The sequence below is a fragment of the Schistocerca cancellata genome, chromosome 1 (genome assembly GCF_023864275.1).
Source record: "Schistocerca cancellata isolate TAMUIC-IGC-003103 chromosome 1, iqSchCanc2.1, whole genome shotgun sequence".
NCBI classification, from domain to species: Eukaryota; Metazoa; Arthropoda; class Insecta; order Orthoptera; family Acrididae; genus Schistocerca; species Schistocerca cancellata.
In genome coordinates, this window is record NC_064626.1 from 127,515,382 (window position 1) to 127,587,470 (window position 72,089).

A 72,089-nucleotide genomic window follows, 5' to 3' on the forward strand; every position below is an offset into this window, starting at 1 on the left:
TTACGAACTTTCAAGTATGATGGAGGGTAGATGTAGGGTAAATGTATCTTATTAATTAGAGATAAGAGATCCTGGTCCGAAAAGTTCGAAATGCCCGAAGTTTTGAGCGAAAATCGTTCTTATGGCTCTGATACTGGAACAGTGTTCCGGTACTGTTGTTGCTAAGTTTGTAGGTCAGGCAACTTTCAGAGGTAATAGTAAGTGCCAAAATAAGAAAATAATTTGTTGTAAACATGGGCTCTGAAATGCTTACCTGAAGAGCTTTTAGCACTTTTTCATCTTCAATACTTTGGAACACTTCTATTCTACTGCAAGCGTCATCTTGAATCTCCTTCATTGTTTTCATGTGTTCTTCCTGTCATTCTTGTTCTGTCCCCGTGAGTGTTTGTTTGTGTGGTGTTTTGTTGTGCTGTTGCCAGTGACTGTATATGTATTGTGTTTATTTATTGTCTTCATTTATTCTTTAATATTTTTGTTTAATTTTGTGACTAGATTACTACTGTATTCATTGTCTGTTGCTATTTGTGTGATGGCGTTCCATTTCTTTCTACATTGTGTTTTAATCTGTACGCAGTTGCTCAGTTTTTGCTGGAGGTTAACCAGTTAAAAAAAGTCATCCATATATCTAACCAAATAAATTATGTTGGAATTCTGTGTGACAATAAAAAAACAGAGTTTCGACATGGTTTATGAGAATATTATCTAGGGCACCTGACACTGGAGATCCCATTGGTTGCCCATCTTCTGAGGCTGCTTTAAATGTACAACGTAGACGTGCAAACAATAACCTATATGTGCAAACGAAAAAACCGTATGTAAAGATGCATTGTAGACAAGGTGAAGCCTGTCTGGGAGCACAATTTAAATAAAATCTTACTGCACAGCATGCAATAAGCGTTTTTATTTTGAAGTAGTGCGATTTATGTACAGCTGTTGTGAAAATGTTCGAAATTTCATTAACACCATAGAATTTTTATAGTTCTAGTTATTTCAGTGATGAATGTTCTGTCACCTATCCATGTCTACCTGTTTTACTGCGTTGATTCCGAACAACTTAAATACCACTTTACTGCCACCACTTCCATCAGTGGTGGAGATGCATGACTCTCTGTTACCAGTTTTACACTACCCATAGCCCTCTTTTAATGGGGTGACTGTTATATTATTTGGTGAGCTTAAGTGTAAATCCATTAATCAATCTATACAGCGTTATTCATAAAAAATCGCAATAAGCGTGGACTTATTCAAGGAGTTTATTGTGTTTATTAATAAATAGGGGAAAGTGGAGTAAGACCGGGAAGTGGTGTGTAGTCAGGTACTTTGTTTCTCATGTCACTATGTATGCGCTCTGGTGGAGAGATACCGAACTGCTCTGCACTAGTCAAGAAGAAAGAGCGACAATATTGACTTATTGTTGCTGTTCAGTTCACCGCGTCCATGAAAGTAAATATATTTTACAATATCAACTCACCAATGTTTTTTTTATTTTTGAACTACGATGACTTCATATTCATTAGACGTATAATAACTCTATGTAGTCAGGAGTATTATATGATTAGTAATATTTGTACAGTAACAAACAGTTGAGAGTTTGGTCTTGTCCCGCCCTATAATACTGCACTACAGACTTCTTGCAGTGTCAAATACACCGAGAAATAACCAGAGGAACAGACAACCGTGGAGCCAAGAGTACATGAAAGAGGCAATGAACGACATATTATCGGGTAGGATTGGTTCCCTGAAAGCTGCAAGAACCCTTAATATTCCACGAATTATGTTAGAAGATTAAAAAAGTCTAGGACAAATCAGCTAAGTTCTAAGGAAGCAGCAATGAAAAGAACGATTAGGGCCATGTCCACTTGTTTGTTCAAAAAACTAGAAAAAGAATTAGTCCATCATATGTTAATGCTTTTTGGTTTAAGTCTGATAGATTTCCAAAGATGGGCATACTGTCCTGCAACCAAAAAAAAAATTTTAAGCATAAATTCAACGATGGCTGGAAAAGACTGTTTGCATTCCGTGACGGAAAATATCTTTGCTGGGCTGACGAAAGCTGCGATGGGGCAGCTGAAGAGGATTGTTACTTTACATGTGAATTTTGGAAATAAAATTGTTAGTTAAATTGTATTTCAATGAACATTTACGCTGTGTTTCGACTTAAGTTCTTATGTAGGGTGTATCATAATTAATGGCATAAACGCATACAGTTGAAAGTACACGATACTAGAAGCAAAAAGTCTCAGTAAACATAGGGTCGATAATGCATACCTTAAGAGCAATTCTTCATCTTCGATAGTCTGATGTAAATCTCTTCCACTGCAATCTCTTTGCTTTCCATATTTTGAGAAATGGTAACGTGGACCAAAGCAAGAAAAAAATATCCAGTAAACATGTGCTCTAAAATGTATCTTAAGAGCTACGGGCACGTTCTCATCTACGCTTCTTGGAACACAACTCTTATAATGATCAATTGTTCATAACTTTTAAGGTATGCATTTTAGAGCAAATGTTTACTGGACATTTTTTCTTGTTTTGTTCCATACTACTACTTCCCAAAATGTGGAAAGCAAAGTGCTAGCAGTAGAAGAGATTTGCTTCACACTATCGAAGATGAAAAGTTGCTCGTAGCTCTTAAGATATGCATTTTCGACTCTACGTTTACTGAGACTTTTTTGCTGCTAGTAGTGTGTACTTTCAACTATACGCGTTTACGCCTTTAATTATGATACGCCCTGTATATATATATATATATATATATATATATATATATATATATATATATATAGAAATTTGACTTTTTCTATAAAAGAACCTCTGGTTAAAAAAGTACTGAAACTTTATTTCAGAATTATGTTGTAAACAACTAAACAATGATTATTTTTACTCAATCTGAGCATCTGTAGATTAAATACTTTCGCTCTACAGGGGTTTGGAGTATTAGCTACCCTATCTTACACCACTTCCCCCTACTATACACAGTAAACATGCACAATAAACACATTTTTCCAACCTAAGAACAGGTGATTCACGTCAAAAACTGGAATGTAGAAACATGTTTAAAAATATTAAATAGGTACCTGTTATACACATATAGGGAGAACAATAATATTTATTTTAGGGTACAGATGTCACTTCAAAAATTAAAGAACTGAAATGCGTGTGTTACTGAAACAAACAACATTTTATTTTCAAAGGGACAGAACTTGTGTTGTCAGTAAAGCACACTCTAAATGAATGTTTTCACTGTGTAAAACTGTGAAGTATTCATGGTCTGTGGTGTAACACTAGACGAGAACAACTATGAATCTACTCGTCAGTACATACCGTGGCGGCGAGACGGGAAACAAAAGCCAGTTCCGTAACTGGTCGTAAATCAGAGAGAGTTTTTACGAGCGTCAGTTTTCGATTTGCTATTGTATCTTGTCCAATGCAATTCGCAACACGAAAACAACGAACTCCCGGTGCAGGCGACGTCGCGATGTTTCTGTAAAGAGAATGAAAACTTCGAACGTTTGTTGTCTACGGCAGATCCTTTTGTTTGCGCTGCAGGTGGCTACCGAATGCAGCCGTGTGTCAGATGGTCAGGGAGAAGCAGAGGGGCGGAAGGGTCGGCCGCGTTCATAAATCGCTGCGTGGAATAGTTGTGAACTCTTGTTATCATCAAACAGAAAATAATAAAAAAATGTACCTAAGAGAAATCAGACACAGTGCTCAAGCGTATTTCATACAACCACTTCATTCCGAGAGAATTATGCGACGGCAAAGTGCATTTCATGGGGGCTGCGATAAATCAGGGAGCAACTTTCCGAGCTAACAAAAGCGCGGTTTGATTAAGTGCCGAGGGACGCAAGACCACCGCCGGTCATTCTGTGCCGGTCGTGTCGTTGGCCTTTCGAGTAGCGACGTTCGCCACCTTGTCTTCAATTAAGGCGCTGCGCAAACGGGACATTACTGTGGATTTTTTTTTTTTTTACGAACAAATTTCCTTCTCGTCATTCACACAAAATCATTTAAATGGCAGCTTGATAATTCTGTAATATCGTTATTCTGTCATTTTTATTAGATATTGTGTCCATTAGTCTGGCGACACGTCCAACGAGACATTCAGGCGAGCCGTTTCCCACAGCAAGCAGACTGATCGTCCACACCAATACAAGTCACGTGGTAAATTAAACAAATTAAATTATACACGACAAAGGATTTTTTTCCCCGTATCACTTCTAAGTATCTTCTAGTATGACGTTACGTGAATATTGTGGGTTGACAATACTGTGTAACAATGAAAATGTAAATCGAATTAAAATAGCCAATTCCCATCATTTCTAATGTGCTCATCGCGAATATCACAAAGACAATTCAGAATTAGCTCTAGTTTCATTTTACACTGTTTTATTACGGTGAGATAATTATAGACGAATTTTTATGTCAAGTTTAAAATCAAATATTATAATGGTTTTCAGAGTCATAATAACTAGTAACAACGGATTATATTATTTTCCCTGGTCTTACTTGGGTGTAATATTTGGGATATAAACCTCTTCATACCAATTTTAGTGATCTTATCGTCTCCCTCCTCTTTAACTTCAGTGACTTTATTAATCCATGTAATAATTTTTGCCACATTTGTTTCCAGATTAACTACCAATTGTTCAAGTTGACTGCTACTGAAGCGAACAAAAATGCCACGAGTTTGTGTTAACAGTGCTGACACATTTTGCTATGTGTGTGGAGAAGTGACATTTGCTTCACAAAAACAGCAAATATCTCCATTGATTAAAAAAGCTTACAGTTGTTATTTTGGGTGCAAAATAGGTGATCAGGATAAACCCTGGGCTCCACATGTGTTCTGCAACACTTGTGCCAGCAACCTCAGGAAATGGATGAGTGGGAAAAGGACGTTCATGCCCTTTGCAGTGCCCATGATCTGGCATGAGCCAACTAACCATGTCAGTGACTGCTACTTTTGTATGGTTCCTCCTATGAAGAAGGGAATATCTAAGAACAGTGTGGACAGTGAGCTATCCTAACATTCCGTCTTCCATACTTCCAGTTTTACGTAGGGAAGGATTTCCAATGTCTGAACCACCGACAGAGTACGAGATTACTTCTGATGGGGATTCTGAATGCCCTGAAACTTTTACATGACAAGATTCAGAGTTTCTTCCGAATATATCATCAACTGATGATCCACAAAAATTGTCTCAAAATGAGTTAAGTGATCTCATTAGATATTTGGAGCTCTCTAAAGCTAAATCTGAGATTTTAGCATCTACATTGCAGTGCAATTTTCTGGAAAGCAATGTAAATGTTTCATTTTACTGCAGAAGAGAGCAACAATTCACTCATTTTTTTAACTTGCAAGATAGTCTTGTGGCATGTGTGGACATAAATGGTCTAATGAAGGCTCTCAGAATTAATTACAACCCTGATGAGTGGAAATTCTTTATTAATTCGTCAATGTGGAACTTAAAAGCAGTGCTTTTACATATTGGTAATGAGCTTCCTTCTATTCCAGTTGGGCATAATGTGCATATGAAAAAGTCATACCAAAACATGAAAATTTTACTAGAAGGTCAAGTATATTGACTCTCAATGGCAGATCTGTGGTGACTTGAAAGTGGGTGTACTGCTATTAGGTATGCATTTAAGGTACACTAAATGTTGCTGCTTTCTCTGCGAATGGGATAGCCGAGCTCGTGAATCTCATTACAGTAAACATGACTGGCCCAACAGAAAATCTCTCGTATCAAGCATAAAGAACACTAAGAGTGAACCTCTAGTAGACCCTAAAAAGATTCTGTCATGCCCTTGCACATCAGGTTGGGTCTCATGAAAAACTTTGTTAAGTGAATGAACAAAGATGGTGAGCGTTTAAGTACTTAAGCCCAAAATTCCCTTACTTAAGTGATGCCAAAGTAAAGGATGGCATCTTTGTAGGCCCACAGATTCTAGAGCTTTTTGGAGACCATACTTTTGATGGAATCATACAAGGTGATGAGAAGCATGCATGGTAATGTTTTAAGACAGTCTGTGTACAGTTCTTAGAGAACAAACGAGCAATAAAAGGCAAGGAGAGTGTAGATAACATGTTGCCATCTTATGAAAAACTTGGTTACAACATGTCATTGAAAATGTATTTCTTAAATACTCATTTTGACTTCTTCCCCAAAGATTGTGGTGCAGTAAGTAATGTACACGGGAGCGATTTCATCAAGATATTGCCACATTTCAGAAGAGGTATGCTGGAAAGTGGAGCCTTACTATTTTAGTAGATTATTGCTGGACTGACATAGGGGATGATCCCGAGTGTGCGTATAAACGTCAAGCCAAGCGAAAATGGTCATCTTATGAATTTATCTCTGAACAAAATATGTAATTGTGTATATTGTACACATGAACATTTAACATTTGTAATCCTTTATATACGTTTGTGGCCAGTTAATTTATGTAATTCATGTAATATTATCTTCATTTTTTCTTAATATTTTACTTTTGTACTTCCAGAATGGCACTGAAATTTATCAATGCATAACACATAACATAATTCAAGTAATTATTCACTCAAAAGTTTGTTACGCTGAATCTTGGAACATGAATGCATATTTAGTTAGTGAGTTATTTATACAAAAATATAGATTACTTTTTTAATAAACTAGAGCTAAATGTTTACGAAGATGACGATTTTGTATCATTTTATACTGAAATAAACATAACTAACTCCGTGCAATTTATACACTTTCACTTCAGATTTGTTGTTCAGTATAATGAATTCACTTTGCCAGTATAAGCTACTTTATTTTCTCACCACCTCCAATTTCTTTCCTCGCTGTCACACAGCATGTTATGGTACAATTTATCTAAAACCCTGCTTCAAGTCAACTAGTGACACTAGATTATGATAAAAGTAAGTTAAATACTGGATAACAGGGTCGCCACTGCCTACAAAAGAAAGAAGTAAATTCTGCTGCTCTAGATGTCTATGTGAGAGCGGCAACTCAACTTTCCTAACCACCTGTCGTCAACTGGCAGAACTCATGATTATAAAAACACTTTCATACAAGAGGCACAACAGTCATTTATTGGCTTTGTACTAACAGAAAAATAACATTAAAATGGGTAAATAAATGGTAGCAGGCTATCTACATGGCTAACAAGGATAGATCCCCAGCGGTAGGATCGACTTTTTGAAAACCAAAATACAGGGATGGAATTTAAGATCGCAGGTATCACACCCAGCAGCCGGCCGGGGTGGCCGAGCGGTTCTAGGCACTACAGTCTGGAACCGAGCGACCGCTACGGTCGCAGGTTCGAATCCTGCCTCGAGCATGGATGTGTGTGATGTCCACAGGTTAGTTAGTCCCATAGTGCGCAGAGCCTTTTTTTTTTTTTTTTTTGGTTAATTCGAAATCTCCCTTCTCTCGAGGATTGGGAAGGGGGGAGGGGAATCTGCAACCTTCGGGAAAAAAGTGATCGTCATGGGTGGTGCCGACAAGGGTGCAGCCTTCTATGGCCAGACACACGCGAACACCTCCTTATCCCCTTTTCCTCCGATCGAACCAGGCAAGCTTTATCAGTTCTAAGGCCAGCCCTAATATTGCATTTTTATTGAAAAGACATGTTACCACAGCCGTAAGCAATAACTCCGCCAAAAATGTTTCAAAACCATCGATTGGTAATAGTTATTGTAAGTGTGGATGACTTGTGTGCTGAAGCTCAAATATCATTGCGGCAACAGACAAAATTATTTTTAATTCTCAAATCCTGAGCTTTAGACATGCACAATTTTTAGTTAAAATAGCCTAGATCAGTATCCTTCACAGGGCAGTAAGAACAGGTGACGCATTAAACGTGATTTTTTTCTTTATTTCGCTGGTTTTCCGGAACAGTATTGTCTCAAAGCGAAATTTATCTAAGTGACCGTAACAGACCACTCAGTTTTGCAGATAAGATGTATTTGCTCTGACAATGTAATACAGTATTTTTTGACGTGAGATACAACATCCTCTAGATACAAGCGACAGATCCCTACCTTTTGATGGTGCTCTCGATCCTCACCATATATAAACAACAGATCTTTACCACTTGTTGGTAGCCTCGATCCCTAGCTACATAAGATCCTGTACAAGACATCAGTTCCTTATCTCCTGATGGCGCAGTCCATCCTCACCTTTAGAACTTCGTTTATATAAGCAAGAGATATTGGCGTGTTGATAGTGGAGTCGATCCCCACCTATACAACACTGAGTGGACAAGCAACAGAAACTTCTCGGTCGGTCGAATCTTACCTGTGTCTCTCGGGGTACATAAAATATTTGCTCCATGTTTTTTGGGAATTTAGTCTTTGGAATGTCGTGAACTGTTTACTTTACACATTCTAAGGTTTCTCTAGCCTGCAATTAATGAGCTCTACAGCTCGCTCCAGTACCGAGGTAGTTATTCGCTCCAGTACCGTGGTCGTTATTCTCAGATGTCTTAAGACATGTCCTACTTCCACAGTCATACTTCTAGATAGTGTTTCACATAAAATTAATTCCTCGTCATTTCTTGAATTCACGTACTTTTTCAGCATCCTTCAGTAACATGCTTCGATTCTCTCCTTCCATGGTTTCCCCACAGTTCATGATCCACTCCATATAATACTTTACTCCAAAAGTCTATTCTCAGAAGCTTCTTCCTGGAACTAAGACCGGTGTTCGCTTTTAGTAGTCACTCAGCTATGTCAACTTTCTTTGCCTGTACACTCCTAACTAAGGTACGAGCATATGGGATTGGTTCCCAAGTATGTGAGTGGCTCGAAGACTTCTTAAGTAATAGAACCCAGTACGTTGTCCTCGATGGTGAGTGTTCATCGGAGGTGAGGGTATTATCTGGAGTGCCCCAGGGAAGTGTGGTAGGTCCGCTGTTGTTTTCTATCTACATAAATGATCTTTTGGATAGGGTGGATAGCAATGTGCGGATGTTTGCTGATGATGCTGCGGTGTACGGGAAGGTGTCGACGTTGAGTGACTGCAGGAAGATACAAGATGACTTGGACAGGATTTGTGATTGGTGAAAAGAATGGCAGCTAACTCTAAATGTAGATAAATGTAAATTAATGCAGATGAATAGGAAAAAGAATCCTGTAATGTTTGAATACTCTATTGGTAGTGTAGCGCTTGACACAGTCACATCGATTAAATATTTGGGCGCAACATTGCAGAGCGATATGAAGTGGGACAAGCATGTAATGGCAGTTGTGGGGAGGCGGATGGTCATCTTCGGTTCATTGGTAGAATTTTGGGAAGATGTGGTTCATCTGTAAATGAGACCGCTTATAAAACACTAATACGACCTATTCTTGAGTACTGCTCGAGCGTTTGGGAGCCCTATCAGGTCGGATTGAGGGAGGACATAGAAGCAATTCAGAGGCGGGCTGTTACATTTATTACTGGTAGGTTTGATCATCACGTGAGTGTTACGGAAATGCTTCAGGAACTGGGGTGGGAGTCTCTAGAGGAAAGGAGGCGTTCTTTTCGTGAATCGCTACTGAGGAAATATAGAGAACCAGCATTTGAGGCTGACTGCAGTACAATTTTACTGCCGCCAACTTACATTTCGCTGAAAGACCAGAAAGATAAGATAAGAGAGATTAGGGCTCGTACAGAGGCATATAGGCAGTGATTTTTCCCTCGTTCTGTTTGGGAGTGGGACAGGGAGAGAAGATGCTAGTTGTGGTACGAGGTATCCTCCGCCACGCACCGTATGATGGATTGCGGAGACCGTTTATTTTACCCTCCTTGCTTCTTTCGCCATACACTGTTTCGCTTCAGAGGTAGCAGAATTCCTTCACCTCGTCTAACCTTTTGTTCCTGATTTTTATTTGATATTTCTTAGCCAAATAAAACCGTGTGCGGCACTGGGGTTCGAACACGGGACCTTTATCTTTCATGGGCAAGACCTGAAGACTCATGACCCGTCCTGACTGCTTCATTTCTGGCTGTACCTCTGCCTTACTTTCCAAACTTCAGACATGTATTTTGCGTGCCTAGCGTGATAATCTGGAAGAACGATTTTGGTGTTAACTTGATCCTTAATGTCATTTTTACAGCTTCTCAGAACTTCTGTCTTTTTGTCGTTCACTTTCAGTTCCTGCTCTATGCTCACCGTACTCTGCAACAGGTTCAAAATGGCTCTCAGCACTATGGGACATAAAATCTGAGGTCATCAGTCCCCTAGAACTTAGAACTACTTAAACATAACTGACGTAAGGACATCACACACATCCATGCCCGAGGCAGGATTCGAACCTGCAATCAAACAGTCGCGCGGTTCCGGACTGAAGCGCCTAGAGCCGCTCGGTCACAACGGCCGGCACTCTGCAACAGGTCGTGTAATTCTTCCTGTTACAGAAGATAACATCATCATCATCGAATTTTATAACTGAAAAGTTGACACGTACTGCAGAAGTATTCTGCTTTCAGCAAATACAGTTTTCTTCTTTTGCACCGATATATATTTCGGCGAATCGTCTGAACAGCATGTAGTGATTTGCGAGCAGCTGTCTCTCTGCAGGTCAGCTGATATTCTGATACAGTTCGTCATCTGTATTCCTTGTGGTTTCCACGTTGTCATGGCTGCGAAACTTTACTCTCACTGCATCAATGTTTTGGTAAGTTGCTTACTGACTTACTAACGAGCGCTACAGTCCAGAATCGATATGCCTATCAGGAAAAATCGCTGTGAGTATTGAGGCCATCTTCCCACTGATGCATACGTTGAAGATAGCCGTTTGGTATTACGTCGTGTCTTGCTGCGCGAAGAAGTCCGTAAGTGCCTGCTGCACACCCTCGTCCTACATGAATCGTGGACCCTTCATGGCCTTTCTTAAGGGACCAAAAGCGTGATAATCTCGTAGGCAGAGGACTATAGGGCGGGTGTTCGAGCTGTCCCACTTGAGTTGGCGTAACTTCTGCGTTACATTTGCGACATGGAAACTTGTTTATCGTGAAGCAGTAGCACCGCTTTCCGTACAGAACTTGGCGCATCATCCCACAACGGTTGTTTTCGACTCAGCCGCGCGGGTTTAGCCGAGCGGTCTTGGGCGCTGCAGTCATGGATTGTGCGGCTGGTCCCGGGGGGGGGGGGGTTCGAGTCCTCCCTCGGGCATGGGTGTGTGTGTTTGTCCTTAGGATAATTTAGGTTAAGTAGTGTGTAAGCTTAGGGACTGATGACCTTAGCGGTTAAGTCCCATAAGATTTCCCACACATTTGAACTTTTTTTTTGTTTTCGATTGACGGTCATTCTTCATTCTCCGATGTATGTCTACCGGCATTTGTTCTTCGGCAGCGAAGAAATTAATATCCGCACACCGGTCCTCTTTTGGACGCATTTGATAATAACACACACAGCCAGAGTTCACAGTATCTACCGCACGCTCTCTGAAAAGACAGGAATGCCGCACTATTTCCTTGCCTACATGTCTGTGCTCATACAGGGTTCTTATTAACTTTTAAATACCCCCGAAGAGGTGACGCTGAGACATTTAATTTAACATATTATACGTGGGGCTGAAAATTACGGAATTACCCCAAAAGTGGATGACAGATGTTGAAAATTTGACGCCACCAGATGACGTACCTCGCCGCACGTGCAGCGGTTGAGCCTGTCCGTCTGTCGCACCTGCTCATCCCAATCCAAGTCAAGCGCTCGCGCCGGTGAGACTCTGGGCCTACGTTTGTGACTTTGAAGCGCGAGGCTTAGGGATCGAGTCCTGCGTTTGGCAGGCAGAATATTTCTGCCTTGCGTTAGACAGTTACGTGTTTACATTGAGGTAAGGTTTGCTATTTTACTTACGATCTCGAGGCCTCCACTGTATTATTGCAAAGTACAGAATAAAAGCCGGCCGCAGTGGCCATGCGGTTCTAGGCGCTACAGTCTGGAACCGCGCGACCGCTACGGTCGCAGATTCGAATCCTGCCTCGGGCATGGATGTGTGTGATGTCCTTAGGTTAGTTAGGTTTGAGTAGTTCTAAGTTCTAGGGGACTGATGACCAAAGAAGTTAAGTCCCATAGTGCTGAGAGCCATTTGAACCATCTGAATAAAAAACACCTAGTGTACTGTGTCACAAGCAAGCGAATACAAGATTCCGAATTGCGTCGCTACCAGTACGTGACTTATGTTTTCTTTATTAAAGTCCGTAAACAAAAGAAGAAGGGACAAAAAGAATGAAACACGAAATAAGAACAGCGTTAGCTTGGTTACAGCGGGGACAGTAATTTTGTGATTTCTACGTTTACAGCAGATCACATTTCCAAAAGGCGTTCGAAAGAAAGGGAAGTCTAGCGGAGAGATGTTCAGCACTGCCCCCCACCGTCGAGGGTGGGATCGACAAGGCCAACGGCCGCACGTGTGGCGAGGTACGTCATCTGGTGACGTCACATGTTCAGCGTTTGTCATCCACTTTTGGCGTATTTTGTGACATTTGCGACCCCATGTATCTAATATTAAGGGGGAACGACAGGCTGACAAATATTGCTGAAATTCAGGATTTTTTTCTCCGTACTGCAATGTAGTAGACAAATGGGGTTTGCTGCAATGAATAAAACGTGCACTGAAGTTTTTGTTGGTATCTTTTTATTGAAAAATATTTGTATCTTCACTGTGTAATTGGGATTTTCCCGAGGCAGCTCTGAACGGAGGTAGATCGACGGTTGTCGCTCTAATTCCAGTTGTGCTTGTCCGAAACATGAATTTACATACCACCCTGACCTTTACAGACGTGATTTTAGTTCATCGCAGGGATTTGAAAAAAAATTTTTTTTTGATCAAATTATAGATATCTGAAAAAAATGGCCATTTTTTGGACCCCTCTTTTCTTGCCGACAAAGTACTAAATATCATCACAAAAAGTAAGAGAATTTAGTTTGCTTGAAGGGAGACCAAAAATCATAAAAATCGTATGAAAATTGTAGCGTGGGCGACGATAACCATGCCGAAAAACATGTTTTGAGAAAAACACGTATAAAGTTTGACAAGTATTTATCATATAAAGAAAGGGACAAAACTTGAAACCGAGCGAGGTGGCGCAGTGGCTAGCACACTGGACTCGCATTCGGGAGGACGACGGTTCAATCCCGCGCCCGGCCATCCTGGTTTAGGTTTTCCGTGACTTCCCTAATTCGCTCCAGGCGGATGCCGGGATGGTTCCTTTGAAAGGGCACGGCAGACTTCCTTCTCCGTCCTTGCCTAATCCGATGAGACCGATGACCTCGCTGTCTGGTCTCCTCCCCCAAAATAACCCAACCCAACTCAATACTTGAAACTTATGGCATATCATCGATGCCTGGTCCATAGTAACTATTGTCCCGGCTAGTGGATGGCGGTTTTCTGCTAGTTTGACCTGCTAAGCCCTCTTTTTCGTCCTCACAGCACTTTTCGTCGCTTAGCGCTTCGTCGCTGGCGTCTCTATCTTCAGATAATCGCGGCATTTCATCGCCGATTTTGATTTGAAGGGCATTTGCTACGTGCCTTAGTGTAGTATGGCCTACAATGAATAGACATACGGCCAAATTTGAAGCAATGTTGACAATTTCGCTCGGTTTCAAACGCTCTCAGAATCGTTACTTTTTGGAATTCGCACATAATATTTTGGGTAATAATTCTTCAATGTTTGTACATTCGAAATCCGTAATATCAAAATTTCGAGTCCAGAATGAGATTTTCACTCTGCAGCGGAGTGTGCGCTGATATGAAACTTCCCGAGTTCGAGTCTCGGTCCGGCACACAGTTTTAATCTGCCAGGAAGTTTCAAAATTTCGAGTCTTTTCCACCGTTACCCTCTTGTTCCCCCATAAACTACCTGTTTCGGGGCTATTCAAATGTTAATAAGAATCACCCTGTGTACCCGCATCGGAATCACGCTTCGTTGTATATACGCTGCAACAACACTCTCAAACAGCAACATTTTCATGGCCACATATACGATGGCTTTAGTTCGGAACGCATCGTAATATTAAATTATCAGAGAAGATATTTAATATAAGGTACCACACAGAAAACGAACTTTTCAAAGCAGCTGATATGCAATTGAATTTCTCCTTCACTGGACGGACGAATCCAATCCTGACCCAGATTTGAATACTACGAACCTATAGCTCGTTAAAAAACATTTTACCCATAGCTATTCCTGTTGTAACGTCCTACGCCGGCGTGATCGGGGGCGCGCACACTGTACGCTAATCTCTGTCCCGTCTGGTGCCGCCGACTTTTAAAGCTGGCGTGTGTTGCAGTTAACGACAATTTGCTTTCAGAAGGGGAGGGGCGGGCCCTTTAAAACGATAAAAAGAACTGGAGGTAAATAGCAACCCGGGAACGGTTTCTTCGCGTGACCGGGCCGCGATAAGGGGAAATGGCGCCGGTGCATTATGTCTCCGCCCCGCGGCCCGGCCTGTCCTACCCCAGCGGCCCGCACAGTGGGAAGGCTGCCGGCAGAGCTGCAGTTGGCGGGAGGCCAGCCGAGTCCGCCGCAGCCGACGGAGCCACCCGTCACGGCCCGGGGTCGGCCGGGCTGTTCCCGCGCCGCGGCGCCCTTCCAACTCGGTCGGCAAACTGCACGACTGACTTACGGTATATCGCCAGCGCCAGGGGGGAGGACACGGTGATACACCGCCCCGTTTGTTTTCTCTGCTGTGGAAATGCGATACGCTCTGATCTTTCGGTCCGTTAGAATTATTAAAAAGCAGTAGATTTCCCGGCTGCTCAAAAGCACTACTTCCAGAATACTGCGTAGCCATATATTGTGAGTGTAAAACTCCGAGGTCACTTGTGGCCGATTTTCTACCCTTGTATTCCAATGTTATTCTACATCTACATCTACATCCATACTCCGCAAGCCACCCGACGGCGTGTGGCGGAGGGTACCTTCATTACCTCTATCGGTTCTCCCTTCTATTCCAGTCTCGTATTGTTCGTGGAAAGAAGGATTGTCGGTATGCCTCTGTGTGGGCTCTAATCTCTCTGATTTTATCCTCATGGTCTCTTCGCGAGATATACGTAGGAGGGAGCAATATACTGCTTGACTCTTCGGTGAAGGTATGTTCTCGAAACTTTGACAAAAGTCCGTACCGAGCTACTGAGCGTCTCTCCTGCAGAGTCTTCCACTGGAGTTTATCTATCGTCTCCGTAACGCTTTCGCGATTACTAAATGATCCTGTAACGAAGCGCGCTGCTCTCCGTTGGATCTTCTCTATGTCTTGTATCAACCCTATCTGGTACGGATCCCACACTGCTGAGCAGTATTCAAGCAGTGGGCGAACAAGCGTACTGTAACCTACTTCCTTTGTTTTCGGATTGCATTTCCTTAGGATTCTTCCAATGAATCTCAGTCTGGCATCTGCTTTACCAACGATCAACATTATATGATCATTCCATTTTAAATCACTCCCAATGCGTACTCCCAGATAATTTATGGTATTAACTGCTTCCAGTTGCTGACCTGCTATTTTGTAGCTAAATGATAAAGGATCTATCTTTCTGTGTATTCGCAGCACATTACACTTGTCTACATTGAGATTCAGTTGCCATTCCCTGCACCATGCGTCAATTCGCTGCAGATCCTCCTGCATTTCAGTACAATTTTCCATTGTTACAACCTCTCGATACACCACAGCATCATCTGCAAAAAGCCTCAGTGAACTTCCGATGTCATCCACCAGGTCATTTATGTATATTGTGAATAGCAACGGTCCTATGACACTCCCCTGCGGCACACCTGAAATTACTCTTACTTCGGAAGACTTCTCTCCATTGAGAATAACATGCTGCGTCCTGTTATCTAGGAACTCTACATTGCTCTCTGCTCTACTGCCTGCCCCTCTCCCCCCCCCCCCCCCTCTCTCTCTCTTTTTTTCGAACAGCTTCGTTTCCACAAACACACACACACACACAAATTTTGTATTATTAGCTTCTCTCTCTCTCTCTCTCTCTTTTCAACAGCTTCGTTTTCAGAGACTATTTCGTGATAGACAGTTACCAAAATCCCTAACACAGCCACAATGTGTGGGCCGGGGAGACCACTAAGAAAGCAACGCAGTTAACTCAACGTCTGGATGGAAGAGTTGAAGAGGAAATGAGTGCAGCTGAATGTCGGAAAAAAAACATGGTTACTAATCATTATACAAGGTGAAAAGTATTTAAACCGACAAACTCTGGGAGGTTGTAGGGGACATCAAAACAAGTGTTTTCCCCTAATGTCATTTTTTCCTGTGAGGAGTATTTAAACCGGTGGAGGCCGCATTACAATCTTCAGTTGTTAGAGGGCGTATTACACACTTCAGTTGTAGGCAACTGCTGTCCACCAATGTAGCAGTGTATTGTCTCTCTTTACTAATGGAGCGATACACCTGGAGTGAGTACACTGATATGGTTGGTGCGTTCTACGTAGCGCACCACAGTGGACAAGCTGCACAGCGGGTTTATCAACAACAATATCCTAATCACCTTATCTCCTATCATACGACCTTTGCTGCTGTGTACCAACGTCTGCGTGAGACCGGGTCATTCAGCAGATTACCTGGACAGGGACGCCGTCGCACGGTAAGAACGCTGCAATTTGAGAAAGCTGTCTTGCAGCATGTGGAGCGGGATCCTTCAATCAGCACTCGTGCAATTTCACGTAACATGGGGACGAATCAGACGAATGTAAGAACAGTCCTTCGAGAGCAGTTGTTACGTCTATTTCACTTACTGCGTGTCCACAATCTGGAACCAATTGATTGTCCACCCAGAGCACAGTTTCCGCAGTGGTACCTGGAACAGTGTGAAATGCATCCTACATTTCCATCCTCTGAGTTGTTTACCGATGAAGCAACGTTCGGGGGTGATGGAGTCTTCAACATGCACAATTCGCTTGTTTGGCGTGTGGATAACCCACATGCCACAGTTACTAGCGCTCATCAAGTGCGGTTCTTCGTTAGTGTGTGGCTCTGTGTTGTTGGGGACTGTTTAATTGGGCCGTATTTGCTACCTAGGCCATTAAATGGCAGGCACTATTACAATTTTCTCGCCAGAGCATTGCCAGAATTGCTGGAAGACGTCCCGCTCCCTACAAGACAACGCATGTGGTTCCAACATGACGGGGCGCCGGCACATTTCAGTCGTCGTATGCGTCGATTCCTGGACCGACGGTTCCCAGAAACGTGGATTGGCAGAGGTGGTACTGTACTAAGGCCTGCTCGATCCCCAGATATGGCCCCTCTGGCCTTTTTTGTGTGCGCAACCTTGTTTACGCAACTCCTGTTGCATCAGAAGAGGATCTGGTTGCCCGGATAGTAGCAGCAGCAGGACCAATTCAGGATACTCCTAGGGTTTTTGCCCGTGTCAGACTGAACATGATCCGACGGTGTAGCCTTTATTTACGTGTCAATGGAGGCATTTTTGAAAATCTAATGTAATTGAAATTGAGTTACGTTAATGTGTTGTCTTTTGGTCATAAAAAAATGGAAAAGTGTTTGTTGGTTTAATTAATTTGCCGCCAGAGAAATCTTTTTCTACCGGTTTAAATACTCCTCATAGGAAAAAATGACATTAGAGAAAAATATTTGTTTTGATGTTCCCTACAACCTCGCAGAATTTGTCGGTTTAAATACTTTTCACCCTGTAAACAGGTGGTAAGAAAGGCAGAGGGTCATAGTTTGAATAAAACCATTGAAACAAGTAAATAAATTTAAATTTTTTGCTCTGGTATCAGTGCAGATGGAAAAGGAATTAGAGAAAACGTTGGTGCAATGCAGACATAACTTCCTCAGGAACAGAGAACCTATTGAAAAGGACGTAGCTGCACATGCAGCACTGCAGTTTAGGAGTCGAAGAACACGAAAGGGAGTCTTCAGATGACCCATCATTGAAGTGGACGAAGGACAGCGGCTGTACATAAATTTGTAGCAATAATGAATACCAACATCCTTACGTTTGACGAAGTATATTAATTACATGTCCAGTTTCGACAGAACGTTAGTGTCATCTTCGGGGCCCTACGCTAAGTGATTGGTGATATCGAACACTCGATGCATTACGACGGGTACCATGCGTATTCACCGGTATCACGTATCTCTATTTACACAATGCGTTCCCTCTAGCCATCTAATAACAACTGCTGTTGTTGGGTGGCTGAAGTGAACACTTCCTGTATCAAATCTAGCAGCCCCCCCTCTCGACTGCTACAATGACTTCCTTTAATCCGTCCTGATGTAGATCCCAAGCACTCGAGCAGTACTCAAGTGTAGATGGCACTAGCGTCCTATATGTGGTCTTCTTTACAGATGAACCACACTTTCCCGAAATTCTCACAATAAAGCGAAGTCGACAATTCCCCTTCCCTACTACAATCCTTGTTCTATTTCGTATCGCTTTACAACGTTCTGTCCAGATACTTAAACGATGTGATTGTGTCAAACAGGACACTACCAGTGCTATACCCAAATATTTTGGGTTTATTGTTCCTACTCATCGGAATTGACTTAGATTATTCTACGTTTACAGCTACTTGCTATTAATCGCACCAAGTACAAAATTTGTCTAAGTCGTCTCATATCTTCCTACAGTCACTCAACTTCGACACCCTACAGCACACCACAGCATCGTCAGCAAACAACCGCAGGTTCCTGTCCACCCTGTCCGCCAAATTGGTTCAAATGGCTCTGATCACTATGGGACTTAACTTCTGAAGTCATCAGTCCCCTAGAACTTAGAACTACTTAAACCTAACTAACCTAAGGACATCACACACATCCATGCCCAAGGCAGGATTCGAACCTGCGACCGCAGCGGTCGCGCGGTTCCAGACTGTAGCGCCTAGAACCACTCGGCCACTCCGGGCGGCCCTGTCCGCCAGATCACTTACGTATATAGGATGTACTAGCGGTCCTATCACACACCTCACTAAAGCGACCTTGACGATACCCTTGTCTACAATGAACACTCGCTACCGAGACCGATATACTGTGTTCTATTACAGAAAGAATCTTCAAGTTACTAACACGTTTGGGAACATAAACCATGTGCACGTATCGTTATTCTGCAGTGGGACACTGCGTCAAACCTTTCCGGAACCCTAGGAATATGGAATGTGCCTGTCGCCCTTTATCCAGTGTTCACAGTATATCATGTCAGAAAAGGACAAACTGTGTTTCACGCGAGCAGTGCTTTCTGAAATCGTGCTGATTCGTGGACATAAGCGCCTCAGACTAAAAAAAAAAAAAAACAAGCCCAATGTTACCGACCGGCCTCCGTGTCATCTTCAGCCCGTGGACGTCACCGCACCCGGAGGCGCACGTTTTCATCACTACGCTCTCCCAGCTGCTGCCAGTTTTCGTTACAGGTGTCACTACTTCTCTACCAAGTAGCTCCTCAATTGGCCTCATAAGGGCTTAGTGCACCTCGCTCCCGAACAGTATTCAGCAGAGCCTGATGGTGACCTAGCCAAGTGCTACCCATGCCCGGCAGCGCGTAACTTCGGTGATCTGAGGGAAACCTGTGTTACCACTACAGCAAGGCCGTTGGCTTTCTCAGTCTCAAGGAAATTTATTATATTCTAACTCCGAATGTGCTCTAGAATTCTGCAGCAAACCGATGTTAAGAATATTGGTCTGTAATTCTAAGGGTGCGTTCTTTTACGCTTCTTACATGCAGGAATCAGCTGTGCTTCTTTCCAGTCGTTTGGGACTTAGCGTTGGGTGAGAGATTCACGACAAATGCAAGCTAAGTAAGGGACCACTATTGTTTGGAAAGCCGAATTGGATTCCCTTCAGGATCTGTCGACTTATTTGTTTTCAACTCTTTCAACTGTTTCAGATGTTTCTGTATGTCGTCCATACCGGAGTCTGTTCGATGGTCAAACGACAGTATGATTGTACGATTCTCCTGCGTGAATGATTTCTCAAACGCGAAATTTGCAACTCAGGCTTCCGTTTTGCAATCTTCAGCTGCCGAACCAAACTGGTAAACGAGTGACTGGATGTAAGTCTTAGACCCGCTGGGCGATTTTACACACGACCTGATTTTTTTTCTGGTTTGGCCAGGTCTTTTGCTAAGGTATGACGGTGGTAGTTTGTTGGATGCTTGGTGCACAGATCTTTTAAAAGACGCACAAATCTCTACTAACCTTTACCTGTCATCATTTGCGCGTTCTCTTTTGAATCGAGAGTCAAACAGCGTTTGTTTCCTCAACATTTTACAGGCTTCGTTCTTAAACCGTGCTGGGTCTTTTCCTTCCTTAATACAATTACGAGGCACATAGCTTTGCAGAACACGATTTACAATCTGTTTAAACTTTGCCCGTAATTCCTGTACGTCCATCCTACTAAGTGACGTCAACTTATTGTCTAAGTATGATGGTAACAAGTGCTTATATGTTGCCTGAAAGAGAAGAAACATATTCGGACTCTGGGCGCGAAGCCTGATCCAGACGAACCGACCCAGAGTCGCACTGGTCACCACTTTCTAGACATATAAATGTATACGGTGCATTTAAGGTGAATTTCACCAACTGCGGCGTACTATTCCAGCAGCAACAATCGCTGTCCGATTTAAGCACAGTGTGATAGCTTTCCGATTAGCAGTCCACAATCACTGTCAAACGAATTAGTTACAGTCAGATCGCGTTATCCATCAGTAGAATTAGAGCCAATATTCCACCCTCTTTCCAACTTTGCCAACCATACGTCAGTAAACACTTCATTTTATTAAACAGGAGCGTGAATGAAACCGACTTGTTACGTTGATCTGTGTCCCATGTCATTCTTGTCTTTTGGAAATAAGTATGTCGTTATCTTGAATGTCATCTGTTATTCAGTTAGACAACATTCCTTTGTTCACTTTTATTAATTTCATTAATCTAATTGGGGAACAGTAGGAGTAATTTGGAAGTTGAATAAATAATGTCACATGCTCAGGACGAAATACTTTTCTCATCCACGTTTAGTATCCGTGGCGTTTGATTTTACAATAGTTTGACTGGAGGGTGGTTCTGTGTCGTGGAAACGTTCAAAGCAGAATGTCATTAGATTTACACCCGTACCCGCTGTAACACCAATAATCGATAGACTTATGTATATTGCGTATACGTTCTCTGCTGAAACTGTACGCTAGTGTACATAGTCAAAATCTTTGGTTGTGTAAATATGTAATAATAATTACAATTATTTTAGCGTTTTAAGAAATTGTACTGTAACTGTACCTCTGGTTTTATATGTAATACTCTGTTAGTGCAATAATTTTTAAAAACTCTGTATATGCCACAGGTCCATAAGTATGGAAGTTAAATGTAAAACCTGTAGCAAAACCCCGCCGCTACGGAAGTAGTTTGGCGGGACTGGAAAAGGTGGAACTGACGCGCAAGGCGCTTGATTCCTGTGTGGCAAGTGGCATAGTCGAGTTCTGACTGTGTTACTGAGTGATCATCGGTAGCCTTAGTCAACTATTGTGGTTAATTTGGATGTAAAAGTCGAGGCAAAAAGAGCTTGCGAGAATGTAAAATATCCCCGGATGGAACGTAAGGCGCCCTATCGACCATGGTATTATTATTGACGTTATTTGGTTAAATTTACGAATGCAAGAAGAGTTACATCAGAGCGTGGCTAACCTCAAGACTCCTGGTTGCTTTACTGCCAAATTTATAGCCACTGTTATTTGCCACAAGTACGGTACAACTGTTATCTAAATACGTACATCCAATATACCAGTTACCATGCCGGCCGGAGTGGCCCAGCGGTTCTAGGCACTACAGTCTGGAACCGCGCGACCGCTACGGTCTCAGGCTCGAACCCTGCCTCGGGCATGGATGTTTGTGATGTCCTTAGGTTAGTTAGGTTTAAGTAGTTCTACGTTCTAGTGGACTGATGACCTCAGGAGTCCCATAGTGCTCAGAGCCATTTGAACCATTTGAACCAGCTACCATGTATTGAATAATAACTTTTTGTGGAACTTCTAAATTACGTGTGCACATAGGGTTTATCACCAGTCACATTCCTAGATAGGGTCCTTCGAAATGAATTAATTCCGAGTACCCTGATTCTATTAAATTGACAGTGTTGGCAGTTTGATTGACTTTGTGGAGTATGAAGTTCTGTTAGTTTTCCTTACAGTAGTAAAAGATTTACTCATTATAATTTTTCGTCTTACAGTTCCCTAAAGTGTGTTCATGTAAAAAAGCTTTTCATTAAATGAGAAGCAGTTATTGAAATAATCAATGAGAAAAATATAAAGTGCTTATAGTTGTCTGCAAGTACTAATTTTAAATAGACATCAGTATTATTTCACCCTGAACAGGTCTGTAAACTTGTAATTGTTTGTTTCTTTGCATGTGTTGTTTTAAAGTAGCTTTTCCAAGTCATGCAGTCATTTACAAAGTCAGTTTGACTCTGAGTCCAATGAGAGACTAATTGGTAGGTCCCCTTATGAACTGTTGAACTAATTTTGCATTATTCATTATACTTAAAGTTCTTACCTTACCATTTTATCAATTTGATGATGGTTCTTCAAACTTAACCAGTTTAAAGGACCCCATTAGCTACTTAACTTATGTTATAATCGGAAGTAAAGGATCCTTCTGATCAAGTGCAGCAATCACTACAGTCACTTATTTATTCTGTAACAAAACTTCTCTTATAAATAATAATTGTACTGCCCATTTGTATAGAGTAACTTCGTGTGCAAATTTCTGAAGCCCATAGTTATCAGTACTGTTGCAAATCATGATCTCTCTGTGACGAGTAAATAATAGTAATTCATGCCATTGCTAGTCAGACTTTGTTATTAGGTTCATATGCCCTTCTGCATTTGTGCATTATACTGTATAGTAGTTACTGTCAATAGAAAGTGTTATTGTGAGTCAGTGTGTACCGCAACATTTATTGGCCATTCTACGTTCTGGAGAAGAGTTAGCCTAATTAGGCTGGCGACCGCATGTATACATAATTATAGTTTACTTTCGTATTAGTATAACATTAATTCAAAATCCGTTTACTTTGCTGTTGTTACTGTTTCTCGTACTTCGTGATTATGGCATTATAGTACGATTTCTTGTCATTAGATACAGTCACGGTGAGGCTCAACTATCACAGAATGTTAACATTATCGGCAACTGTAAGGGCCGGGGCAGTGTTACACCGGCCACTAAACAGGAAATGTTGTAAAGTTCGGTTGCCTTTGTAATGAGTAGGTGACAGGGAAAAAGCTTTCACCAATTGCTAGTGAGAAAGAGAATGTGTGCCGGTCATTTCCCGTTGGTGTAGGTAGGGCGAGTTACCTGTCAAATTATTAATTCTATACGGTGCCAGTATTGACGTGCTTGTCATTACTGCTATTTTTGTCGAAAAAGAGACACAAAGTCTGTAAAACAGTCCGTGAACGTAATTGCTCTCGACAATGTAACAATCCGCCTCTACCCGCCCGGATAACCTCACGCGCTAGCATGTCGTTCCCGGGATTCGGGGAGGCACGCCAGCCTCGGACCGAATTCGCCTGGCGTACAAACGGCGGGAGCCTGGATGTGGTTTTTAGGCGAGATACCGGGTATCGGTTTCCTCCTCATATGGTAGATCTCAATTTTATTTTTTTTATGTAACATTTTGTCCGGCCATTTTGTCTGACAGTTTATGCAATAAAAAGTGGTCAAAGCGGAATATTATTTCGTCTATTTACTTTTATAAGGTGTTAATGTCCGTGCCTGAACAAAAAAAAAAAAAAAATAAATAAAATAAAATAAAATAAAATAAAATAAACGAAGACTCACTTGCATGAAGTAAAGTTTTTCGGCATAATCGCTAGCGTCAAAGACACTGACGTATGGATTTTCTCTGTGATACCGAAGGCCTTTGGCCAACAATATCGTTGTAGGACAGACGGACTGGAAGCAACCACGTGCGAGGTAAATCCATCGACCGATTAACGATTTTGTATTATTCTCCCAGGGGTGTGCTCCATACTTTAAAGGCAGGCCGTTGTGGCCGAGCGGTTCTAGGCGCTCCAGGCCGGAACAGCGCTGCTGCTACGGTCGCAGGTTCGAATCCTGCCTCGGGCATGGATGTGTATCATGTCCTTAGGTTAGGTTTCAGTCGTTCTCAGTCTAGGAGAGTGTTTTTACATATGGACTACAGCTATAGAAAGATTGGGTGTGTTTATTTTGGGCAATGGCTGTTACTTTTCTTAAAAAATACCTTAGGTGAATACTGGTGTATCACCCAGTGTGGTTTTCCGTATCGTGTACTGTGCAGAGGATTGAATAAATTTGTCTTATACATAAACGTCTGAGTCAAATGGTTCAAATGGCTCTGAGCACTATGGGACTTTACATCTGAGGTCATGAGTCCCTTGACTTAGAACTACTTAAACCTAACTAACCTAAGGACAGCACACAACACCCAGCCATCACGAGGCAGAGAAAATCCCTGACCCCACCGGGAATCGAACCCGGGAACCCGGGCGTGGGAAGCGAGAACGCTACCGCACGATCTAGGCAGAGGATGACACGGCGGTCGGGCAGTACCGTTCGGCCTTCCGAGGCCTGTTTGGAAGGAGTTTAGTTTTAGTTACAACGTGTAAGTTACTCTTCTAAGAACATTTTCATTAATGAAAAACCTGAAACGTCCCCTTAGAAAAATTATATACAACTGTGCTTAAACTGACACACAATATTTTTAGCGCAACGCAATCTGACTTTCAAAAATCCCTACAAAAGAATGGCCCTGACTAACATTAACCTATACCTTTCACAAATCACTTACCTCACAAAAATCTTCATTACTCGAACTACTGCAATACAGCGAGTGCCACTACTGCCAGCTAAATAAAAGATTCAAACTATGGAAGGCACTAACTACTGATAGGGATAGTTAGCAAATGAAAGATTTTAATAGAGAACCAACAATGTATTTACCTTAATAGTCGTAATATATATAGCAGTTCATGACATCCAGTCTTACAAATTTCAAAACTCCTCCATCTCTCTCCCCACATCCACCACTGCTGGCGGCTCTCCTCCAACTGCACAACGCCACGCGCTGTTCACATCCAGCTGCCCAACACTACAATGGCAGACAACAATGCAAACTAGCCACAGACTGCACACAGCACAGCCAGTGATTTTCATACAGAGCGCTACGTAACGTTGCCAATAAGAAAACATAAACAGCCTACTTACAAACCATAAACAAGTTTATTTCTTAGTAAGTACATCACATAGTTAGCTCCATCATTGCCAATGCCTTGATGAAGACTTTCGCGGAAATTCGTTATTAGCTTCTCAATCATTTCTTCAGGAATGGCCTCTATCCCGCCCTGGATATTCGGATTGCAGCTTTCAACTTATCAGCAGCGTCTGACGTGAAGAGAGCTCGTTCTGGAAGAAGAAAAAAGAGGCTGAAAGATCGGGTGATTTCGCGAGCCATGAAATATCACCGAATCGCGAGAGTAAATGGTGTGTAAAGTGGCTTCTCAGTGCAATCACTGAATCACGGGCCGTAGAGGCTGTAGCCACATCTTGCTCAAATTAATTCGGGTTTACAGTGCAATGTCCCTGCAGCTGTGGACTGAAGAAGTTGTTAATCATGGATGCATACGTCTCGGACGTGGTACTCACTGGCCATCTGTTGTTGCCTTGAAAGTTATGGCCCACCGATTCCCATGGAACGTCGAAAACTACATTTGACGGTGATATTTGGACTCTCTGAGCCTTTTGGTGAATGAGCTGTTGGTTTATGTCCAAAGAATATTGTTAGCTCTGTTTATTGAGAAACTTACTCAGATGGAGGTATGCCTCATCACATGTTGTTGTTGTGGTCTTCAGTCCTGAGACTGGTTTGATGCAGCTCTCCATGCTACTCTATCCTGTGCAAGCTCCTTCATCTCCCAGTATCTACTGCAACCTACATCCTTCTGAATCTGCTTAGTGTATTCATCTCTTGGTCTCCCTCTACGATTTTTACCCTCCACGCTGCCCTCCAATACTAAATTGGTGATCCCTTGATGTCTCAGAACATGTCCTACCAACCGATCCCTTCTTCTAGTCAAGTTGTGCCACAAACTTCTCTTCTCCCCAATCCTATTCAATACTTCCTCATTAGTTACGTGATCTACCCATCTAATCTTCAGCATTCTCCTGTAGCACCACATTTCGAAAGCTTCTATTCTCTTCTTGTCCTTCCATACAAGGCTACACTCCATACAAATACTTTCAGAAATGATTTCCTGACACTTAAATCTATACTCGATGTTAACAAATTTCTCTTCTTCAGAAACGCTTTCCTTGCCATTGCCAGTCTACATTTTATATCCTCTCTACTTCGACTATCATCAGTTATTTTGCTCCCCAAATAGCAAAACTCCTTTACTACTTTAAGTGTCTCATTTCCTAATCTAATACCCTCAACATCACCCGACTTAATTTGACTACATTCCATTATCCTCGTTTTGCTTTTGTTGATGTTCATCTTATATCCTCCTTTCAAGACACTGTCCATTCCGTTCAACTGCTCTTCCAAGTCCTTTGCTGTCTCTGACAGAATTACAATGTCATCGGCGAACCTCAAAGTTTTTACTTCTTCTCCATGAATTTTAATACCTACTCCGAATTTTTCTTTTGTTTCCTTTACTGCTTGCTCAATATACAGATTGAATAACATCGGGGAGAGGCTACAACCCTGTCTTACTCCTTTCCCAACCACTGCTTCCCTTTCATGCCCCTCGACTCTTATAACTGCCATCTGGTTTCTGTACAAATTGTAAATAGCCTTTCGCTCCCTGTATTTTACCCCTGCCACCTTTAGAATTTGAAAGAGAGTATTCCAGTCAACATTGTCAAAAGCTTTCTCTAAGTCTACAAATGCTAGTAACGTAGGTTTGCCTTTTCTTAATCTTTCTTCTAAGATAAGTCGTAAGGTCAGTATTGCCTCACGTGTTCCAACATTTCTACGGAATCCAAACTGATCTTCCCCGAGGTCGGCTTCTACCAGTTTTTCCATTCGTCTGTAAAGAATTCGCGTTAGTATTTTGCAGCTGTGACTTATTAAACTGATAGTTCGGTAATTTTCACATCTGTCAACACCTGCTTTCTTTGGGATTGGAATTATTATATTCTTCTTGAAGTCTGAGGGTATTCCGCCTGTCTCATACATCGTGCTCACCAGATGGTAGAGTTTTGTCATGACTGGCTCTCCCGAGGCCATCAGTAGTTCAAATGGAATGTTGTCTACTCCCGGGGCCTTGTTTCGACTCAGGTCTTTCAGTGCTCTGTCAAACTCTTCACGCAGTATCTTATCTCCCATTTCGTCTTCATCTACATCCTCTTCCATTTCCATAATATTGTCCTCAAGTACATCGCCCTTGTATAAACCCTCTATATACTCCTTCCACCTTTCTGCTTTCCCTTCTTTGCTTAGAACTGGGTTGCCATCTGAGCTCTTGATATTCATACAAGTGGTTCTCTTCTCTACAAAGGTCTCTTTAATTTTCCTGTAGGCAGTATCTATCTTACCCCTAGTGAGACAAGCCTCTACATCCTTACATTTGTCCTCTAGCCATCCCTGCTTAGCCATTTTGCACTTCCTGTCGATATCATTTTTGAGACGTCTGTATTTCTTTTTGCCTGCTTCATTTACTGCATATTTGTATTTTCTCATTTCATCAATTAAATTCAATATTTCTTCTGTTACCCAAGGATTTCTATAAGCCCTCGTCTTTTTACCTACTTGATCCTCTGCTGCCTTCACTACTTCATCCCTCAGAGCTACCCATTCTTCTTCTACTGTATTTCTTTCCCCCATTCCTGTCAATTGTTCCCTTATGCTCTCCCTGCTCTTTCAGGGAGAGCCTCATCACATGACACGTATGAATGCGTCGTACTGGTCAGTTCTATCCAGTAATGTTGTGTAAAAATTGTGCCAACTCACTTTATCTCCCTGGCGTAACTGTTAAGCCGCTTGCGGCTTATAAGGATACAACTCTAAATGCAGTTTAGCAATCCTCTGCCAAGACGTGAGAGGGCCCTGGAATGTTCTGTAACGGCGATGGACAGATCGGTCTGGGCTGTGCTGCAGAGGTGCACAACAAGCGAGGTGGCGCTGTGGTCAGCACACTGGACTCACATTCGGGAGGACGACGGTTCAGATCCAATCTTATCAGTTTGTTAGGGACTCCTGCCTCTTGCATTGTCTTCCAAAGGTGATCCTTTTTGATACTATCATAAGCTTGTTTGAAGTCAATGAATAGCTGGTGGACATCGATGTTGTCTTCATAACATTTTTCAAGGATCTGTCTGATAGTGAAAATCTGGAATGTAGTTGATCTATTAGTTCTGAAACCACACTGGTAGTCTTCTAGATACTCTTCTACGCATGTTCTTAAACTCCCATCCATGATTTTTCCTAATACTTTATATATTATACAGAACAGTGCAATTCCTATATAATTCCTGCCGTCAGCTTTGTCATGTTTCTTACGTATAGGGCAGAATATTGCTGTACTCCACTGTTTCGGCATATTTTCTTTCCGTTTTGGCATATTTTCACTGTAATCTAATGCAAAACCCCTTAGTAGCTTTTCTTCTCAATATTTTATCGTTTCCGCTGTAATATTGTCTCCTCCCAAAGTTTTATTGTTTTTAAGAGTCTTGGCATTAACTGCTCTGTGATGACCTACCTACCAATATTCATCAACTTCGACTAACTCTGCTGTGGGTTTGCTCTGTTGTGGCCCATTACCTGTCAGCATGTCAAGAGTCAGCACTGTCTTTCTGTTGGAAGGACAACACTACTTCTTCAAGACTGCATGGACATCCAGTGTGGTTCTGCTACTGACCCCTGATGCTCTTCATCTCTGTTTACTTCCTGCTCCCCATCTTCTGCCATACAGGCATCAACCCCACCTTCGTTTTCCGATTCTGCATTCAGTAGGTCACTAAAATAGTTCACCCATCTGTCTAAAATCTGATCTTTTCTTCCAATCAGATTTCCCTCCTTATCTTTACAGAAAACTGCTCTGCGTTGGAATCCTTCATATAGTATTTCCTTGTTTCTTGAGCAGTATTTCTCTCTTCTAACTCATCAATCCACCGTTTTTCAAATTCTCTCTTTTTCCTTCTACATTCCTTACCTCCTCTTTTCCTGGTATTCTTCTACAGCACCTCTAGTTCTCCTCTGCAGCATTGCCTCATTTCTTTCTTATATCTTCCTCCTACAGTCTTCATCAAACCAGCTCTGGGTTTTCGATTAATTCTTTCTGCCCAGTACACTTTCAGCTGTCTCATGTACTATTCCTTTAACCGTTTCCCATCTTTCTTCAATATCCTCTCTTGCCCGCTCTTGGGCTTCATTAAGTTTCTTTGTCAAGATAGTTTTACACTGTTGTACTGTATTTTCATCATATTTTAAGTTGGTATCATCAAACCTTGCAGTGATAGATTTCTTGTTTGTCTATAATTGGCTATCCTCTGTCTGTATCGGATTCTTACCAAACAATGATCACTCCCTCAATCTGCACCACAACAACTATCCACCTCTAATATATCTGAAGCATGTCGTTTATATATGAGTATGTGACCAATCTGATTTTTTGTGACCCGATGTCTGGGGAGCTCCATGTAACTTTCCTTATATTCTTCCTTTGCATCCACGTGCTTTTAATAACCATTTTATTCCTCATGGCTACATCAAACTGATAAGACTGGTTCAAATGACTTTGAGAAGAACAGTATGCAAAATAAAGATCGAGGGCACTTTATCAAAGACATTTCAAGTTAATCAAGGACTGCAGCAGAGTGATGTGCTCTCCACTAATCTGTTTAATGTCGCTTTGGAGATTGTAATGCGAAAGACACAAAGCAACAACCCTGGGGGAACACTGTTTAATAAAGTGACACAGGAGCTAGCATATGCGGATGATATTGATTTGTTGTCCAGGAGGGAACAAGACCTGGAAGAAAAGCTTGAAAAAGTAGAAAGATATGGTGCGGAGATGGGGCTGACCATTAATCAATCAAAGACCAAGTATATGTTAACATCTAGGAAAAGATACAGGAAGTAGACAGAAACATGTGTTTGAACGGAAAAAAATATGAACGCTGTGAGAGCTTTAAATATCTTGGGTCACTGGTAACTGAGAATAATGATATGAGAGAAGAAATACATGCAAGGATTGCAGGTGATAACAGGAGCTACTCTGCAGTGGTTAAAGTGTTTAAAGCAACGAGCCTTAGTAGGAATCTGAAGCTGACTGTGTATCGTACAGTAGTTAGACCTGTGGTGATGTATGGTAAGCAGACCTGGACTATGACACAAAACGATGAGGAGTTGTTGCTGAGATGGGAAAGGAAGATACTTAGGAAAATCTACGGTTGGAATGAAAGGACTTTTTCGAAAATAATGAGCAGAACAGAGAGTTGTACAACAAACCAGATGTTGTGACTGACATAAAGAGTAATAGACTAGGTTGGTTGGGACACGCAGAAACAATGGTGGAGAACAGCACAGTTCAGAAAGTTTTCAAAGGAAAACGCGGACCAAGGACCAGATGGCTAGAAAACGTGGAAGAGGACTTGAGAAGGATGGGAGTGAGAAGATGGAGAGCAAAGGCAGCCCGTAGAGAAGAGTGGGTGGAGGTTGTCCGGGAGGCCAAGGTCCTACAAGGGCTGTATCGCCAAGTAGTAGTAGTAGTAGACGGTTCAAATCCGCGTCCGACCATCCTGATTTAGGTTTCCCGCGATTTCCTTAAATCGTTGAAGGCAAATACCGGGCTGGTTTCTTTGAAAGGACGCTGGCCGTTTCCTTCCCCATTTGAAAGACTTTGAGCCTGTGTCTGTTCTCTAATGACCCCATTGTGGACGGGACTAAAACCCTTCCTCCTTTCAGAGGCGCGCGATCCGTCGGATATTTTCCAGCGTCCGAGCCGTCACAACAGGTGCCTTGTACTTCACGTTGGTTACAGAAACAGTCTCACGCCATAGTTTTACCTATCGGGATATTGTCATTTTGTCTGGGAACACGGAAACAGTCAACTCTTGCAAAGCATAGTAAGCGTCGGACAGCCCCAACGCTCTGCAAACTACAAGAATTCCTCCACTACCTCAGCATACACACACTGGTTAGCGACCTATACTGGACTAAATGGAATACTGTATAGGTCCGATTAGATGCGGTAAATGGCGTGAGCACTTCTACATCTCAATGGGATCAAACCGTAGATTCCCCCCATCCACTGTATGTGACAACTGCAGCGTTTCGTGTGTGAAATCAGGGATATACACTCCTGGAAATGGAAAAAAGAACACATTGACACCGGTGTGTCAGACCCACCATACTTGCTCCGGACACTGCGAGATCACACGCACGGCACAGCGGACACACCAGGAGCCGCGGTGTTGGCCGTCGAATGGCGCTAGCTGCGCAGCATTTGTGCACCGCCGCCGTCAGTGTCAGCCAGTTTGCCGTGGCATACGGAGCTCCATCGCAGTCTTTAACACTGGTAGCATGCCGCGACAGCGTGGACGTGAACCGTATGTGCAGTTGACGGACTTTGAGCGAGGGCGTATAGTGGGCATGCGGGAGGCCGGGTGGACGTACCGCCGAATTGCTCAACACATGGGGCGTGAGGTCTCCATAGTACATCGATGTTGTCGCCAGTGGTCGGCGGAAGGTGCACGTGCACGTCGACCTGGGACCGGACCGCAGCGACGCACGGATGCACGCCAAGACCGTAGGATCCTACGCAGTGCCGTAGGGGACCGCACCGCCACTTCCCAGCAAATTAGGGACACTGTTGCTCCTGGGGTATCGGCGAGGACCATTCGCAACCGTCTCCATGAAGCTGGGCTACGGTCCCGCACACCGTTAGGCCGTCTTCCGCTCACGCCCCAACATCGTGCAGCCCGCCTCCAGTGGTGTCGCGACAGGCGTGAATGGAGGGACGAATGGAGACGTGTCGTCTTCAGCGATGAGAGTCGCTTCTGCCTTGGTGCCAATGATGGTCGTATGCGTGTTTGGCGCCGTGCAGGTGAGCGCCACAATCAGGACTGCATACGACCGAGGCACACAGGGCCAACACCCGGCATCATGGTGTGGGGAGCGATCTCCTACACTGGCCGTACACCACTGGTGATCGTCGAGGGGACACTGAATAGTGCACGGTACATCCAAACCGTCATCGAACCCATCGTTCTACCATTCCTAGACCGGCAAGGGAACTTGCTGTTCCAACAGGACAATGCACGTCCGCATGTATCCCGTGCCAACCAACGTGCTCTAGAAGGTGTAAGTCAACTACCCTGGCCAGCAAGATCTCCGGATCTGTCCCCCATTGAGCATGTTTGGGACTGGATGAAGCGTCGTCTCACGCGGTCTGCACGTCCAGCACGAACGCTGGTCCAACTGAGGCGCCAGGTGGAAATGGCATGGCAAGCCGTTCCACAGGACTACATCCAGCATCTCTACGATCGTCTCCATGGGAGAATAGCAGCCTGCATTGCTGCGAAAGGTGGATATACACTGTACTAGTGCCGACATTGTGCATGCTCTGTTGCCTGTGTCTATGTGCCTGTGGTTCTGTCAGTGTGATCATGTGTTGTATCTGACCCCAGGAATGTGTCCCCTTCCTGGGACAATGAATTCACGGTGTTCTTATTTCAATTTCCAGGAGTGTATATGAGCGTAGTTCAGGAATCGCCCTATGTCGGAGTTGTTCAAGGAATCGACACGCTATATGAGTCGATTTAAGTATAATACACTCTAAGACGAAAAGAACGACGCACCACGAAGAAATTGCCCGAATGGGTCGAAAATCGGCAGATCTGATGTACTCGTACAAACAAACATGTGACAACAATATCAGGAAAACTGGATGATTTATTCAAGAGGAAGATATTCACAAATTGAGCAAGTCAATAACGCTTTGGTCCACTTCTGTCCCTTATTCAAGCAATTATTCGGCTTGGCATTGACTGACAAAGTCGTTGGATATCCACCTGAGGCATACTGCGCCACGCACTGTCCCATTGGGGTGATAGATCGTCAAAATCCCAAGCTTGCTAGAGGGCTCTGCTCTTAATGCTTCAAACGTTCTCAATTTGGGGAGAAATCCGGGGACTATGCAGTCCAAGATAGGGTTTGGCAAGCATGAAGACAGGCAGTAGGACTCTCGCCATGTGCGGATGGGCATTATGTTGCTGAGAATGGAGAGAATGGCAACAAAACGGGACGTAGAATATCGTCGACGTACTACCGTGCTGTAACTGCGCCGCGGATGACAAAGTGGTCCTGCTATGAAAGGAATTGGCATCCCAGACAATCATTCCCGATTGTCGGGAACGTCCTGCAGATGAGATTGAGGACGTCCTCAAGTTCCTCAGTGCAGTGCTAAGCTATAATTGTTTCAGGTTTGGGGATCGAACCTACATTCAGATGCGTGGTCTAGCCTTGGGCTTACCGATGCCATATTATGTTGCTAATATATTTATGACTAAGTTTGAAAGTGATCTGGGTGCTCTGCTTCCCACCCATGCTAACTAAATTGTACTATGGTGCAGGTACATTGACGACATATTTTTGCTTTTCAGTGGTTCTAAGCTGGAATGCGGTGATTTTGTTTACAAAATGAATGCTATGCGTCAAAAGGAGCACTTTATCATAGAACACAATGAGGGAGGATGACTAACTACCTTACTTCGATCTAAAAATTTCTGTAACAGGATACAAAGATTGATTACGACATGTTTAAAAAGACTACAACGATGGACACTGTTATACAACGCAGTTCTAATGACCCCCTTGCGTACAAGATGGCAGCTTTCAGATCAATGTTGTATTGCCTTCCTTTGTCTAAGGAGACACATTATCGAGAATTTTGCACATTGCACATGTCAGTGAACATGGTTCCAATGTATATTAATAATGGTATAATGTCTAAAACAGACTTCGCTAAGAACAAGCAGAGGTCAAATGGTGATGAAATCACACTACGGAGGGGGGGCGAGTTCATTGGTTACCATAGGATACCATGCTTTGGCATTATTTCACTGAAAGTAGGTGAAGATTTAAAGACAAAAAAGGTGAAGTCCCCGTTCTTTATCCCACTGAATCTTGCACAAAGATTTGTAAACAGAGAGAAGATAACCTGAGAAAAATACGACACCACTAGAGTATATATCATCAGTTGCGACGATTGTTCTGCCAGGTATGTGGTTGACTGGCAGAGGGTTTGGTATTAGGTTGAGAGAACACTGGAGTCTAAGGAAATCGAAGTATATTTAAGTAACCACTTACGTGATTCTGGTCACTCCGTAAAAAGTGTAGCTAATTATTTAGAAGTGCTACACAGAGAAATAAAGGATCAGATCTTAAACATTCTGGAAGAGATCGAAATTTTGCTGCGTCTAAAGCAGTACCCCCAACACACCCCTAACAGTCAGGTGGAGTTAAGACACTACAAAATAATGTCGAACATTGATTGCCTTCCAAAGACATAATGTCATAGTTGTTCAACTGCTTCGTTATTGATCCTTGGCTTATTGTTATATGCTCTAGCATCTGGTCTATTTGGTTTTAATGATTTTTACGCTGAAGTATTTTATAGTTTATATGGCTATACTGCGCAACGGCAACCTCAGTAATATCCATGATATTTTGATACGTACTAAATGTTTGTAACTTCCCCACTACGTGCCCTCCATAATACACATGATCATACTATCAGTGTGGCCCAGCATAGCACAGCGGTTGGAAGTTTTGCTGTCCGCCGCTTCATGGAGTGAAGTGAGGTTCTTTTACCATGGGCTTTCACTGTTGCTAGCTGGCGCTTTTACCTTTTCTTGTTTTCTTATTTTGCTGTATTCATTGTAGGTAAACGTGCCTTTAACTTATCAGCCTCTCAATTATCTCTCAACTAATCAGTTTGAATCTTATTGCGGGTAACAGTATTTTTATTTTGAGAAATTTGAGTCCTGTTCTTTCCCATATCAGACCTTGGATGCTTTTCTGACGTGTGAGTGTATCATATCGATTGTCATGAACGTACATTATCAGAATAAGATCTGTTTTTTTTATCAAAATAACAATCGTACGTATCTTGTGTGATCTGAAATCACGAAACTGGTAGTTTTCCTGTAAAAGTTCATATACAGCTGAAAGCGGTTTATTTCAGGAACATAGCTATTGAGAAAATGTAGAGAACCGGCATTTGATGTTGACTGTTGAACGATTGTACTACCGCTAACTTACATTTCGCGTAAGGACCACAAAGTTAAGATTAAGGAAATCAAAGTCCATATGGAGGCATGTAGATAGTCCTTTTTTGGTTCAAATGGTTCAAATGGCTCTGAACACTATGGGACTTAACTTCTAAGGTCATCAGTCCCCTAGAACTTAGAACTACTTAAACCTAACTAACCTAAGGAAATACCACACATCTATGCCCGAGGCAGGATTCGAACCTGCGACCGTAGCGGTCGCGCGGTTCCAGACTGTAGCACTTAGAACCGCTTGGCCACCCCGGCCGGCAGTACTTTTTCCTCGCTCTATTTATGAGTGGAACAGAGTAGGAAATTACCAGTTGTGGAGCAAGGTACCTCCATGCGGAACCGTGCTGTGGCTTGCGGAGTATATATTCAGATGTAAATGTAGATCACGGGGTGATTCACAGTTCCAGTTCAAAGAGCATACGTTCCTAGAAGAATCAACTTACATATCACTTTCTCCTACGTATATCTCTCGAAAAGATCATGAAGGGAAAACTAGAGATATCTGAGGTCACACGGTGGTTTACCAATGTTCGTTCTTCCGCGAAACATTCACGGACTGGACCAGTCATGAAACTTCCTGGCAGATTAAAACTGTGTGCTTGACCGAGACTGGAAACTTTACAGAAGCTGTCGCGCGAACCTTGCAGAACTTTTCCTTCAGGAGGGCTACTTCTGCAAGTTTCGCAGGAGAGCTTCTGTAAAGTTTGGAAGGTAGGAGACGAGGTCCTGGCAGTAGTAAAGCTATAAGGACGGGGCGTGAGTCGTGCTTGGGTAGCTCAGATGGAGGGGCGCAGAAGGCCTCTGATCGATTACACAAAAAAAAAGTAAAAGTAAGATTTTGTTTTGTTTGTCAGGATAGTCCTAACCTTGAATTCCCATATTTCCCCTGGTGTATAGGCAGCTGTCTGGGGTAGGTTTAGTCAGGAGCCAACGCCTGAAGTGGACCAGACTTTTTCTTTTTTTTGTTATAGGATGAAAAGTGGCGGTGGCACTTAGTTTCTTTTTTTTCTTAAAAAAAAGGGAAAAAAGTAGAGCAGTGGACAACGTGTGTGCTTACTGTGCAAAAGGCTGAGGGTTCGAATTTCGTCACGTGCTGTGGCTTTTTATCAAAAATAAAAAAAATAAAAAAAGTAAGCAGGAGACACTGGTTCAAATGTCGGTCCAGCACAAATGTTCAACTTCCTCCGTAGATTTGAATCAATACACACTAACAGCTATCGTATTGAATTTCTTTGTGTCTTCATTTCATTACGACTGGAGACAAAATTGCATTTTGTCCATCTACGTCTAGAATTTCAAGGTACGAAGTTTAGACACATCTAGAATTTCAAGGTACGCAGTTAGACCTTTTGCCTGCAAGAATCGTTCTGTCCCGCGTTCCTCAAGTACTTGGAGTACATTAACAGATGCCTCACCATTTCGCTCTTACGCTGTTATCAATACTGCTATTATCAATACTGCAACCAGAACCGTGTCTGCACGTAACCAAAAAATGTACTCTCTTTTGACAATGTGCTAGTCTTGTTGCGTAACGGTTTTAACGTGCGACGACAAGGGCAACTAAGGTTTTGCAGTCCCAATGTATAGTGCAAAGTACCCTCTGCCGTGGACCTCCTGTGATTTGTAAACTGTATTTCTGCTTTTAGATGTAGAATAGAAAAAAAAATAAAAAATCGAAAAACACAAACACATAAATGGAAAAAGGAAAAAGAAAAAAACAAAAAAAAAAGATGGTAGAGCACTTGCCTGCGGAAGGCAAAGGTCCCGAGTTCGAGTCTCGGTCCGGCACACAGTTTTAATCTGCCAGCAAGTTTCATATCAGCGCACACTCCGCTGCAGAGTGAAGTTCTCATTCTGGCCCAGTCATACTCAAAGTACCCCCTGCCGCAATTCGTTATGTGGTTTGCGGAATGTAAATGTAGATGTAGACACCAGTATATCTATATTTCAAAGTTTAATCCGCGTCATCATCATCATCATTATCATTTAAGACTGATTATGCCTTTCAGCGTTCAGTCTGGAGCATAGCCCCCCTTATACAGTTCCTCCATGATCCCCTACTCAGTGCTAACATTGGTGCCTCTTCTGATGTTAAACCTATTCTTAACCGAATCCAGGTATCTTCTCCTCGGTCTGCCCCGACTCCTCCTACCCTCTACTGCTGAATCCATGAGTCTCTTGGGTAACCTTGCTTCTCCCATGCGTGTAACATGACCCCACCATCTAAGCCTGTTCGCCCTGACTGCTACATCTATAGAGTTCATTCACAGTTTTTCTTTGATTTCCTCATTGTGGACACCCTCCTGCCATTGTTCCCATCTACTAGTACCTGCAATCATCCTAGCTACTTTCATATCCGTAACCTCAACCTTGTTGATAAGGTAACCTGAAACCACCCAGCTTTCGCTCCCATACAACAAAGTTGGTCGAAAGATTGAACGGTGCACAGATAACTTTGTCTTGGTACTGACTTCCTTCTTGCAGAAGAGAGTAGATCGTAGCTGAGCGCTCACTGCATTAGCTTTGCTACACCTCGCTTCCAGTTCTTTCACTATGTTGCCATCCTGTGAGAATATGCATCCTAAGTACTTGAAACCGCCCACCTGTTCTAACTTTGTTCCTCCTATTTGGCACTCAATCCGTTTATATTTCTTTCCCACTGACATTACTTTCGTTTTGGAGATGCTAACCTTCATACCATAGTCCTTACATTTCTGATCTAGCTCTGAAATATTACTTTGCAAACTTTCAATCGAATCTGCCATCACAACTAAGTCATCCGCATATGCAAGAATGCTTATTTTGTGTTCACATATCTTAATCTCACCCAGCCAGTCTATTGTTTTCAACATATGATCCATAAATAATGTGAACAACAGTGGAGACAGGTTGCAGCCTTGTCTTACCCCTGAAACTACTCTGAACCATGAACTCAATTTACCGTCAACTCTAACTGCTGCCTGACTATCCATGTAAAGACCTTTAATTGCTTGCAAAAGTTTGCCTCCTATTCCATAATCTTGTAGAACAGACAATAACTTCCTCCTAGGAACCCGGTCGTATGCCTTTTCTAGATCTATAAAGCATAGACACAATTCCCTGTTCCACTCATAACACTTCTCCATTATTTGCCGGAAGCTAAAGATCTGGTCCTGACAACCTCTAAGAGGCCTAAACCCACACTGATTTTCATCCAATTGGTCCTCAACTAATACTCGCACTTTCCTTTCAACAATACCTGAGAAGAAGATACGACTTTAATCCGCGTGTTACAACTAAATTCGACACGATGAACATCACAACCCATATGCCGAAGCGATGGATTCTGGCCGTTGGAGAGGCAACGACAGTTGAATTGGCTAAGGTGATCAGCTGCAGTGTTCGGACGCTCCCCTCCTGTCGATCGTCGCGTTTCGCAGCGCTGCCGCCGATTGCTGTAAAACTCGCAGCACGCGACGGTGGCGCAATTTGTGTTGGCGAAAGGAGCGCTCCACTAAAGCAAAGAAGCGCGCCGTATCTCGGGCGGGCATCTCACGCGACCTCCCGTGCCGCCGCAGGCCACTCGAGTCCTCGGCGCCTGGCGGCCTGGCAGCGCAGCGTGCCGTGCCGTGCCGTGCTCCACTGCGCTGCGGCAGTGTTGACCGCCGGCCCCACGTGGCGATAGCGCCGACACTTTGCACGCGCCGCCGCGGGGCGTGGCCGCGCACGCCCCCGACACCGGTTCTCACTTTGTACGTACACACGTACCTCTCCCCTGAGGTGAGGCGTGCACCGGGCCACCTTTATTCCCGTCCCCACCGTACATACGTAACGCTCCCCAGAGGCGTGCACTGGCCGACCCTTAATTCCGCGCCCCACGTGTCCCAGGAACACGTTAACGACGCAGCGGTTATCGCTAGCTGGTAGTTGCAATTCAGCACGAGCGAAAGTGTCACCCGGTTACAGTTGTAGTGGTATCGATTCACACTGTCCTCCAGTCCTCGAAAAACCCATGTAATAATTTCAAGAAGAAACAGCAAAACAAATGATTACAATTTCATAGAAACTATATAATTTATTCAGGAGAAACAGGTTTGTAAATTTAGCAAGTCAATAACGCGTTGCGTCATCTCCGTCCCTTATGCAAGCAGTTATTCGGCTTGGCGTTGATTGATAGAGCTGTCGGACGTCCACCTGGGGTCATATCATGCCAAATTCGTCCAATTGACGCGTAAGATCGTAAAAATTGCCTTTCATGACAAGCCATACTGAGCAGTCACTTCAGCAGGATAATGCACGCCCGCATATGGGCGATCGCACTGTACTTCTGTTAGAGACGACAAATCTACATCTACATCTACATCCATACTCCGCAAGCCACCTGACGGTGTGTGGCGGAGGGTACCTTGAGTACCTCTATCGGTTCTCCCTTCTATTCGAGTCTCGTATTGTTCGTGGAAAGAAGGATTGTCGGTATGCCTCTGTGTGGGCTCTAATCTCTCTGATTTTATCCTCATGGTCTCTTCGCGAGATATACGTAGGAGGGAGCAATATACTGCTTGACTCTTCGGTGAAGGTATGTTCTCGAAACTTTGACAAAAGCCCGTACCGAGCTACTGAGCGTCTCTCCTGCAGAGTCTTCCACTGGAGTTTATCTATCGTCTCCGTAACGCTTGCGCGATTACTAAATGATCCTGTAACGAAGCGCGCTGCTCTCCGTTGGATCATCTCTATATCTTCTATCAACCCTATCTGGTACGGATCCCACACTGCTGAGCAGTATTCAAGCAGTGGGCAAAAAAGCGTACTGTAACCTACTTCCTTTGTTTTCGGATTGCATTTCCTTAGGATTCTTCCAATGAATCTCAGTCTGGCATCTGCTTTACCGACGATCAACATTATATGATCATTCCATTTTAAATCACTCCTAATGCGTACTCCCAGATAATTTATGGTATTAACTGCTTCCAGTTGCTGACCTGCTATCTTGTAGCTAAATGATAAAGGATCTATCTTTCTGTGTATTCGCAGCACATTACACTTGTCTACATTGAGATTCAATTGCCATTCCCTGCACCATGCGTCAATTCGCTGCAGATCCTCCTGCATTTCAGTACAATTTTCCATTGTTACAACCTCTCGATACACCACAGCATCATCTGCAAAAAGCCTCAGTGAACTTCCGATGTCATCCACCAGGTCATTTATGTATATTGTGACTAGCAACGGTCCTATGACACTCCCCTGTGGCACACCTGAAATCACTCTTACTTCGGAAGACTTCTCTATTGAGAATGACATGCTGCGTCCTGTTATCTAGGAACTCCTCAATCCAATCGCACAATTGGTCTGATAGTCCATATGCTCTTCCTTTGTTCATTAAAAGACTGTGGGGAACTGTATCGAACGCCTTGCGGAAGTCAAGAAACACGGCATCTACCTGGGAACCCGTGTCTATGGCCCTCTGAGTCTCGTGGACGAATAGCGCGAGCTGGGTTTCACATGACCGTCTTTTTCGAATCCCATGCTGATTCCTACAGAGTAGATTTCTAGTCTCCAGAAAAGTCATTATACTCGAACACAATACGTGTTCCAAAATTCTGCAACTGATCGACGTTAGAGATATAGGTCTATAGTTCCGCACATCTGTTCGACGTCCCTTCTTGAAAACGGGGATGACCTGTGCCCTTTTCCAATCCTTTGGAACGCTACGTTCTTCTAGAGACATACGGTACACCGCTGCAAGAAGGGGGGCAAGTTCCTTCGCGTACTCTGTGTAAAATTGAACTGGTATCCCATCAGGTCCAGAGGCCTTTCCTCTTTTGAGCGATTTTAATTATTTCTCTATCCCTCTGTCGTCTATTTCGATATCTACCATTTTGTCATCTGTGCGACAATCTAGAGAAGGAACTACAGTGCAATCTTCCTCTGTGAAACAACTTTGGAAAAAGACATTTAGTATTTCGGCCTTTAGTCTGTCATCCTCTGTTTCAGTACCATTTTGGTCACAGAGTGTCTGGACATTTTGTTTCGATCCACCTACCGCTTTGACATAAGACCAAAATTTCTTAGGATTTTCTGCCAATTCAGTCCATAGAACTTTACTTTCGAATTCATTGAACGCCTCTCGCATTTGCAAGAGCAGTTCAAAGGACTGAATAGTCTCCACTACTTGTCTTCGTGATTGCCAAATCCTACCTTGACAAGCAAGTTCGCCAGATCTCTCCCCAATTGAGAGCGTTATTTTTTCATATTTTATTTACACGTGAAGTTCCGTAGGACCAAATTAAGGAGCAAATCTCCAAGGTCATAGAACGTGTCAGTACATGAAACTACAACATAGAAGTAATGACAGTTAAAAATAAATGTTCATGAACCTGAAAAACGTCACTCCATAAGTTTAAGTAAACACTTTCAGTAATACAATAAGAATCAGCTTAATTTTTCAAGGAACTCCTCGACAGAATAGATGGAGTGAGCCATGAGGAAACTTTTCAGTTTAGATTTGAAAGCGTGTGGATTACTGCTAAGATTTTTGAATTCCAGTTACAGCTTATTGAAAATGGATGCAACAGTATACTGCACACCTTTCTGCGCAAGAGTTAAGGAAGTCCGATCCAAATGTAGCTTTGATTTCTGCCGAGTATTAACCGAGTGAAAGCTGCTTATTCTTGGGAATAAACTAATATTGGTAACAACAAACGACAATAAGGAATATACATATTGAGAGACCAATGTCAAAATACCCAGACTCGTGAACAGAGGTCGACAAGAGGTTCGTGAACTCACACCACTTATTACCCGAATAGCCCGTTTCTGAGCCAAAAATATCCTTGTAGAATGGGAAGAGTTAGGCCAAAATATAATACCATACGACATAAGCGAATGAAAATAAGCAAAGTAGACTAATTTTCGTGTCGTGTCGTTCGAATAGTAAAAATGGCAGTGTTAAGTCCTTGAACAAGATCCCGAACGTCGGCTTTCCACGACAGCTTACTATCTATCTGAACACCTAGAAATTTGAACTGTTCAGTTTCACTAATCATATGCCCCTTCTGTGAAATTGAAACTTCAGGTTTTGTTGAATTGTGTGTTAGAAACTTGGTCTTACTGTGATTTAACGTTAGTTTATTTTCTACAAGCCATGAACTGAGGTCACGTACTGCACTGTTTGAAACCGAGCCAATGTTGCACACAACATCCTTTACTACCAAGCCAGTGTCATCAGCAAACAGAAATATTTTGGAGTTACCCGTAATACTAGAGGGCCTATCATTTACATATATAAGGAACAGGAGTGGCCCCAACGCTGATCCCTGCGGCACCTCCCACTTGACAGTACCCCACTCAGACACCACATCACAGCCGTTATCAAGATTGTGAATAATGACCTTTTGCGTCTGGAACATTATGGGCAGCGCCCTACAATCAGCTCCGGATTTTGACGATTAATGCGCCAGCTGGACACAATTTGGCACGGTATGCCACAGAGCATCCAACTACTCTATCAATGAATTTCAAGCCGAATAACTGCTTGTATAAGGGCCAGAGGTGGACCAATGCGTTATTGACTTGCTCATTATGTGAAGCTCTTTCTCTTGAATAAATCATCCAATTTTTTTCGTAACATCTGCATCACGTCTACCGATTTCCGTTCTGTTCCCATGTTTTTTTGTCTTAGACTATATATCGGTCTAATATTCAATAAAAGATAGTTTGAAATTGCAATCACCAAATAAAATAACTCGTTAAGTGAACCACAGTTATAATGAAGAGCGCAGCGATCCAATGTCTTGACGTTACAGACTTTCACGAGAGGCAATACTGACCTACAACATACCTTAGAAGATAGGCTAAAGGAAGACAAATCTATATTTACAACAATTGTAGATTTAAATAAACTTGTCACACTTTTGACTGGACTACACACTCAGAAACGGATTGAAGAGTGTGTTGAAGAAATATTGTAAAAAGAATACTAACAAAAAGAAACAAGGGCGATGAAATGCAGTCGAATTCAGTCCGCCGCTGCTGAGGGGTTTGGATTAAGAAATGAGACACTAAAAGTAGTAGATGAGTTTTATTGATTGGGCAGCAAAATAACTTGTAATAGCCGAAGGAGAGAAGAGAAAAAATTGCAGACTGAGAATCATATGATAAGATCTGTGAAAATGGGGAATTACTTCACATCTAACATAAATTAAAGTGTTATAAAGTCCGGAGCTCGTGGTCGTGTGGTAGCGTTCTCGCTTCCCGCGCCCGGGTTCCCGGGTTCGATTCCCGGCGGGGTCAGGGATTTTCTCTGCCTCGTGATGACTGGGTGTTGTGTGATGTCCTTAGGTTAGTTAGGTTTAAGTAGTTCTAAGTTCTAGGGGACTGATGACCATAGATGTTAAGTCCCAAAGTGCTCAGGCCATTTGTACCTAAGTGTTATAAAGTCTTTTCTGAAGGTATTTCTCTGAAATGTGGCGTTGTGCGGATGTGAAATGTAGACGATAAGCAGTTCAGACAAGTACAGTACAGAACCTTTTGAAATGTGCAGTTACTGAACAACGCTGAAGGCTATATGGATATATCTAGTAACTACTAACGAGGTCCCGAATCTAAATACGGAAAAAAGCAATTGATGGCACAACTTGAGTAAATCATATACGGTGGTGGCAACTGTAGACACAATACAAAGTCAGGTTTTTCTACTGGGGGTTCGCTGATCCCTGGTGCTGACACTTCATGATGAACTTCTCACTGTACTCTTCATTATGACTGTGGTTCATTTAACGAAATATTTTAGTTGGTAGTTAGCAATTTCAAATTAGCTTTTTTTGGCCAACATATACTCTAAGATAAACGCATATCGCTTGACGTGATGTACATGTACAGACAAACAAATGATCGCCATTTTGGTTGCTATTTCTGAAAAAGACTGAATGATTTATTCAAGAAAAAGAGCTGTGCAAATTGAGCAAGTCAGTAACGTATTAGTCCACCTCTGGCCCTAACGCAAGCAGTTATTCGCCTTGGCATTCATTGATAGACTTGTTGGATTTCCTTCTGAGACATATCGTGCCAAATTGTGTCCAATTGGCGCATTATCTCGTCAAAATCCCGAGCTGGTTGCGGGGTCCTGCCTTTAATGCTCCAAACGTTTTCAATTGGGGAGAGATCCGGCAATCTTGCTGACCGAAATAGGGTTTGGCAAGCACGAACTCTCACTGTGTGCGGAAATGCTAGCGGCAGTTTTTTTTCTTCCTTCCCTTAACAAACCAACTTTTCCTTGATGTCTCAGGATGTGTCCTATGAGATATGAATATAGTAAACTAGTTCAAATGGGTGCAGGCTGCTGTAGTTCTGTGGTCTACGGCGCTGCAGTCACGGACTGTGCGCCTGGTCCCGGCGGAGCTTCGAGTCCTGCTTCGGACATGGGTGTGTGTGTTTGTCCTAAGGATAATTTAGGTTAAATAGTGTGTAAGCTTAGGGACTGATAACCTTAACAGGTAAGTCCCGTAAGATTTCACACACATTTGAACATTTTTTTGCTGTAGTTATGCAGCGATGAAGAGGTTTGCAGAGGACAGACTAGCGTGGTGAACTGCGCGAAAGATCTTCGGACTGAAACCCTCAAGAAAAACAGAATTTATTACATTCTTTGATCGTGAGAATTATTTATATTGGTTTCAGTTAACTACGATTCAATTCTTGGCTAAAAATTTTATTTCCTTCACTATTCTACTAACATAGAGAGATCTTAATATAATCATAATTCATTGAGACTACTAATTAAATCAGATATAAAAAATGAAACTTCCTGGCAGATGAAAACTGTGTGCCGGACAGAGACTCGAAATCGGGACCTTTGCCTGTCGCGGGCAATTGCTCTGCCAACCGAGCTACCCAAGTACGACTCACGCCCCGTCCTCACGGCTTTACTTCCGCCAGTACTCGCCTCCTACCTTCCAAGGTCCGGAGTTCGAGTCTCGGTCCGGCAAACAGTTTAATCTGCCAGGTAGTTTCATATCAGCGCACACTCCGCTGCAGAGTGATTATCTCATTCTATATATAAAAAATATTTGCGGTGAAAGACTGGTGCAGAAACATGTCAGTCATTGTAAATGGCTATGCCCTTCATTTCAGACTTTCTTCCGGAAAATTTAGCAGTAAACTACACTACTGTCCATTAAAATTGCTACACTACGAAGATGACGTGCTACAGACGCGAAATTTAGCCGGCAGTAAGAAGACGTTGTGATATGCAAATGATTAGCTTTTCAGAGCATTCACACAAGGTTGGTCACAGTTCTGTGTAGTGAGCCATTTCAGTTACTGGCGATGTCTTCACAGCACTAATTTCGGGCGAGATGATGCCAGGAAGCTCCCGACGTACTTTTATATACATTACTGGCAATTAAAATTGCTACACCAAGAAGAAATTTAGATGATAAACGGGTATTCATTGGACAAATATATTATACTAGAACTAACATGTGATTACATTTTCACGCAATTTGGGTGCATAGATCCTGAGAAATCAGTGGCCAGAACAACCACCTCTGGCCGTAATAACGGCTTTGATACGCCTGGGCATTGAGTCAAATCGAGCTTGGATGGCGTGTACAGGTACAGTTGCCGATGCAGCTTCAACACGATACCACGGTTCATCAAGAGTAGTGACTGGCCTATTGTAACGAGCCAGTTGCTCCGCTACCATTGACCAGACGTTTTCAATTGGTGAGAGATCTAGAGAATGTGCTGGCCAGGGCAGCAGTCGAACATTTTCTGTATCCAGAAAGGCCTGTACAGGACCTGCAACATGCGCTCGTGCATTATCATCCTGAAATGTAAGGTTTCACAGGGATCGAATGGAGGGTAGAGCCACGGGTCGTAACACATCTGAAATGTAACGTCCACTGTTCAAAGTGCCGTCAATGCGAACAAGAAGTGACCGAGACGTGTAACCAAAAGCACCCCATACCATCACGCCGGGTGGTACGCCAATATGGCGATGACGAATACACGCTTTCAATGTGCGTTCACCGCAATGTCGCCAAACACGGATGCTACCATCATGATACTGTGAACAGAACCTGGATTCATCCGAAATAATGATGTTTTGCCATTCGTGCACGCAGGTTCGTCGTTAGGTACACCATCGCAGGATCTCGTGTCTGTCATGCAGCCTCAAGGGTAACCGCAGCCATGGTCTCCGAGCTGATAATCCATGCTGCTGCAAACGTCGTCGAACTGTTCGTGCAGATGGTTGTTGTCTTGCAAACGTCCCCGTCTGTAGGCTCAGGGATCGAGTCGTGGCTGCACGATCCGTTACAGCCATGCGGATAAGATGCCTGTCATCTCCACTGCTAGTGATACGAGGCCGTTGGAATCCAGCACGGCGTTTCGTATTACCCTATTGAACCCACCGATTCCATACTCTGCTAACAGTCATTGGATCTCGACCAAAGCGAGCAGCAGTGTCGCGATACCATAAACCGCAACCGCGATAGGCTACAATCAGACTTTATCAAAGTCGGAAAGGTGGTGGTACGCATTTCTCCTCCTTACACGAGGCATCACAACAACGTTTCACCAGGCAACGTCGGTCAGCTGCTGTTTGTGTATGAGAAATCGGTTCGAAACTTTCCTCATGTCAGCACGTTGTAGGTGTCGCCACCGGCGCCAACCTTGTGTGAATGCTCTGAAAAGCTAATCATTTGCATATCACAGCGTCTTCTTCCTGCCAGCTAAATTTCGCGTCTGTAGCACGTCATCTTCGTAGTGTAGCAATTTTAATGGCCAGTAGTGTAGTTCACTGCTAAATTTTCCGGAAGAAAGTCTGAAATGGAGGGCATAGCCATTTACAATGACTGACTCAATAAACCACAGATACAAACATTTTATTGTGAATAATGTATTCCCGGTAAACATGGTGGCTTATTAAAATGCATTTCTGAACCGTCGTTACACCTTTAAGACCAGTTAACAGAACGTCCTTCCAGAAAGTCTTTGAAGCTACATAGATCGTTTCACAAGATGATGCCCGTTCCTTCCTTTATGTGGCACAGCAATGAGCACCCATCTTTAGAGGCTGGAACCCATCTAATCCGCGCAGCTTAGATGTTGTGAGCTGAAACAGTCCCTAAATCTGTGTGGAGTCCACAAAAATGGCAGCGGGAGTGTCGCCTACGCTGGCAGCTTCAGGCTGAGCAGGGTGCCGCGTCCATCTATGCAGAACCGCTGTGGAGAAGCCCTGCTGGCCTTAACTGGCGTCACGTATCCCGATCACGTACAGCGGATAACCTCTGCTTGTGGCACCTTTCTGCCTGCTTCTGTCACAAAAGACACACTCTCGCATCTGCTCCATCACTCAGCTGCCTGCACTAAGAAACGCTCTTATTGGTCTTCCATTACGTTTTCCCGTCAATAATTTGGATAGTAGTGTGGTTCAGAACAGTACAAAGATTTAGTAAATCTAGTACCTCCCTCCGCGGAAGTCGAACACGCGCCAGAACAAATGGACGTGGCCAGCCCATAGAGGGCTCCGCGTCCGCGGCGGCTCTTCCGCGCAGCGGCTCTCGCGGAGCGAGGGCGCCACTGCTACGCCACGTGCAGACAGCGGCCTATAGCCGCTCCCTCCGGTTTCGTATATAGGGACCCGCTTTGCCCTAGTCCAGCCCATCCTCCATGACGATCGACCCTTTCCTGACAACCTCAGTAAGGCTAACCATTTTGCTTGCCACCTATCCGAGGTCTTCTCCATTCCTGACGATCCCCATTTTGATTATTCCCTCTTCCCCACTGTCCTTGACCGCACTACGTATGTCCCCTCGCTCGGCCCTAGCTTCCAGTACTTTGATCAGCGACCCCCCTCAGACATCAACACTCCCATCACCGCACAAGACATCACACTCGTCCTCCACTCCAAACGCAACACCGCCCCTGGTCATGATGGCGTCACCTACCGTCACCTCAAGGAATCCCCTCCATCCTTCCTGTCTGTCCTTGCTACCCTGTACAATGTCTTCCTCTCCACTGGATTTTACCCCGACCTGTGGAAGACTTCCCGTGTCCCGCTGTTCCCTAAACCTAACAAACCCCCCTCTGATACCTCTTCCTATAGTTCAATCTGCCTCACCTCCATGTTCAGTAAGGTCTTCGAGGCCATCCTCTCTCGCCGTATTCACCGCCACCTTAACCAGCACCGCCTCCTTCCTCTTACCCAATGTGGCTTCCGGCCTTCCTTCTCCGCCGACGACCAGCTCCTTAACCCTTCCCCGTCGCACCTCTATCTTTGTTTCCCTTGATCTCCAGAACGCCTATGACCGTGTCTGGCATCCTGGGCTCCTCTTCAAACTCCAGACCTATGCTCTCCCCATCAACTTCGTCCGTCTCGTTGGTTCCTTCCTCTCCCATCGTCCCTCCTATGTGACTATCCACAATTTCAACTCTCGTACTTTCTGTCCCTCTGCCGGCGTGCCCTAAGGTTCTCTTCTTTCCCCTCTACTCTATCTCCTGTACGCTGCTGATATGCCCAAACCTCCCCCTCTTGTTCATCTTCTCCAGTTCGCTGATGACACCGCCTTCCTAGCCCTTTATTCTACCCTTCAACAGTCCCAACGTACCCACGAAACCCACCTTCACCAATTCACCGCTTGGTGCAACCAGTGGTTCCTCCGTGTTAATCCCTCCAAGACCCAGGTGATCATCATAGGCCGCACCACCCGCTCCTTCCGCCTCCGTGACTTCTACCTCACCATTTATGGCTGTCCTATCCACCTACCCTCAAATACCTTGGCCTCACACTTGACCGCCACCTCACCTGGACTCCTCATCTCCTTACCATCCAAAACAAAGCTCACAACCGCCTCGCCTCCTGAAACTCCTGTCCGGCCAGACGTGAGATCTGCATCCTTCCACCATCCTTCACACCTACAAATCCTTGATCCGCCCCTTCCTCTGTTATGCCAGTGTAGCTTGGATTTCCGCCACTCCCCAGCTCTATAAAGCCCTCCAAATCATCGAACGCCACGCACTCCACCTAGCCTTCCACATGCGTCTTCCATCCACCACGCGCATCCTCTACGACCTCATCCCCTTTTCCTTGAATGCATCTGCACACTATATATTGTCCGCCGCCTTGATCCCCCTCACCCCCTGGTGTCTCCCTTCCTCTCCACGCCCAACAAGTTGCCGCGCCTTTACCGTTGTGTCCCACCCTCTCTCCATCTACACACCCTTCATCCCCTTTCCCAACGCACCTTCCACTGTCTCCCCCTCCCGGATGATGACCTTCGCCCTGACATCTACCCTTCCTACCAAATCTAACCCCATCTTCCGGCCCCCTCCTCAGGGCTCCCTCTCCTCCCCCTCCCTCCTCCTAAGCGGCTTCCCCTTCCTACTCCATCTCTTGTGCCTCCTTTCAGTGTCTCTGCACTCCCTCCTGCCCTGTCTTCCCTCTTCACCTCCCACCCCACGTGTCTCCTGCCTCTTCGTGTACTCACTGATGTCCCTCCTCTCTTCATCCCGCTGCTTCCCCTGCTGCCCCTTGCTCTCCCCTCCTTTTCCATCCTCTCTGCCCTTTCCCTTGGCAGGTCCCGCCTGGCAGTTTATTCATCGCCGTGTGTGCTCCAAGTGGGTTTTAAGTGTGTTATTCTGGAGTGTTTTTACTGCTGTGGCCGACTTTTAAGGTGTGTATGCCCATTCAGTGTCTTCTCTGAGTTTTGAAGAATCGCCAACAGTGTTTTTTTTAACTTTCTGGTGACTTTTTTTTTAACTGTCCTCCATGAACGTCTCCATGTTAGTCTATATTTTTTACCTCCATTTTCTCCCGTTGTTCTGTTTTAAGTTCCCCTTTATCGCCTTATGTATGTCACATTTTATTCTTATTTTAAGTTGTCATGTCACTCGGCTGAAGAGCGGCGGATTGTGCCGCTGACAACCCTCCCCTGCCCATATGGGGCAGGCGAATGAAATCACAACAAAGAAGAAAAAAAAACCCTAGTCCAGTCAGTCTGGTACTCGCTCTGAATTGCGTCTTTATCTCGGCGGTACTGTGTTCTGGTCGTTGCTCGTTCTTGACATTGGCCTGCCTCTGGTTCCGAGTGGATTTACTGTTGGTGATTGGTGCTGTGGTTCCTACAAGCCTCCGTTGTTTCTCTCTTCCTTGTTGTGTCGGTTGTTGTCGGTTGTCGTTGGTCTGTCGTCCGACTCATCCGTGTTTACCCGGTGGTGCGTGCTCCACTGCCGGTGGCTTCCCCACCAGGCGGCTCCAATCCGCAGCCCAAGGCATTCCCATGGTTGGTTTTGGTTACTACAGTAATGCTTTTTGGCTAAAAGAAAACAATACAATCTTATTTAGTAGAAAATATAGCAGCCTAAGAGTTTGTATTTTTAGACTCATCAGTCTTCTAACTGGTTTGATGCGGCCTGCCACAAATTCCTGTCCTGTACCACCTTCTTCATATCAGAGAAGCACTTGCATCAATTTTTTTGTTGGGTGTATTCCGATCTCTGACTTCCTCTACAGTTTTTATCCTCTCCAGCTCCCTCTAGTACCATGTTAGTCATTCCCTGGTGTCTTAACAGATGTCCTATCATCCTGTCAGTTCTCCTTGTCAGTGTTTCCCACATATTCCTTTCCTGTCCGAATCTACGTAAAACCTCCTCATTCCTTACTTTATCAGTCCACCTAATTTTCAACATTCGTCTGTAGCACCACATCTCAAATTCTTCGATTGTTTTCTGTTTCGGTTTTCCCACAGTCCTTGTTTCACTACCATACAGTGCTATGGTCCGATTGTACGTTCTCAGAAATTTCTTCCTCAAATTAAGGCCTATATTTAATACTAGTAATACTAGTTTAATACTAGTAATACTAGTAGACCTCTCTTGTCCAGGAATGCCCTTTTCTGCCAGTGCTATTCTGCTTTTCATGTCCTCCTTGCTCTGTCCATCATTGGTTAATCTGCTGCCTCGGCAGCAGAATTCCTTAACATCATCTTGATGCTAAGTTTCTCGCTGTTCTCATTTTTGCCACTTTTCATTACTTTCGTCTTTCTTCGATTTACTCTCAGTCCATATTCTGTACCATTACACTGTTCATTCCATTCAGCAGAGAATCTAATTTTTTTTTTTTCACTTTCAGTCAGGATAGCAATGTCATCAGCGAATCGTATCAATGATATCCTCTCACCTTGAATTTTAATCTCACTCCTGAACCTTTTTTTATATTTCCATCATTGCTTCTTGAATGTACAGATTGAGCAGTAAGGACAAAAGACTGAATCCCTGTCTTACACTCTTTTTAATCCGAGCTCTCCGTTCTTCGTAGTACACTCTCACTATTCGCCCTTGGTTCTTGTACATATTGTATATTACCCATCTCTCCCTATAGCTTCCCCCAATTTTTTTCATAATTCCGAACATCTGGCACTATTTTACATTGTCGAACGCTTTTTTCGGGTCCACAAATCCTATGAACGTCACTTTATTTTACTTTAGTCTTGCTTCCATTATCAACCACAACATCACGTTTGCCTCTCTGGTGCCTTTACCTTTCCTAAAACCAAACTGATTGTCAACTAACACATAGACATAAGAATGGAAAAGGAAACTGAGTTTCTATTACAGTAACATAAAAGTTTTCTATCTGAATTTACCTCTCATATTTTAAAGCAATGACAAGCTTTTTGTCTGATGAGAGGAGATGGTGTACGATGAACCTCTGCGTCTACCAGGAGAGTTTTTCAAACAACAACCTGGCTGTGCGCGTGCTCTACTCGAGATTCCTTCATAGAATTTCAGATGCAAATGGGTCTCATACGACCGAATGGAACTACACGAATAGTGAAACAGGCTACTTCTACATATACATCTACATCCATACTCCGCAAGCGACCTGACGGTGTTTGGCGGAGGGTACCTTGAGTACCTCTATCGGTTCTCCCTTCTATTCCAGTCTCGTATTGTTCGTGGAAAGAAGGATTGTCGGTATGCCTCTGTGTGGGCTCTAATCTCTCTGATTTTATCCTCATGGTCTCTTCGCGAGATATACGTTGGAGGGAGCAATATACTGCTTGACTCTTCGGTGAAGGTATGTTCTCGAAACTTTGACAAAAGCCCGTACCGAGCTACTGAGCGTCTCTCCTGCAGAGTCTTCCACTGGAGTTTATCTATAATCTCCGTAACGCTTTCGCGATTACTAAATGATCCTGTAACGAAGCGCACTGCTCTCCGTTGGATCTTCTCTATATCTTCTATCAACCCTATCTGGTACGGATCCCACACTGCTGAGCAGTATTCAAGCAGTGGGCGAACAAGCGTACTGTAACCTACTTCCTTTGTTTTCGGATTGCATTTCCTTAGGATTCTTCCAATGATTCTCAGTCTGGTATCTGCTTTACCGACGATCAACATTATATGATCATTCCATTTTAAATCACTCCTAATGCGTACTCCCAGATAATTTATGGTATTAACTGCTTCCAGTTGCTGACCTGCTATTTTGTAGCTAAATGATAAAGGATCTATATTTCTGTGTATTCGCAGCACATTACACTTGTCTACATTGCGATTCAATTGCCATTCCCTGCACCATGCGTCTATTCGCTGCAGATCCTCCTGCATTTCAGTACAATTTTCCATTGTTACAACCTCTCGATACACCACAGCATCATCTGCAAAAAGCCTCAGTGAACTTCCGATGTCATCCACCAGGTCATTTATGTATATTGTGAATAGCAACGGTCCTATGACACTCCCCTGCGGCACACCTGAAATCACTCTTACTTCGGAAGACTTCTCTCCATTGAGAATGACATGCTGCGTCCTGTTATCTAGGAACTCCTCAATCCAATCACACAATTGGTCTGATAGTCCATGTGCTCTTACTTTGTTCATTAAACGACTGTGGGGAACTGTATTGAACGCTTTGCGGAAGTGAAGAAACACGGCATCTACCTGTGAACCCGTGTCTATGGCCCTCAGAGTCTCGTGGACGAATAGCGCGAGCTGGGTTTCACATGACCGTCTTTTTCGAATCCCATGCTGATTCCTACAGAGTAGATTTCTAGTCTCCATTATACTCGAACACAATACGTGTTCCAAAATTCTACAACTGATCGACGTTAGAGATATAGGTCTATAGTTCTGCACATCTCTTCGTCGTCCCTTACTTCTGTTTTCGTAGTCCAGCCAACAGCGAAGCACGTTTTCCTCCGACGCGGGCCACTGCACAGGGCACTAGAACTTCCCTATTGAGGGCCATACACAGTTACGGAAGGAAACTATAGGACGCTCACGGTAGGCATGAAAGGGATAGACAGTGTCCACAGACCGGCGTGAGGCAGCCTGCCTAAGTCCAGAAGACGCAGCCGACACGCAGGCCAACACCGGCCACAGAGCACCCGCCACGCCGCTGCGGACAGCACTAAAACGTCGTCCAGAGCGGTGCCACCCGCCTGGAAACTGTCCAGCCAACGCCTGCCCAGAAGCAGCAGTCACCTCGCAACTCCAGCCAATTCACCAGACAGTAAAAGCCTATTACGGACGAAAAGTGCGGTTCTGTTTCGACCTAGTAGAGATTAAAGTCACGAAAACAATGATTGTTTTTCTTTCTCTCGTCGGAGTGTGGTGCGTGACCTCATCTTGCAGGTCACTCCACGCCTATCCGTTAACAACGCTGCGCATGACCGTCGCTGGGAAGACCAGCAGACAGTTCGCCTTTACCTGCCGCGGCGCAAGCATCAGGATGTGAGCGGTTGCCGGTCGCTAGCTACATAAAATAACAATTGGGACTGCAATAGTGCATGTAATGGTAGTTGTTTATCTAGCTGATGTGTACACTAATAAAACATCATTATCCTGAAGTCAAGCGTACCTACTCCACTTTGGTGACCGCATAAAAGGCAAGAAGGCGTCCATGCTAATGACCTTCAAGAGTATAGCCCCATATTTGATAACTTGCATTTTCTTCCAGTAAAACATTATTTCCCTTCGCAGATATTTGTATGCACAGCACACAAGGATATACACACGTTTCCGCCATGTTACTGTGTTTTGGTTTCTGGAGTGTTTGCGAGTGGTCTGTGGACAGCGTATTTTCTTGGCGTCACGTTGGATGTCTCATGATCAGCGTGGAACTGTTGTGATTACCGTATATGCTGAGTACTTTCCGTTCCGTCTGCAACTATTTGCTACGGTTCTAGCGTTCTGAAACTATCCACTGTGTACGCAGTGGTCCACCTTAAAAACACGGGTTAAGACAAGGATAGCTCAATAGCTTAGGCTAGTGCATAGTTCAGACCAGTAACACACAAAGATTCTTAATAATGCTAGCTCTCGGATCGATTTTTCAGATTTCTCTGCGTTTTCTTTATATTGTTGCAATAAGGCTTTCATGAGTTCCGCCAAATCAATTTGGTTAGTTGGAGGCAAATTAATTTCCAGCTCTGCTGTGAGCCCGTTCGTCCTGTTTTGCATTTCGTCTGAAGTGTTCCCTATTGCATCTTCCGAACCGTCCGACGCGTTAATATTCGAAATCAAATTATCCTCTTGGTCCATGTTGCTTAAGTTGTTGAACCGCCTACCTTTAGCTTGGTTACGTGTCTGCATTAGTTCAATTTATACCCTGTAGGCAACACACTAATCAGAATAAATGTATCCCCCAAAAATTACGACAGTCACACGAAAGGTACCCAACCTAGTACGCACTTTTTCACACGCAAAACAATTTTATATCTTTGATCGAAGTCAGTGCAATTTACAAGCGAGAAAAAAAAAACACACACACACACATATATATAAAACATAAAAATATAGATAACAAAACAACAAGACAAACACAACGCCGCTCAACAACGCCGTGAATCTTTTGAAAGTCTGCTCAGAAACAACGCAGAAGTTGTTTGAGTACTGCAGGGAAAAAAAAATTAAGATTATACAACGCTGGCAATCTAACGTTTCAGAGATTCCAGAGTCTAGCGGAATCACAGAACAGGGTCGCCATGTGTAATGTTGATGCATTAATTTGTTCTGAAAGCGGTGCTGATATTCAAGACAATAAAAGCGGGTTAAAAGCTGTGAGCTGTCTGGGGAAGTGAACCATGCATTAGTGAGCAACTGTTTCACCAGGTATCCAGTCTAGCTTAGCAAATTCCCAACCAGACTAGCATTAATTATAATCTTTTAGTAGTCATCTTACGATAACCGAAGATACATGTATAAAAAGTCAATTTAAATAAAAAGAAATAAATCAGTTTATATTTGGACATTTATTTTGACATTGATCATTGTTCCGTTAAAATTTCAGCATATTAAACTTGATTCATAACTAAACTGGTGCCTTATTTAGGATTGTGAAAATGTGAGTTTGTAATCTTACGGAACACATCAAATATGGAGCCAAGATTGGGAGACTGCATATAACACTGCATTCATAAAATAACACACGAAGAACGTTGAGACATATTAACCACAACCAATCGATTCAATATTCATGCAAAGAAGTTACGTTCGCGGCGCAATCCTGTCCGTCATGAAATTACCACACACTGGTATACTAAATTCATACTAACTCTCTGTGAAATCTTCCCGAAAAGAATAACTGAGGGCTACTTTGATGATTACACTACATGCTTCACGTGGCCAACTTGGTTTACACAAGGAGTGTAACTCCACAATAATTTTGATAATTAAAATAAATTACACCGAAACACAAATTACAAAAGAAGAACCTCGAACTGGTTACTATCGTCTTACTATTAACCTGATGGGTCAAACAATTCTATAAGCACGTGGTACTGGTCTCACAAAGTACAAAGTACAACCCACGTGGGTTGGACATAAAGAAATGTTGCTATATTGAAAAATATTGTCAAGACGAGACGTTATAATCTCACGCACATTCGCATTTAAGATACCACACTTGTTAGGGGTTGCAGTTATCGACCACGGTCCTTATTAGTATCACTGGTCCCGCGGGTTGCGACCAGCGCCGCTAGCGCCGCTCCATGGCTTGTATCAAGTTTCTAGCGAGCTCTCGTCCACTCCTGCTCGGAATGTCAAGTAGAAAAGTAGCACAGCCCTCAGCTGACAGGAAGCAACAGCTAACAAGGCACTTACTAACACATGGCCTAAGTGTGGTCTTACTAGCTATCTGTTTATAATTATATGTATGCAGCCAAGAAGAATCATGTACAACCAGTTAAGTACAATATATATCATATTTTACCAAAGAATTCTAATTATTTTAGTGGTTGCAGATCCAGACCATGCAGCCAGCACCTTATCGACGTTACTGACAAACCTGCTGTGACTTATATGTTTCTATTTAGCATTGGCCACCAGTAAACAAAGGTGACTACTCGTTCGTCGTTATCGTAACAAAAGAAGATACAGAAATTTAAACCTGTCAACAAATACGGCGGCATGCAGGTTTCTACAACGCGTAATACGGCCATAACGAGCTTGAAACGCGGGAGGTAAATACGGACTTATTGGCGATGGAAACGGCACAAGTGTCCTCACATACGCCAGTGCGGCTACATAATGACTAGATCGCCGACGTCACGGAAAACACTCAGCCTCAAAGAAATGAATATGGAGACAGTAATGGTGAAGTAGAACAAAGAGAAAAATCAAAAGGAATAGCTGAAGAGTTTCAACTTTCATACAGTGAACAGTCGCTATAGTGACGCAACTGTTAAGTGCATTTACAGTGATTAAAAAGTACCCCAGCCGAAAGCTCGTGCGAATTTAATCGGTGGAACTCAGTGGAAGCCCGAGAGTATGTTATTAACTCATATCGCTATGAAACTATTCGTTCATATAATTCACACATATTATGTATAAATATGTGTTTATGTATGTATGTTCCACATCTCCTCCTAAACCATGGGACTGATTTGGAGCAAACTTGGTGCACATACCACTTACTGTTCTGGAAAAAAGCTTTTTTGGGGCTAAGAACCACGTACCTATCAAAGACGTGGTAGTTGCAAACAAATGTACTCCACTACGCTCGATTACCCAGTTCCAGTATTGAGAATGAGAGACTTGCAACAAACTTCACACTCTATTTCAAAGCCTTACGAAACTTTTTTTTCGTTGACAGACAGACAAAATGATGAAAGGAAACAGCTTTATCGCTCACTACATTTTCGCTTTCCGTGTACTAAAATTGCGCCCGGACATGACGTTTTACTTTATTACTTCTTTTCTACTGAGTACATTCGTGACACACTTTGCAGACAGTATTCACATATGCTACTCAAAATGCCTGCAAGGATTGTTCACTGTAAAACACATACACTATGTGATCAAAAGTATCCAGACACCTGGCTGAAAATGACTTACAAGTTCGTGGCGCCCTCCATCGGTAATACTGGAAATCAGTATGGTGTTGGCCCACCCTTAGCTAGATGACAGCTTCCAGTCTCCCAGGCATACGCTCAGTCATGTGGTGGAAGGTTTCTTGTGGAATGGAAGCCTATTCTCCACGGAGTGCTGCACGAAGGAGAGGTATCGATGTCGGTCGGTGAGACCTGGCACGAAGTCGGCGTTCCAAAACATCCCAAAGGTGTTCTTTAGGATTCAGGTCAGGACTCTGTGCAAGGCCAGTCCTTTACAGTGATGTTACTGTCGTGTAACCACTCCGCCACAGACCGTGCATTATGAACAGGTGCTCGATCATGTTGAAAGACGCAATCGCCATCCCCGAATTGCTCTTCAACAGTTCGACGAAAAAATTATAAGTCAATAATTTGTCAAGACACAATAAAAAAAAAATTTGACGGGCTGTATCAAACTATTCAATTTATGATGGCACAAATAATTTATTCAATAAGTGGTTTCTCCTCCACAGAAAGTGTGAAATTACAAAAGAGCATAAAGTTTCATTGTACGATAACAATTACAGTATTTAAAAACAATGGAATACGTAAAAGAACAGGCGTGGTTCTCAAGCAAATTAGATTTGTTATGAAGCGGTTCATTCGATCAAAGCCAAACCATACATCACCGGGGACGCAATATTCACGTAGCATCTAATGCAATGTAATTAATTACGAATATTTAGTAGCACACTGCATTCTGGTAACGGATTTCGTTGTTAACTTACTCATCGGCAAATTAATCGTGTTTCCCGAAAACACGCATGGAACAACATTCAGATACGATCGATCTACATTCTGCGGTTAATTGTCTGCTCAGTGTCACGTATGAATATAAGCTGTGTGCACCTGACCGACAATACACATCGGCTGAAATTTCTACTCGAATGAACCAACAGCTGTCATTCGGTGGTACACAGGTTGTTGTTATACCGCTCTTTCCACCTCTCCTTCGATACCACGCATAATCCCTTTCCACAGATAAACAGCTTCTGTCTCTGAAGACAAATTATGAAGTACCTTTTTATCTTTATCTTACAGCTCTAATGATGGTTGTAGCTGCGAGGCCGGTTATCTGTTCAAGTAAATTAAAATGTGACCGAGACAGTGAATTCTCCACTATTCGTTTAGATATTAGGGACATCGGTCTCGTTCGAAGGTCACAGCGACCTCGTGCCGTGTATTTGATTGTGCCTGAAATCAGTCTGCAGCCACGGATGCAGCACAAGACAATAAAAGAGACTACTCTGGTAACTGAAATCCCTACACTAGGGAATCTGAAAGTGCAAGGCCGACTTCCTTCCCCACCCTTCCCTAATCCGATGGCACCCATGTCCTCGCTGAATGGTGTCTTTCCCCGAATCAACCAGCGAACCATAACAGAAAAAATGACAATCTAAGCTACTCTAACCCCGTATTTGGGAACTGCTACGACTTCAGAGCCTGCGGACATCAGGCCATCAATGGTGCACGTTGCAGGACGTAGAGCACATTGGCGTTAGTGCTCTGTACTTTGTTGAACTACACAGTCAAAAAGGGTTGATGATACGAAATAACCCCGTTCCTGCAATTTGTCTTTTGGCCTCGCAGCCCCTGTTCTGAGCCTGTTCAGAATTTTACACACACGCCATGCTTCACTAAAACTAGTCGCTAGATTTTCCGATTGTGACATCCAATATTGTTCAGACCTCATCTTCGACATATATATTCGGAAACACATCTGACGCTAGTGTTGTATGCTGCCCCCATGGAACTTGAGGCAGGAGAATGGTGACCACGTAATAGGTGTTTATCGGAGCTACACTACGTGATCAAAGGTATCCGCACACCTGGCTGAAACTGAGTTACAAGCTCGTGACGCCCTCCATCGGTAATGCTGGAATTCAATATGGTATTGGCCCACCTGTAGACCTGGCACGAAGTTCCAAAACATCGCAAAGGTGTTCTACAGGATTCATGTGAGGACAGTGTGCAGGCCAGTCCATTACAGGGATGTCATTGTACTGTAACCACTCCGCCGTAGGCCGTGCATTATGAACAGGTAGTCGATCGTGTTGAAAGATGAAATCGCCATCCCCAAATTGCTCTTTCATCACTGGGAAACAAGAATGTGCTTAAAACATCAGTGTAGGCCTATGCTGTGATAATGCCACGCAAAACAACAAGGGGTGCAAGACCCTCCATGAAAAACACGACCACACCACTGCCTCCGAATTTTATTGTTGGCACTCCACACGCTGGCAGATGACGTTCACCGGGCATTCGCAATACCCACACCGTGCCACATTGTGTGCCGTGATTCGTCACTCCACACAACGTTTTTCCACTGTTCAATCGTCCAATGTTTACGCTCCTTACACGGAGCGAGGCGTCGTTTGGCATTAGCGGCGTGATGTATGGCTTATGAGCAGCCGATCGACCATGAAATTCAAGTTTTCTCACCTCCCGCTTAGCTGTCATAGTACTTGCAGTGGATCCTGATGCAGTTTGGAGTTCCTGTATGATGGTCTGCATAGATGTCTGCCTATTACACATTACGATCCTCTTCAACTGTCGGCGGTCTCTGTCAGTCAACAGACGAGGTCGGCCTGTACGCTTTTGTGCTGTACGTGTCCCTTCACGTTTCCACTTCACTATCACTTCAGAAACAGTGGACCTAGCGATATTTAAGAGTGTTGAAATCTCGTCTACAGACCTATGACACAAGTGACATCCAATAACCTGACCACGTTCGAAGTCCGTGAGTTCCGCGGAGCGCCCCGTTCTGCTCTCTCACGATGTCTAATGACTACTGAGGTCGCTGATATGGAGTACCTGGCACTAGCTGGCGGCACAACGTACCTAATATGGAAAACCTATGTTGTTGGGTGTGTCAGGATACTTTTGATCACATAGTGTACCTTTCTCTGCTTGCAGCTTCCTCACCCGTGATGTCTGGTGGTACAATTCCAGCTAAGTAGTGGTACTTATGCCGCATGTATAAGTTTTAGAAATCCAGTAATGAGTCTACAGAACTCATTAAGAGCGATTAAGGGCGGTATTCATTTATTTAGTGTTTGCAAAATTGTACCAAGCGTATTCACCTTCTGTATAACAGAAAAATAAAGCAGTAGTTTTTTCACTGCTGCTACCCCCCAGAATATTCCTGTAATTTTGCTGTGGGCAGTTAACAAATGTTACCCTCTCACGTGGAAATTAAAATGAGTTTCTTTCAATAGTTTATTCGTTAGTTCTCTTCCGCATGTCCTTACAAATGTTTCCATAAAGTTTCATTGTCTTGTAATTTTTCCTCCTATCTACGTAATTCTGTAGCTCTCAATTCGTTCGAGCAATCAATCATTCATGATAGGAAACACAGTCATAGCTCAGTCACTCAAAATGATTCTGAAATTTTACTTGTTAGAATGAAATCAGGCGATGATTCTTCTTCTCTGCAGGCTCGTGCTTTGCGGCAGTCTGTTAATCTGTGCAAATAAAATGCCTCGTAATTTTGGGAGCGTTGTATAATCAGTCGGGAAACCTCAGATCAAGCGGATATTTGGCTTTGATGAAGTTTAACCTTCCGAAGAAGTAATGGAGCTCTTGGATTATTAAATGCAGGTTCGTATCCAGTCTTTCGGAAGTCCCTTCTGATTAACAACTACGCAATATATCGATAAATATCTACATCTACATCTACATCTACGTCCATACGGTGTGTGGCGGAGGGTACCTTCAGTACCTCTATCGGTTCTCCCTTCTATTCCAGTCTCGTATTGTTCGTGGAAAGAAGGATTGTCGGTATGCCTCTGTGTGGGCTCTAATCTCTCTGATTTTATCCTCATGATCTCTTCGCGAGATATACGTAGGAGGGAGCAATATACTGCTTGACTCTTCGGTGAAGGTATGTTCTCGAAACTTCAATAAAAGCCCGTACCGAGCTACTGAGCGTCTCTCCTGCAGAGTCTTCCACTGGAGTTTATCTATCATCTCCGTAACGCTTTCGCTATTACTAAATGATCCTGTAACGAAGCGCGCTGCTCTCCGTTGGATCTTCTCTATGTCTTGTATCAACCCTATCTGGTACGGATCCCACACTGCTGAGCAGTATTCAAGCAGTGGGCGAACAAGCGTACTGTAACCTACTTCCTTTGTTTTCGGATTGCATTTCCTTAGGATTCTTCCAATGAATCTCAGTCTGGCATCTGCTTTACCGACGATCAACATTATATGATCATTCCATTTTAAATCACTCCTAATGCGTACTCCCAGATAATTTATGGTATTAACTGCTTCCAGTTGCTGACCTGCTATTTTGTAGAATATCATTAATTCTCAAATTTCAAATACACACCTTTTATTTGAAGGAGCCATCTATATATATTTTCTTTTAATCGTACAGTTCGTATCAGTTATCTTCTGTGATAAATCTCAATAATCAGATTACAGTTCTTCCAAACCAAGCTCAGGCTAATCGGCACGAAGACCATCTCGGAAGCTTTTTTTTCTAACAACCACCAGAGAGAGTACTACAAAGAATACTTATGCGCTCATGGCATAGCTATTGTATGAAACTATTTTGCGCATGGATTCTGCGAGTATGAAGATAGAAAATTTGTAAACATCATTAAAGGGTAGAATTGTATCAGAATAATTCATCGAATATAAAGAGATATTACAGTCTTACGATCGGTTGTTTTTGATAGGGGCCCTTTCTTGTAGCCAAAGTTTACTTATAACCAACCTCAGTTTTGTCCAATTGACAGTGGACGTGGAAGCTTACTTGATCACAGCGTGGTTCGGTTTGTCGTGGAGGCCGCCTTCAACTGATGACACGCTTGGGAGGGGAACCGGCCTGAGAGTCTCTGCAGCGCGCGCCGTCTGCGGAACTACTGTGCGGGGCGCCGTAGCGGCGCTGGCCGGCTGGCCTGCTGGTCGATTAGCGGCGAGGGCGGAGACCCCATTCATCCGGCGTCTTAATTAAATCGCGACGCGGCGTGGCGTGCTGCGACGCCGACTTAACGACGGCGCCAGGCGTCTTCCGAGGAAGGAGCCTCCAGTGGCCGGCGCAGATTGACGCCGGCGGAAACTCGGAATTGCAGATATCTTGCTGACACACGCAGCTGGAGATGGTCTTCCACTGTCTTACCACGCGCCAACCGTAAAACCACGTCGACCCAACGGCGCATCGCTCCAAGTCACGCGTGTATCCGACAAGTCTGTATTACGAAAATCGCGATGTCTGTCGTTGTTTCGGTCATTATACAGGGTGTTTCAAAAATGACCGATATATTTGAAACGGCAATAAAAACTAAAAGAGCAGCGATAGAAATACACCGTTTGTTGCAATATGCTTGGGACAATAGTACATTTTCAGGCGGACAAACTTTCGAAATTACAGTAGTTACAATTTTCAACAACAGATGGCGCTGCAAGTGATGTGAAAGATATAGAAGACAAAGCAGTCTGTGGGTGCGCCATTCTGTACGTCGTCTTTCTGCTGTAAGCGTGTGCTGTTCACAACGTGCAAGTGTGCTGTAGACAACATGGTTTATTCCTTAGAACAGAGGATTTTTCTGGTGTTGGAATTCCACCGCCTAGAACACAGTGTTGTTGCAACAAGACGAAGTTTTCAACGGAGGTTTAATGTAACCAAATGACCGAAAAGCGATACAATAAAGGATCTGTTTGAAAAATTTCAGCGGACTGGGAACGTGACGGATGAACGTGCTGGAAAGGTAGGGCGACCGCGTACGGCAACCACAGAGGGCAACGCGCAGCTAGTGCAGCATGTGATCCGACAGCGGCCTCGGGTTTCTGTTCGCCATGTTGCAGCTGCGGTCCAAATGACGCCAACGTCCACGTATCGTCTCATGCGCCAGAGTTTACACCTCTATCCATACAAAATTCAAACGCGGCAACCCCTCAGCGCCGCTACCATTCCTGCACGAGAGACATTCGCTAACGATATAGTGCACAGGATTGATGACGGCGATATGCATGTGGGCAGCATTTGGTTTACTGACGAAGCTTATTTTTACCTGGACGGCTTCGTCAATAAACAGAAGTGGCGCATATGGGGAACCGAAAAGACCCATGTTGCAGTCCCATCGTCCCTGCATCCTCAAAAAGTACTGGTCTGGGCCGCCATTTCTTGCAAAGGAATCATTGGCCCATTTTTCAGATCCGAAACGATTACTGCATCACGCTATCTGGACATTCTTCGTGAATTTGTGGCGGTACAAACTGCCTTAGACGACACTGCGAACACCTCGTGGTTTATGCAAGATGGTGCCCGGCCACATCGCACGGCCGACGTCTTTAATTTCCTGAATGAATATTTCGATGATCGTGTGATTGCTTTGGGCTATCCGAAACATACAGGAGGCGGCGTGGATTGGCCTCCCTATTCGCCAGACATGAACCCCTGTGACTTCTTTCTGTGGGGACACTTGAAAGACCAGGTGTACCGCCAGAATCCAGAAACAATTGAACAGCTGAAGCAGTACATCTCATCTGCATGTGAAGCCATTCCGCCAGACACGTTGTGAAAGGTTTCGGGTAATTTCATTCAGAGACTACGCCATATTATTGCTACGCATAGTGGATATGTGGAAAATATCGTACTATAGAGTTTCCCAGACCGCAGCGCCATCTGTTGTTGAAAATTGTAACTACTGTAATTTCGAAAGTTTATCTGCCTGAAAATGTACTGTTGTCCCAAGCATATTGCAACAAACGGTGTATATCTATCGCTGCTCGTTTAATTTTTATTGCCGTTTCAAATATACCGGTCATTTTTGAAACACCTTGTATATCCTTCCAGTTAATTAGCAACTACCACAGGAGTGCACAGTCATTGACACAGTGTTCGAAATGGAGACGAAACGCCAAGAATCCATAGTGAAACGAAAAAAAGCCCGCTCTGGAATCCCTGAAAATTAAATGATACGAGGTATCTGACGCCGTCGCTCAGCAAGCATCGACAAACTACAGTCTTACATTTGAGATAACCGCAGTAACGTGTAAATCCCATACTCAGAAAGCAGCTGACAGTGAAGTACAAAGAGTAACGTTCAAGAAATTTAAAAATGAGAGGTAGCCATTATACGTCAGTTGGTGCTATAATTCCATCAATACCGTGGTTTCCTAAGACGGAAATGTCAAGAAGGTCCACAGCAGCTATTGCCAGATCAGTGAAGTCATTGGAAATTCGAGCAACACCTTAGTAGGATCAACTTAGTTCCACACCCGTATGTCTATGCAACGAGAAGGATGATCCAAACAAATTTTTTACGCAATACATTAGGAAAAAAAAGCACACACGCGAACTATCAAGCTATTGCAACAAAAAACATTAATGCGCTGTGTGTTATGGACCGTACGTCTTTCTTTTAGCTCGTTGCAAGTTTTTTGGTAAATTTCTTTACTCGTTTTTTGTTACGAAATATATCTGTAGTATTACTAAAAAGTTTTTGTATTATATTTGGCTTTTTCCATTTAATATGTCATCAGGTGTTTCTAGCAACAGCAGTGAAAAAAAAGAAAGAGTTAAAAACTAAAACTGAAAAAGAGTTTCGTACAAGCTGTAAATACCAATAAAAATACTGCATCTCTATAATGCAATATATACACCAGGGAGGTATTGGATCTCTTGCCTTGTGAGATTTGTATACAGTCTCAAGTCTTCGACGACTTCCTCCGTCGCTATAGCCAGGAGATTTCAGTAGGCATTTTAATTAAGCAAATTATGCCATGGAGACGTTACAGCATCGTGGGACGTCCACATGGTACCAGAGATTATGTCGATGTCTGTGATGGTAGAACGTCTAACGAGATCAGCAACATGGCTATCAACGTTCTCCCATCGCAGACATCGGTATAATCTCTGTTAGTATATGAATGTCACGTGACTTCGTGCCATCTTCATGGCATAATGTGACCAACCACACGGTCTACAGATAACTCCTGGCGATGGCGACAGAAGAAGTCTCGAGAAGTTGAGGCTGAATACAAATCTGACGCAAACGGGAGCGTTTGGAAAGAAGAATCCTTTGGCCTTTTAACGCGGCCAGCCTAGATTTTAGCAGCGTCCAAATCTTCCAAAAAGTGCAGAGAAAATCTAAGGCTACGAGGAAATGCAGAATAACGAGTTTGAAATACCTTTACCGATAAAAGAAATACACTAAAATTTAATATTTTTTACAGTGACAGCTACAAGGTAAATCTTTCAATATGTTCTCAAGATACCAGCTCTGGCGCAAATGAAATGTCGTTACTAACACAATCTATTTGGAAATGCGTCCATTCCACTTTCAAGAGTATACGAATGTAGTATTGTTGGTATACTGCTCGTAGGACGTTGACAAAAATATCAGTCTGCTCGCTCGCATTACTAAGTAACTGATCTCGCAGCGTGTTGGTCTGAATTTTAACTGTTCCGTTGACAAATACGTATGTGCACTCAGCAAAAATATTCTTAGCCCAGAAAAGGGAAGTCAGACTGATTTGCGATGTCAGTTCTCGAACTTCGGGTTCAGTGTCGAAGAATTATATCTCTGCGATCCCTGTACATACACGACCGTCGAATTTATTGTTGACAACATCGAGTCATTCACAAGAAAATACAGCGTTCGTTTAGTGAACACTAGACAGTAAAAAGATGTGCACTTGGATAACACGTCCTCAGGTATTACGCAGAGAGGTGTGAACTATTGAGCGAGTTTCATTTCCAATATCAGAACTGAAAAAAAAACTGTGTGGTGAGCCCCAAATATTCAAACGCATGTTGAAATGTTTGCTTGTGGCACACCCTTTCTATTCTGTACGTGTTATTTATTCGGCCAATATCCCACAATTTTTTCCGTATTTTATTAGTTCTTTAATTCTTTGTTTATAAATTTTCTAACTGACATTCTAAACACTACGTACTGACTCATTACACGATCAAGTAGCTTTCTCTCGCATGCTTTCACAGAGTCTGACGAATAAAAAATAAAAGAAGCCAAATTAAACGGTAGTGGTCGGGCATTGTGTAGCGTATCGAGCTCAGATCTATTGTAGTTATATATTTGCTTAACCATGCTGTAAGAACGTGACAGCGAAACAGCTCAAGAGACTGGGAAAAAAAGGAAGGCTGGAAGCAGTGGGAAGTGCAGTGTAACATATTACTGGAGACGAAATGAGGTGACGTAGTTGGTAACGTAGCGGTTTCATATTGCCGACGTGGGAGGAGATTTCTCCGCTACAAGATTATTAGGGCTAGAGGCAGAGCTCATATCTGTCGCAAGAACGCAAGAAAGATTTCGTACTGCAGAAAGAATCTCATGGTGACATTCTTTGGTACTGAGTAACTCTGCTCCAGGAATCTGCTGGAAGAAAGATCTCATAAACTGTAGCATCAGCAAATACGTCATGACCCCAAAGCGAAAACATAACTGGGATTGTGTAGGGAGTTGTACATCAGTCTCCAAATCTAATTATGAAGATCAGTCTTAAATTTAGAATGGTAAAAATGAAGAATTAAAGCTGTTTTGATCTTGTTCTCCTTGTCATGATGATCGACTTACTAAAACAAAAAAAAAACAAAAAATTGTCACGGTCTCTAGATCGGATTTCAGAGTCATCGTAATATAACTTATTTTACTCTTTGAAAAGAAAGTAGAGTCATGATGATGAATATCGTCGATTACTTGATATAGGTATAGAAATATGTTGTGGGGCTGCACTATTACTAGTGTCATCTGTATTGTTACCAGATTAACCCCTTCCTTCCGCTACCCTTTCTCACAAGTATGACATCATCGATCGCGGCTAGACTTTCCGCTCTCCTTCCCCTCTGACACCATAGGCCAATTTCCCTATATATAAAACGGCCGAAAATTCAGAAACTGCCAGGAAATTCAAAACATCCAAGATGGTGTACCTAGTACAATTTTTCTAAGTATAAAATCCAAGACATCCTTTCTGACGTCAACATTTAGGATGATGGATGCATGGATACCAATACAGCCTGCATTGTTGTCAGATTTCAAGGGTTTTTCCTATCCCTCAGACGTCAGGTTTGAAGCTTTCACAATATGCATGTTTAAAGAATTTCTTCCACGCCTGTTACTCTAAGTTTAAAACTGTGTGCTATTTAAACATTTACAGTAGTGTAGATTGGAACCATTATATCTACACTCAAACAAAACGCGAGCGAACCCGTTATGCGATCCGCTTGTAAGGCCTCCACACACCTCGTCCAAACCGCTCTGTGCCAGTACTGGGACTGAGGGCCATTCGGGCCTCCACTGTAGCAAAGCTAACAGCCGCCGAGGTATTACTGTTCATATAAGTGCATCTCTTTTCTCCAAAACTCACTTTAATTTGCCTATAGTCGGCATCTACGTTTTCCATAGTCATGCGTCGATCAACAGCTTAGCATTTCTGCTTTAGCCATCCTTGCTTCGAAGTTTTGTGCTTTCCGCCAATCTCATATTTTGTCGTTTGTATCCCATTTGGCCTCCTGGATTTACTGTGTTTTTATATTTTCTTCGATTCCCAATTATATGAAGCTCTCATGACGGAAATGAAAGAAAGATTCAATAGTGGGATTAAAATTCAGGGTGAAAGGATATCAATGACATTGCAATCCTGAGTGAAAGCGAAGAAGAATTGCAGGATCTGTTGAATGGAATGAACAGTGTAATGAGTACAGAATATGGATTGAAAGTAAATTGAAGAAAGACGGAAGTAATGAAAAGTAGCAGAAAAGAGAACAGCAACAAACTTAACATCAGAATTGGGAACCACGAAGTAGCTGAAATTACGAAATTCTACTACCTAGACAGTAAAATAACCTGTGGCAGACTGAGCAAAGTGGACATAAAAATGAGACAAGCACAGGCAAAAAGGGTATTCCTGCCCAGTAGAAGTCTCCTGGTATCAAACATAGGTCTTATTTTGAGGAAGAAATTAATGAGAATGTACATTTGGGGCACAGCATTGTATGGTAGTTAAGCACAGATTGTGGGAAAACTGAGACAGTAGAGGACAGAAACACATGAGATTTGGTGCTACAGATGAATGTAAAATATTACGCAGACTGGTAAGGTAAATTGATGAGAAGGTTCTCCGCACAATCAGCGAGGAACATATCCAAAACACCGACAAGATGAAGAGACAGGATGATAGGCCATATGTTAAGACATCAGGGAATAACTTCCGTAGTATTAGAGGAAGCCTGTAAGACGTCGTGGTCTCCTGACCTTCATTGCTTACATATTCCGCCCTCACAATCATATTCCGCACATCAAGACGCTTCATTCGAACCCAAACTCGATAAGATAAAGTCAATGTTGTATGAATTCATGAAAGCGATATGCAATTAACAAGTAAGCGCACCACAGTTGAAATACTCGAGGCTGGCGAACACACATACATTCCAGACACGACGGTCACAGAAGCTTTTAGTTCGGGAGAGAAACCGTACAACGGGACGCCGGTACCTTCAGAGTCGGTCCCAGCCTATGTCGGCCGGTGACTGCCCATGTAGCGGACAGCATGGGCCCGAGTGAAAGGAGGGAACAACCTCGTGTTTGGCTTAAAAGCAAATTCCGCTACATTGTGTGGGAGCGGCCAGCCTACGCATTCTTTACACACAGCACGCAGTTTCAGAGATTTTCACAGGGAGAAAGCAAACGCCAAACGCCAATGCTACAGGTTTCCGGATTGGTCGCCTTAAACGAAACGTCATTCTCCCGTTTTAGCAGAGCAATGCTGATTGGCAGACGATATTTCTGACGCCTTGAGCTGAAGGAATAATGGAAGAGACCGAAAGATATACCCCTTCACGTCTGGCGTGGAGAGGCGCCGTTCCGTTGTCGCTCTTGGAGCGAGGAACAAGTCTCTCCTCAGTACTTCACTGGGAGAGCACCTCTGTCGAGAGCGAATCTAAGTGCTACTCTATATTGAGTCCTTGCGATTAAGCGTTGTTCACTGTGTTGGCCAACACAATTATTGTGCGATGTGAACAGACAGAATTATAGTTAAACGCTTGCGAGCGAATTTTGAGTGGCATCGCAGTGGACTGGTTATGTGACCAGTGTACCACGCCAATAGTTAGACTAGGGGCGCATAGGAATACTTAACTTCATCAAGGGAGAGTTTGATTGGCGAAGGTCAATCCAGAGAGAACGAGAGTTATCTTATTTGTCAGCAGCGAGCGGCGCAGACCGCAGTCATCGCAGTTTACGGTATTGTGCGCTACAGCTATTGCGAGCCCCATATTTGCTCCACAACAGTTCACTTCTCTGCATTTCACACGCAACAGCCTCGACCGTACCTAGCAACATACTAAAGGATAATTATTCAAGTTGAGTAGGCGCGCCTCTCAGCCATTCTGCCAAGTCAACAACCATCTTAAACTTTGTGTTGAAATTTCATTTGCGAGTCCTATCCTTGAGAGGTAACTTCACATTCCGAAAATAACCGGGATGTAACTTGTTCAATTCATAACTAAAAGTGTCATTGTGAATTCTCAGAATTTTTGCAAAAAAAAATAATGACTTTCGTTAGTTTCATGTTTTTCTTACACTAACTAGCACTACTCCAGTACCCAAGTATCCCACTAGTCACGTAAGAAATTTTGTGAATTTTTGTGTCATTTTCCTTACAGCGGACGACTTCAGAAGATATTTATTGCTGAAAGTTTTTCAGGCATTTCCCTTTAGAACGTTAGGAGCGTCTGTCTGACTTCTGTAGTAGTGTGGGGGTGGAAATTGCATCTTGCAGGAGCCACAGGGTCAAGGGTACATCTCAGATTAATCCGTTGCGCAGAATAACAGAATAATAGATCAACCCCTCACCTCAGAAGCTGTAGAGGATTAAAAACTGTGGAGGAAACAGAAATTGGAATACATCCATCAAATAATTGAGAAAGTAGGTTACAGTTGCTGCTCTGAAATGATAAGGTTGGCACAGGAGAGAAATTCGTGGCGGGCCAAGTCAAACCAATCAGAAGACGTATGACTCGAAAAAGAAATTTCATGTCGTGTCCTTGGATTTGTTCTTGGCATTGTGGTTTTGCCTATTTCATCGTCTGCTTACCTCTACTATTTCATCTCTTAAAGCTGCATATTCAGCATTAGTTTTGCATGTTTCCCCGGTGTTAGTCTATCAATGGCAAATGCTCCCTTCCAAACCCTCAATAAATACAGTTACTTTCAGTTTATCCAGGTCCCATCCTCTTGGTAGGATAGAGTACGAATAGGAACTACGCTTAGTCAAAGGAATGAGGATATAAGAAAAAGCCTGCAGTGGTTTGCAATCATCTATGAAAAATAATTTCGTTGTCGAGTCAGTAGCATTTGTATCGCTTTTTCACCCTCAGTAATCAGAATTTTAAACAGGTATAGTAAAAATCCGTACAAAACTGGAAATTCTGAGTTCAGCGGCTTGCATCTCCTTCGCAGCAACTTTGTTGTGCGGGTCGCGGTATGATTCGCTCCCGGGGCAGGCGGAGCAGTGTGTTGCACTGTGACGTCACAACCGCCTGGACCGGCGCACGCGTGCTTGCCCGGACCCCTGGCGAGCGTCGTAATTGGACCCCTGGACCGATGCCTTAGTCCTCTGGTCGCTTAATGCTGCGCCGAATACCTCGATACCGCAGCCAGTATCAGACTACACGTCCAAATCTCCGCTCAACCGTATACGTAAGCAATTACATCATCGAGCGTACATGAAGACTGATCCTACTGGCTCCTAGGTTATTTTCGAAAGGTCTGTGTGGAGACCACACAAAGGAACAACTCTGACGAAAAACTATTTTAATGAAAATGGCTTATTTTCGTTACTCGTGGTTTACTGAATCGCAGGCAGACTCAGACAAGAACATTTACAGCACAATAAACAAATAATGAGATATTAGTGTCACACCTCAAGGAGGAATTAGAAACATTTAGCTCTGGGTGGGAATATGTAGAAGAACTGCGGCTAAAGTTTAGAACAGTTGACCAACTGCTGGATGGATATGTACTTGGTAGAAAAGCTCGTGGTGGGACTGATTCTCCATGGTATAAAATCACCTTAAAGAAAAAGTTTATGTTCTGACACTCGTGGATGACACAGGAAACGGGAAATTTATGGTAGCAAAGTAAAATCAGAAATGCTGATCTCCGTCTTCAAATGTTCCTTAGCACTGCTGCTGTTTAATCCTCGCACCACTGCGAAGGTGAATGGCTTTCTCGTATAGCGTGAAACGCAGCGGGCTAGCTTGCGGCACAGGGAGGAGGACCAGAACCATATTAAAATTGCAACACCAAGAAGAAATGCAGATGATAAACGGTTATTCATTGGACAGATATATTATACTAGAAATGACATGTGATTACATTTTCACGTAATTTGGGTGCATAGATCCTGAGAAATCAGTACCCAGAACAACCACCTCTGGCCGTAATAACGGTCCTGATATGCCTGGGCATTGAGTCAAACAGAGCTTGGATGGCGTGTAAGG